The following is a 72,089-nucleotide window of genomic DNA, read 5'->3' as shown; positions in this document are numbered from 1 at the left end:
TGAGCATGTGAAGAGGGGACTAGGGAGCTTGAGAGGAGGAGGTCTTGGGAGGAGCAGAGAGGACCTTTGGGTGATATTTTGAGACAAGTTTAGTGATGTAGCTTGTGCAGAGTTGTGAATGGGTATGTATGTTGTTTTTTATTTTGAGTTTAATTTGTTGGGAAATCAGAAGCCAGTGGAGATAGTGGCATAGAGGAATGGCGAGCAACGAGTGGTTGGTAAGGTAGATGAGTGGCAGTAGCATTCATGGTAGACTGAAGGGGGGAGTAGCTAAGTGGTTTCACATGTCATTTTAGGGATGTTATGGAGATGAAGTCTACAAGCTTTTGACAGCTAGTGGCGTCACTAGGGTTGGTGTCACCCGGTAAAGCATGGTGTCCACCCCCCCTCCACCAACTATAGTCTCCTCTCAGTACAGGGCCCCCTCCCTCAGTACAGACCCCACTCTCCACTAAGTATCAATCTCCTCCATCAGTACAGACCCCCTGCCTCAGTACAGACCGCCCTCTACATTAAGTATAGACCCCCCTCCCTCAGTACAGACCCCTCTTCACCAAGCATAGTCCACCCTCAGTACAGACCCCCCTCTCCCTTAAGTATAGAACCCCCTTCTCAGTACAGACCCCCCCTTTACTAAGTATAGACCCCCCTCCATCAGTACAGACCCCCCTCCACCAATTATAGTCCTCCCCCAGTACAGACCCCCCGTCCCTCAGTACAAACTCCCCCTCCACTAAGTATAAACCCCCCCTCTGTCAGTACAGACCCCCCTCCACCAATTATAGTCCTCCCTGTCTACAGACCCCCCTCCACTAGGTATAGACCCCCCTCCATCATTACAGACCCCCTTCACCAATTATAGTCCTCCCCCAGTACAGACCCCCCTCCCTCAGTACAAACTCCCCCTCCACTAAGTATAAACCCCCCCTCTGTCAGTACAGACCCCCCTCCACCAATTATAGTCCTCCCTGTCTACAGACCCCCCTCCCTCAGCACGGACCCCCCTCCACTAGGTATAGACCCCCCTCCATCATTACAGACCCCCTTCACCAATTATAGTCCTCCCCCAGTACAGACCCCCCTCCCTCAGTACAAACTCCCCCTCCACTAAGTATAGACCCCCCTCCGTCAGTACAGACCCCCCTCCACCAATTATAGTCCCCCTTGACTACAGACCCCCCTGATAGGGTTGAAATAATGACTTAGAGTTCCACTTTAAGTGTTTCTGTTTTTTTCTTACCTGTGTACGTATCAATTGTTCTATTTAAATTGTTTGTGCTCCTTTCTTACCTGTGTACGTATCAATTGTTCTATCAATCTGTATCTAGATGGAATTTGGAACTGCTGAATAATCATTACATGTTCGCTGATGAGAAACTCTTTGTACCTTAACCTCATTTGGTAATGCCGATAAGATTACTGCTTTTGGAACTGCCTATAAAAGAAGTAAAGGGAGCAGTCCTTTTGGGAGAATGCTCAGAACTGTGATACAGACATACCTGACTCCGTGTCATCTTTCTTATAGAAGCAATAATTTGGCAAAGCAATATAAACTATAAGCAACTTATTTAAAAGTTGAACCTAACATTTTGGCGCCCGAAGAACAGGGACTCACCGATGATACTACAAGAGGTGGTTGAGCTACGCTGACGGAACAAAAAGACAGGCATTCCGGGAACCACAGATCAAAAAAAAAAACCTGCGCAGGTAAGAAAAAGCTTTATTTTTCTTATATTCTGTGCTCCCCTGATTTGTGCCTATCCGTTCTGTCAGTTACGGTTCTCCTGGTTTTAAAACACCAGCCTCTGTAGTGGTGAGTCTAGAATTACTGGATATTTTAGTTTATATTGCTGGAATTATTTGTTTGTTTGTTATCTGTGTCTGTCTTGTCTGTCTTGTTGAGAAAGTGAATGAGCCTTGTCAAGGATGGTATGAGTTAGAAGGGGATTGCCGAACTAAGCAACGGAATGCGCCTTACCTCACACGATTGGGAACCTGAGGGCTTGTGAGCTTGGGGGTCTGACGCTTATGCTTAACCTCACATCTAACTCATAAACCATAGACGGGTTGAGAGTATAAGCCCTGTCTGCTCCATAAAGCAGGGATAAGAGTGTATGAGAGGGATTCCCAGATACGGGGAGGGAATAAGGTCTCAACAAAGTCCCGAGATCTAGTCGGATACCTGGCCACTTAAAGGAATGCTTGTATATGTTGTAGCCGCGTTTTTGTATATGTTGTAGCCGCATTCTGGTTTGTTATTGGGCTAGCATATAAAGTAATTATTTGTTATTGGGCTAGCATATAAAGTAATTCGGTTTCAGAAATCTCATTCCGGAAGAGGTTTCTAGTATTCTAGCACCCTAGGAGGAAGGCAACGAGGAACTAGTGTAACTTAGCTGGTTTGCTATTGGGCTAGCATATAAAGTAATTATTCATTCTTGTATATGTTGTAGCCGCATTATATTGTACACTAAGTGTCCCACACGCTACCTAGGCAGGACTGTTAGAATGGGCCAGAGGAACACAAAACCCCGTCAGGGAATTGTGGCGCACTATACGGTGCCACAGATAATTAAGAACATTTATGGGAAAACTGAAGCACAGGACTTAAAGGATGTCCTTCGTAAATTTAAGGTGAAAGGAGCAGCGGGCTTAGACCCGGATGTATGGAGTGAAATAAAAAGGGACAGACAAGGAGAGGTGTTAGAGAAGCAATGGATGCGTCAGGTTCAATGCTTAATTAAGGTCTCAAATAGAGCGAAAGAAGAGGGGTGGAAGTATAATCCAGATTGTGATGGTTGGGATATGAAAGATAGAAGAACAAAAAATGTCGAGGCTCCCAGCTCAGCCATCCCACCCCCATACACTGATGTAGAACGCAAACCACACAAGATATATCCGGTACTTGAGGGGAGAGGATGGGTTTGTCAGGATTGTGGAGCACAAAACCCAGAATGGGCAGTAGAATGTGTGCATTGTGGGGCACAAAAACCTCATCCAGAAACTGTAGCTCCCGTACGCACTGATACACGCATTGTTCAGGTAAACAATCCAGAATTTGGACAAGCAGCCCATCCAAATGCCCCGCCTACTGTCACTCGTAGAATGCAAATAAGGACTTGGGCACCATGGTCGGCAGACACCCTTATGGCATTAATACAGAGCGCCCCAGACCCGGTAGCAAAGCCAGCTGCTTTTTGTAGATTTGTGACACAGTTAATGAATACACATGAAGCGACCTGGCAGGATGGGGAGGATCTATGCAGACACAAAATGACTCTGACCCTGTTTAACCAGTTTATGACAGAAATAGGTCCACACAGACCTGCAGGACAAGTTGATGGGGATGGCAATTTAGAGACAGGACATGTCAGACATATAGACTCAAGGGCCCCTTTTATTGCTAGATTAGAAGCTTTTTGTCAGGCAAAACAACAGGAGAGGGGGTCCATATCACCCATGAAGCAAATGCCAGGACAGACTGTATCGGAATTTTACTTATCTATGGAAAGTATGATGGCAGATGAGGGATTGGACTTGGCCCTGCCAGTCACAATCCGAGCCTTCAATAGACAATTTATGGAGGGATTAATTCCACAGATAAGTGAGAGACTGAAAGCCTGCACACCAGAGTGGAGGGCAACTAGAGATAGAGGGACGTTGTTACAAAAAGCGCAAGGCCATCTGGCGGACTTAGCAGAAACCAAAGGGAGGAAATCTCATGCTATCAACGCACTCGGGGGTCCCCAAGAGCAAGGTAGAGGTTCCTTTCGCAAACCCCTTACCTGTCACTACTGTAACAAGATTGGTCACATCAGACGCAACTGTAAGAAAAGAATAAGGGATGAAGGAGAGGAAGGTGTTGATTCTCCAGTTAATCAGAGAAGGAACCAGCCCAGGGACAACAAAAATAGTCATATCAGGCAGCAGGGAGATGGTCCACGAGCATGACTCACCCCGGTTTTAGAAAGATCCAAAACAACAATGCTTAAGACAAATATAACAGTTGGTAATAAGAAAATCTCTTGTTTAGTCGATACAGGAGCTTCACGCTCGTTACTTTCTGACTCTGAACTACTCCCTGGCCAAAAATCACCTGACACTTTACTAATAACTGGATATGATGGCATTTTAGCCGACGCCCCGCTTACAAAACCTCTGAAAGTTAAAGTAGGAAACCACATGTTCCTTTCACGCTTTCTGGTATCCACAGGAGCCCCCACTAATTTGTTAGGAGCTGACATTTTGCAGAAAATAGGAGCTAACATTACCTATCACCCAGATGGCACTGTCACCTTAGCTATAGGGGATAATCAAGAACACATGGAGATGTGTAACCTGATACAATACCTAGAGGAGGAATCGGAATTGTCCGGCACACCTCCTTCAGACTTAGATCAGATTTTGTCGTCCCTTCCAGGAGAACTATGGGAAAAACATCCAGCTGATGTTGGACTTTTGCCCATACCTCCGGTTACCCTACAGCTGATTCCAGGAGCAGTGCTTCCCCAACAAAAGCAGTATCCACTTAGTGCACCTCAAGAGACGGCCATAGAAATGCAGGTCCAATCCTTCTTAAAAAGTGGAGTTCTAAAAGAGGTAAAATCACCGGCAAACACTCCCTTGTACCCGGTTAAAAAGAAATCAGTAGCCGGTAGTCCGGTTAAGTATAGAATGGTCCAAGACCTTAGCGCGGTCAACAAAATACTAGCCCCGATGACACCTTTAGTACCCAATCCACATACATTACTGTCACAAATACCATCAACCAGTATGTACTTTACGGTTATAGATTTAGCGAATGCTTTCTTTTCCGTCCCGCTTGCTGAAGAATGCCAACTTTGGTTCGCATTTTCAATAAAAAATCGGCAACTAACCTGGACACGCCTACCTCAGGGTATGGCGCATTCACCTACCTTGTATTCGCAAGCATTGCAAACGGTGTTGGGAGAATGGGTACCACCAGATTCCTGTGTATTGTTACAATATGTGGATGATTTATTGTTATGCTGCCCTGACAAAGAAACTTGTTTGGCCACCACCCTTAATTTGTTGCGATTTTTGGCAGAAAAAGGTTGCAAGGTTAATAAGAAAAAGTTACAAGTGTGTCAGGAAAAAGTTATCTTTTTGGGACATTGTATATCACAAGGTACGAGACATCTCACTGAGGAGAGGGTTCAAGTGATAAAGGGAATGTTACCCCCACGGAATTTTAAACAATTGCGTATGTTTTTAGGTATCGTGTCATATTGTAGACAGTGGATACCACATGCTAGCGCTTTGATGCAGCCATTATACGATTGTTTGAAAATTGTACCGTATATGCTTACAGAAGTAGCTTATGAATCGTTTATCACTTTGAAAAAGTTGTTGATTTCTGCCCCGGCTATTGGTATACCAGATTACACCAAGATATTTAATCTGTACATTGCTGAGATCACTGGACATGCCACAGGTGTTCTGACACAGGCACATGTAAAACAAAGACCAGTCGCTTACTTTTCAGCAGCATTAGATCCAGTATCTAGAGGTTCACCGTCCTGTGTATGGGCGGTAGCTGCAGTGTCAATTATCATAGATAAGTCATCAGAGATTGTTCTAGACAATCCAGTCGTAGTGCATACCACACATGACATACATGCAATCTTGTCTCAGGTACAGCCCAAACACATTTCGATGGCTAGGCAATTAAGATTACAGTGTACTTTACTCTTACCTCCAAATGTTACTTTTCAGCGCTGTACAACCTTAAATTTGGCCACCTTTTTGCCTCTTCAGTCACCAGATTTGGCAAGGGGGAATGATAGTACTAATAGTACTAGTGAGAAAAGAAATGAGGACACTGACACTCTTTTGTTTAAAGAAGTAGATCAGCACGATTGTTTTCAGCTCATGGAACAGGAGACAATGGGATTCCCACATGTTACAGATACACCGATTTTAAATGCTGAGCACACCTTGTATATAGATGGTAGTAGGTTTGCTGATGACAAGGGTAAATATCACACAGGGTATGCTGTAGTGACTGATACGCAGGTAATTGAAGCACAGGCCTTACCAGCCCACATGTCAGCACAGGAAGCAGAATTAAAAGCTTTAGAACAAGCCCTAGAATACTTAAAAGAACGAGAAGGGAATATTTACACTGACTCTGCCTACGCTTATGGTGTAGCGCACGATTATGGCCACATATGGAGGGCTAGAGGTTATCTGACAGCAGCAGGTACACCTGTAAAGCATGGAGAAGGGATTAAGAGAGTCCTGAACAATCTTCAAAAGGTTAAACGAGTAGCCATTATGAAGATAGCGGCACACACAAGCGCAAAAACAATTGAGGCAAAAGGAAATGCATTTGCAGATTTGACTGCAAAACAGGCAGCTCTAGGGGAAGGAAGCCCTGAGACCTTAGCAGCGGTAGAGGTGAGTATCCCAGAACCAACATGGCAGCAGCTGAGTAAATTACAGGAACAAGCAGGGGAGAGCGAGAAAGATAAGTGGGTCAGAATGGGAGCAGCACCAGACCTTGACAATGTATGGAGGGAAGGGGGCAAAATATGCCTACCTGCCTCTCTGTACCCAGCAATGGCAGCGGCAGTTCACCTACCCACACACGTCAGTTCCAATTCCATGTATAGGATTGTGAACCAAGGATGGCTCGCCCCTGGATTCAGTAGCACTGCAAGAAACTACTGTGCAGCCTGCCAAATCTGTCTCCTGAATAACCCAGGACAGAGAGTAAAAACCCCACGTAAACACCAGGTCCGGGCCCAATACCCCTTCCAGAGACTGCAGATTGATTACATACAAATGCCTAAGAGCGGCCCTTTTGAATTTGTCCTCGTGTGTATCGATTTATTCTCAGGTTGGCCCGAAAGTTATCCAGTAAAATCGGCTACAGCTAAAGCCACAGCTAAGAAACTGATCACTGAGTTAATACCTAGGTTTGGTCTTCCTGAAACCATAGAATCAGATAGGGGGACACACTTTACAGGAGAAATCATGCAGAATGTGATGACCATGTTAGGGGTTCAACAAAGTTTTCACACCCCTTACCACCCACAGAGTTCAGGATCAGTGGAGAGAGTAAATGGGACAATAAAGTTAAAAATACAAAAAGCCATGCAAGAGTTAAACAAGCCTTGCCAGAATGCCTGCCTTTGGCTTTGTTCTCTATAAGGTACACTCCAACAGGAAAGACAGGATTATCCCCATATGAGATACTTTTTGGGAATGCACCTAGATTGGGTTTATACTTTCCACAGAGTATGCAATTGCAATGTGATAGTTTGACTGCATATGTGATACAATTACAACAACGTCTAACTAAGATCCACAAAAGTGTGTATTCTTCTCTTCCAGACCCTAATTCAAAAACAGGTACACATACTCTGCTACCAGGGGATTATGTATATGTGAAGAAACACACCAGAAAGACATTGGAACCCAGGTTTGAAGGTCCTTACCAAGTACTCTTGACCACAGCCACCTCAGTAAAGCTGGAAGGAAAACCTACCTGGATACACGCATCACATTGCAAGAAACAACCCGAGAAAACAACATGATGAAATATCTACTTACAGATTTTTTGTTGAAGATTGTTGTTTTACAAATATATGCATGGACTCCTGGTATTAATGTACTTGAAGTAGAGGAAACAACAACTTTCGAATGGGCTATAGATGATCCTAAAGTAGCAAATTATTATTGACAAAGGTAGACTAGTACATCTTTCCTCACAGATACAACAGGATACTGCACCACATTGGTGGGATATATTTAGTGGAATGTCTTCTACAGCAACCAATACCTTTCACTGGTTGTTAAGTCCAATGGTAATTATTATTCTAATATTAATATCACTTACAATCACGAATATATGTGTATACAGGAAAATAAATAGGAAAATTAGGAGAATAGACAGGGTATACTGATAAATGTGTATTGACATCACCCTACTCCTATAAAACGCCTCTTCTTGAATTTTAAGATGTTGGTAATACCTAGGGGGATGGGTTCTACCCCTCTGACAACTCGCGGTCAGGGAAAGGACTCTGGGGAAAAACTGACTAGAACTTATTCATGAGGACCCAGGGGGAAGGAGAGGATGATGTCAAAGGGGGAAATTGATAGGGTTGAAATAATGACTTAGAGTTCCACTTTAAGTGTTTCTGTTTTTTTCTTACCTGTGTACGTATCAATTGTTCTATTTAAATTGTTTGTGCTCCTTTCTTACCTGTGTACGTATCAATTGTTCTATCAATCTGTATCTAGATGGAATTTGGAACTGCTGAATAATCATTACATGTTCGCTGATGAGAAACTCTTTGTACCTTAACCTCATTTGGTAATGCCGATAAGATTACTGCTTTTGGAACTGCCTATAAAAGAAGTAAAGGGAGCAGTCCTTTTGGGAGAATGCTCAGAACTGTGATACAGACATACCTGACTCCGTGTCATCTTTCTTATAGAAGCAATAATTTGGCAAAGCAATATAAACTATAAGCAACTTATTTAAAAGTTGAACCTAACACCCCTCAGTAGAGACCCCCCTCCACTAGGTATAGACCCCCCTCCCTCAGTACAGACCCCCCTCCACTAGGTATAGACCCCCTCCCTCAGTACAGACCCCCCTCAGTATAGAACCCCCTCCATCAGTATAGACCCCCCTCAATACAGACCCCCATCCATCAGTATAGATCCCCTCCCTCAGTACAGACCCCTATCCATCAGTATAGACCCGGGCCCAGGGCCCCGATAGATGCCAGCGCTCAATGAGCGATCATGTCATAGGCCACCCTCCCCAGGCCCCTCTTTCCTTATGCACCTGGGGGGTGGGCAGGGGAGGATTTAGTGTGCAGCCACACCGCCAAGAGAGTTGCTTGATCAGACTGTCTGGGCAGCAGGCTTCTGTATTAGTAACAGGAGGCAGCAGCAGTGAGAGTGAGACTGAGGAGTCTCACTCAAGACTAGCACCGCCTCGGCATGTTCTGGCTGAAAAAAGCCCTGATTCTGGGACCGGGGAACCTTGCCCAGACGCCGCCCTCAATGTTGTCACCCCTTTGCGAGATGCACCCCCATAGCAGCGCTGCTGTTGACAGTGATTGGATTTGGGGCTGAAAGGACAGGTCAGAGTCTAGGATCACACCTAGTACCCTGGCATGAGGGGAGGGATTGATAGTCGTAGTATTGATCTTGATGGAAAAGTCAGGAAGGAGGGTGTGTGTGTGTGTGTGTGTGGGGTTGTGTAATATTATGAGGTCGGTTTTAGAAAGATTTAGTTTGAGGAAGTTGTGTGGCATCCATGCTGATATGCCAGTTAGTAAGTTAGTAATTCAATGACATTGGAAGCCATGGAAGGTTATTAGGTGACCAAAAGAGGAGGTGTAGACAGAAAAGAGAAGGAGTCCAAGGACAGAGCCTACAGAAAAAGTAAGTGGAGAAGAGGAGGCAGGGTTGTAAGTAACACTGGAGGAATGCTGTGACAGAGAGTAAAAGTACTAGGAAAGAGCAGAGTCTAATGCCGCGTACACACGGTCAGATTTTCTGATGGGAAATGTTGGATGTGAGCTGGTTGTTGGAAAGTTCGACCATGTGTATGATCCATCGAACATTTGCCGACGGACTTTCCGCCAACAAATGTTTCTTACCAGGTTCTCAAATTTTCAGCCAAAACAAAACTTTGTTGTCGGAAAGTCCAATTGTGTGTACACAAGTCCGTCGCACAAAAGTTCACGCATGCTCAGAATCAAGCAGAAGGAGCCGCACTGGCTATTGAACTTCCTTTTTCTCGGCTCGTCGTATGTCTTGTATGTCACCGCGTTCCCACGTTTGGAATTGTTGGCCAACATTTGTGTGACCGTGTGTATGCAAGACAAGTTTGAGCCAACAACCTTCGAACAAAAATCCACGGTTTTGTTGGCCGAAAGTCCGATCGTGTGTATAGGGCATTAGAGGCCAAGGGAGTAGTGTTTATTCAGGAGGCACGGGTAGTCAACAGTATTAAAGGCCGCAGAAAGGTCTAGTAGTAAGAGTAGAGAGTAGTTATGCCGCGTACACACGGGCAGACTTTTCGACTGGACTGGTCTGACGGACCGAATCCGGCGGACAATCCGACCATGTGTGGGCTCCATCGGACCTTTAGCTGACTTTTTCGGTCAAAAATCTGACGGACTGTAGATTTGAAACATGTTTCAAATCTTTTCGACGGACTCGAGTCCGGTCGAAAAGTCCGCTCCTCTGTATGCTAGTCCGACGGACAAAAACCGACGCTAGGGCAGCCATTATCTACTGGCTATGAACTTCCTTATTTTAGTCCGGTTGTACGTCATCACGTACGAATCTGTCGGACTTTCGTGTGATCATGTGTAGGCAAGTCTGTTCGTTGGGAAAATCCGTCGGAAGTCCACCGAAAGTCCGTCGGATAGACCGTCGGACCAGACCGGTCGAAAAGTCCGCCTGTGTGTACGCTGCATAAGAGTATAGAGTAGGAGCCATTGATTTTGGCAGTTAGTAAATCGTTAGTGAATTTTAGTAGGGCAGTTTCTTTGAAGTTATATAAAGAAACAGTGCAGCGCAATAAATAAATATAAAAAAAAAAAGAGTACCAATTACTACTATGTCCACTCTAACATAAATGACCTGAACAGTAAAAATCGAGCATCAGTTCATTTTATACCAACTGTTCATTTTAGCATGTGTAAAAATGTCATACCATCAATAAAATGCATTCCATGCAAACCAATATTTAACCACTTGCCGCCCGCCCACCGTCAAATGACGGCGAAGCAGTGTGGCTCTCTTTCTGGGACAACGTCATATGACGGCGCCCAGTTTAGCTGGGATCGCGGGCGTGCCATGTTTCTTGGACACGCCGCGGCCGCGGCTCTTTGCCCATGTGATGGGCTGTGTCCAATCACAGCCGTTCACATGAAAACAAGAAAGTGCTGTTTACCCGCTCTTCTCGCCTCACACTGCATATATGCCCACCACCAGTGTAATACCATGCTCACCTTCTTTAATAGACCCAATATTTATCAGGTCAATGGTGCTTTTTTTCCCTTTATACGTAAGGTTTCTGTATTCCCCTGTATGCCTCCTTTGCTATCATTATGGGTATTGGAAAGTTTAATCCACTGTTAACCTGGGTCATCCCAAGAAAAACTCACGTGTTGGACCCAAAATAGAGTAATACTGAGCGTCAGCCAGTCAGTGCCAATTGGCTTTCAATCCTTTCCCTGCAGTGTTAGTGCAGAGGTAGCAGAGAAACAATGTCCTGTTGGTACTGGAGTTAAAATGTTTCAGGTGACAGTTATGAATTTGAAAGCTATGTTTAGGTTTTCCTGGCAGCAGGTAACATGGGAGGTAGCCAGACCTGAATTACACATATTGTATTTAGAGGCATTTTTCAAAAATTCATTGGCACCATGAACTGTAGCAAAGTCAGGACACATTATGGCTACATGGGACATTGGGATCAGTACTCCCTGAAGTGTCAATTTAAGAAGAAATTTCACCAAGCGAATCCAGTTCAATGGAGTGGTTAGGTTACTTGGCAGATTAGGTAAATTTATGTTTTTTTGTTTTTTTTTCTTTACACACACACATTTGTAAATAGGGACTTTAAGGAAGAATTCCAGGTATGGCATTTTATTTTACATATTTATATTGCATAGTTACCTTGATCCAAACTGAACCAACATAACTATGTAAAAATGCCATAACTGGATTTTTTCTTTAAGTTAGGCCACAGCTGCACTTTAATTACCAGATTAATCCAACTTCAGCAAACTGAAATCTGATTGATTTGGCACTTTGAACATCATGTTTACACTTTGTATTGAGTTTGTGATAAACTTAAAGGGGTTGTAAAGGTAATTTTTTTTTTTTTTTTAAATAACAAACATATCATACTTACCTTCACTGTGCAGCTCGTTCTGCACAGAGTGGCCCCGAACCTGGTCTTCTGGGGTCCCTCGGCGGCTGTTTCAGCTCCTCCCCGCAAGCATTTACCACCTTAATGCGAGCTCCCTCGCATGGTGGTGAGTGCTTGCGGGCGCGCTCCCGTGATACAGCCGGCGGTTATAGCCGCTCGCTGTATCACTTGGCCCCGCCCCCCGGCGCGCCGCGTCATCGGATGTGATTGACAGCAGCGCGAGCCAATGGCTGCGCTGCTTTCAATCCATCCACTGCAGCCAATCAGCGACCAGGCTGAGTTGCAATGAGGACGAGCAGCGAAGATTCGAGGCGTCAGGTAAGTAAAACGGGGGGGCTGGGGGCGGCGGTACTGTCAAAAGTTTTTTCACCTTAATGCATAGAATGCATTAAGGTGAAAAAATTTTTATCTTTACAACCCCTTTAAATATAAGCTGAAACCCCCTTATATTTCCCCTCAACACTAAAGGCCCCTGCAGACAACAATATTTATAAAGCACTGTATTCACCAGGCACACATAGTACCCTTCTTTATAGGAATTCTGTCACACTGACAGGGATTAAGGGCTACATTTAAGGTACTATATTAAGTTTAAAAAGGTTAAGGTTAGATTTTAGTAGTTTAAGTGCTTGCTTTTACAGAGATATTTAATGTTGGGGTTAGGGGCGAAGTAAGTCTACCTCCTTTTTTTATTTTAGCACAGAAACCTGCAAGAGTTGCGTGTAGTTCCACACTGTGCCGGTGGGTGTCGTTGTCACCATGGGCTGGTGTTGGAAAGGCAATGTGTTGAAGCGTATGAGTGCTCCTCTGTCCCGGAGACAACTCGGTGGAGGTGGTCCTCCGAGTTGCATTCTGGGAGAGGGTATTTATGGGACAGACGCCATGTTTAGGGGTTCGTTTTCCAGCCACCTCCTGGCCGACAGGTATGCGTTAGGAGTACCACCTCGTGGTCCTCCGTCCGGGAGGCCCACGCAGCTGCAGCATGTGGGTGGGCCCAGAAGCCTGTCTGGGGCCTACCACAGCAGCAGAGGAATGGTCCTGAGCTGTCTATCCAGAGTGAAGAAGCTGGACAACTGAGGAGATCCCAGGGGAGGACCCGTCATGGAAGGATCATGCAGAGTGCTGGTCTGGAGAGGGGCCTGGTGACTCGGTTGGAGGACGTATCCTGAAGTAGTCTTGCTGCATAGTACTGCCGGGTTGGCTTAAAGGTTCAAGTACTGTGTCGGACATTCATCGCAAACCAATACATCCTGTGGCAGAGGATCGTACGGGTTTTATTCCAAACAAGTCTGTGGCAGAGACTTTTGTTCGTGCTGCGTACTGGCTGCTAGGCAAGTGAGAGAGGCCTATCCAGGCGGGCAAAGATTGAATCCCACAAGGGGAGTGCATTCAACTACAAGTGGTCTATTCCAAAGAATGTTCTAAAGAATACTAAGGAAAGGTATTTGAGCTTCCCTGCAACTTTCCTTCTGCCTCTTTCCTGCTACTTCCTTTATTACTTGTTCATTAAAGCATTGGAAAATATACTCAAGTGTTTGGTGTCTACATCGTCCAGAGGTAAACTCAACGGAACCCTAGACCCGGTGCCGATGAAACAGAGGTATCGAGAGTGAAGGTAACAGCCTGCTTTAAACCAGCAGCTCCACCGTGAGTTAGTGCTACACATAATAAACATAAAGATAAGAATGTTGTAAATACAATAATCATCAAATTTAGGCTGGCTATAGACTGGGCAATATCGCACACAGGCATTGACAGGCAGTGTGACAAGAAGTAAATTTGTGTTTAATACCTTACTGCCATTTCTTCTACAGAAAAAGGAAAGTATGTAGTACAGATTGTACCAGTGTCTTTGGATGCAGCCTACCCAGTGCCTGTGGATGCAGCCTCGCCAGTGCCTGTGGGATGCAGCCTCGCCAGTGTCTGGATCAGAGCGGCGATCTTTCACTGTGTAACAGAGCTGGATTTGAATTGCCTGGGCCGTAGTAACAATGTCCCGCCTCCCATGATCACATCTTACTGATTCAGTGTCCCAGCATTGGATCAGTGTGCCGTCTATCACAGGAGGCAGGACATTGTTACTGCGGCCCGGGCAATTCAGCTCCGTGACACATGGAGATCAAGGCTCTGTGAGAGAGAGGAGGGAGGAGAGGAGGAGGAGGGAGAGGACTCTGAGCCGCCAGGATGACACCACCGCAATGGGCAGCACCCGGGGGTGGAACACGCCCCCTTTTTGGCTCCATTATCTGCACCTTTTCTCTTTGAGCCCGATGTCGAAAAAACAGTTTTCAGCCGATGTTTCGGCGGCCGAAATTTCGGTGCACCACTACTTCAAAAAATCTTTGGAAATGCAAAACCCACTTGAAGCAGGTCAACTACAGGTTAAATGCACATGTCAATGAGTTCTGAATTATATTAGCAGCACCTTTAACGGAAGTCAAACGATGCTATCGATACAAGCCCTAACAGATATATAAAGACAGTGGTTGGGGCTCAACCTAATTATAACTGTGGGTGGACTGACACTTTAGCAAAAAGATAAAATGCAAAGGGGCTGTAAAACGGACTGATGTAAGAACACTCAAATTACTTAATTGCTCTGTTGCAAAATCGTGCCTCATCTATAAACACACAAATTAGATAGCACTTTAACCTTTCATAATGCATATTTCTTCACCACTATTGCTCATCATGGGTAATTATTCAATAGAGAGGAGGTATGCCTTAGTGCAGTAACCCACAGCAACCAAGCAGAATATATTTTGCTGACGTCAGTGAAAACATTCTAATTAGTTCATATGGATTTCTACACTTGAATTAAAACACTACTGACTTGGGCTGTAGTTTCAGCACAAAAGTGAATGTCATTGTCAAAGCAAAACCTAATGAATGTAGACAAATCTGTGAGAGTGCACACATTCAAACCTTTGTGCAAGGCCACATTATTCAATCAGTTTATATCCCCACTTGGTTTATTTTCCCTTTCATGTTTTTTTTTTTGTTTTTTTTTTTACACACATGGGGTAGCTAAAGACATACCCACGGTTACATTAAGATCAATGGTTTACTTTCTCCTGACTGACTATGCAAGAGTTCCTGATTAATGTCACATGTTCTAATACATATTTTGTTAATTAAATAAAGCTATGCATTTTTAGGCTTACAAAAACTTGTGGTAGCTTTGAAGTAAAGATTGTGCAAAACATAACTGTATACTAAAACTAATTGGAGGCTGAGCAGAGATGTCTTGAATTATGCATTGAGATGACAAAAGATGAAGAGTGTAAAAAAATGTAATGAGAGACCAAAACAGAAGAACGTGGAGTGCAACAGAGGTAAATACAAGCCTTAGAGCGGTGTGACCACGTCCGCTAAGCCCCTTTTATATTACAGTGAATGTCTTCTCTTCTCTCAGCCTTTCCCAAAGACTAAATGAAGTTGCACTGTGCCCCGTCCCTGCGTGAGAGCAGGCCAAGGCCTGCTGGATGGGTTTTCTGCCTTGACATCTCAATGAGAGCTGCCCTTTTCTTCCTATTCCCATCTTTGTTTCTGGGGGGCACAGGGTGACCTTCAGCTCCTCTGTGCTTTTCAATGTAAAGGGAAGCCCATTAGTCATGGATTACTGCTCCCCTTCCCCCAGATCTTCACACACAATATCAAGACAAGAGGTAATGTGTGCATCTGGGGCCCTGCATGCAGGGAGCAGCAAATGACAGCCAAGAGAAACCTCACTGTCTGATGTGCCATTGTCTTCTTTCATCAAAACACCTTTAAAGGCCTTGTATCTGCAGACATATTGTGCCATCCAGAATGCCTTGTAAATAGAACAATGTAAGATCCAAGGGGCACCATGACCTCTAAATATTCCACATTCACCATTACCTTTGGTAGCTATGGCAATTTAGAACCAGTTACTAATGGAAACACCTGAACATGGTATTCACAAGAATTATGTTATAGTGTGGCATTGCCAAGAGTGGAAAGCCTGGCTGCTTATTGCCCAGGGAGCAGAGTTCTGTGGTCCATACTACAGCAGCGCCAGTTCCATGTACAGTATATGATACCAGAGGATTATAGATAAGAATAAAGAACTTGCAGTTGTGCTTATTCACATTAGCTTAGCCACAAGACTAGACACGCTTCAGGACTGATTATGGGAAAGAATACAGAGGCAAGCAATATGTTTGAGCCTCCTCCTGCAGGATAGTCATAGATGTGATTTTTTTTTCTCCAGCAAAAAAAAAAAAAGTTAAATTTGTAAAATGTTAATACAAATCTCTGTGTAGTGACAATAGGATACTAAAATGGCATACCTATCTAAAGAGACCCTGTCACCAGACCATTCATTTGAACAACAATCTTTCTAAAAGGCTATAAGAAAAAAAGGTATGTAAGGACTTGCAAGCTTGAATATATTACATTTTTGTTTATTTGTAATTGTGCCTGCAGTAATAAAAGTATTTACTAACCACTATAGTATAAGTGTATTTTAAGATAGTGTGAATTATTTGTCTTCTCTACAAAACAGGAATGCTCCTAAGGTCAGTAATAATGTGGATTTGTCAAAATGCACTTCTGTATTGCATCTAGTTAAATGAACACATTAGACCATTATTCCAAAAGTTCCATTCTCCCTGATTTAATATATATTTTAATTTGCATGTAACGCATAATTAGGAATACATTGGTCAGTTTGGTTCCATATATCTTCATACATTTTGTAGAACAGCTTTCTTTCCATGTTGGTTAACAGTTTTCCATTTCATAAAATCCACCTTGGCTTGCTTGTCTCATTAAAAACCATCAAAGAACTTTCCCAGGCTCATGAACCATCACAGAGAAATTGGAGATGGCAATTAATCTTTGTGGGCACAGAAGGCTGGAAAGGGAGAACCAATACCTACAGTCATGTCTCTGAATGTGGTCCCACAGTGCTGAGTCACAGTATGCTTTACATTTTGGGGAAAATATTTAATGTACTAGTTATTGGGACGTGAGTAGATACTATAGGGTTTTGCTATGTAGACCGGACATTCTTCTTGAATGGCAGTCAGTGCTGGATTTAGCCCTTGAGGGCCCCTCAACATAGAAATTGAATTTTATGACAAATAAAAAGGTGAACTGAAATTAATGATAAACCACATATAAGTTAGGTTCTGAAGAAGACACTTGTCTGACTTTAAGAATGCAACTACACATGTACTGTATTTATTGGCTCACTTTTTCACCATGAAAATCGGTGCAAATAGCGTGCGCGTGTTATACGCCAATACTTCAATTTTAGCTGCCTCGGAGGGGACAGGGAGGGGGGCAGGACGAGCACCGTTAGATTACATACAGTGAGAATTACTTGGCAGACTCTGTAATAGGAAGTCCCATCTCCTGGGCCGCCATTGGACCACTGTTCTGTCTATCATAGGAGATTCTCACTGTATGTAATCTGTCAGCGCTCATCCCGCCCCCTTCCCTGTCCCCTCTCCCCTCTAGGCTGCAAATGGGCATCGATTAGACTGCACTGATGGCAATGGTGAGGCTGCTGCATTGATGCCAATGGTGAGGCTTCTGCATTGATGTGGACAGATGAGGCTGCATTGATGGCAATGGTGAGGCTGCATTGATGGCACTTGTGAGGCTGCAGATGGGCATTGATGAGGCTGCATTGATGGCAATGGTGAGGCTGCAGATGGGCACTGACCCTTATTTTGCTTCAAAGTTCCTTATTTAAAATTTAAGTTTTTTTCCTGAAACTTCCCTCTTAAAATGCCTGTGCGTGTTATACGCCAATAAATACGGTAATTTAAACTTTGGCAAATCATACATGACATTTATGCTTCGCACTACAATATTTACAAAAAGTATTTTTTCCTGGACTTAGCATCTGCGAAATCTTTAACTAACTCATCATACTGTATCATCGTGAGTGACACTGTTCTCGACAGCCAGTAGGCACAGAGCACATAAGCCCCATACACATGGGCCGAATGTTGGGAGACATCGGCCGGTTAAAAAAAAAATGCAGACACTCGGCCAGTGTGTATAGTACCCTGTCCAATAGAAGCTGGCTTCTGTCGGATGAGCATGCTGGAAAAACCAGCAGCCGTCCAGCTCCCGATCAGCCATCCCCCTCTCAGAACACAGTAGCTCAGTGGGGGAGATTGCTGTACCAATTTCAGATAGATAGTACAGCGGCTGACAGTTTTTTTTCGTTCAACCCAAAACTCATAGTGTGTACCAGGCTTTAGTCTTTCATGGGTCGTCATGGTTCTCAGATAATTCTTTAACAGTGTAAATTTGCTGAATGACCTTACTCCCCAACAACTAGTGACCATCATCCTCAAATATATTCTAAAAGCTACAATAACACCTGGATAGGGATTAGCAAGCCCTTCATCATGTAATAAAACTGCTTGTTGAGATGGAGTGAGATATGCCCAGAGCTTGGCAAAGGCTTCAAACTGAACTATTTCCTTAATGAACACACTACCAATGGCGGCTTGTGGTAATTTTGTTTTTTTTTGGGGGGGGGGGGGGTCAATTGGGCAACCTGCACCCCCCCCTCCCCAGTCCGGTCGGTTAGGAGCCCAGCACTTACCCCATCTATGGCGGGCAGTGCTTCAGAGTGGGCAAAGGCTTCCCCTTTCCCTGCTCTCCTCCTTTGCATCACTGCAGCCTCTCCTTACTCTCTATGATGGACAGCGCTTCCTGACCTGCGGCGTCTTCCCCTTCCCCTGCTCTCCTTCTCGGTTTCACGGTGACTTCCGCTGTGCGTCTCCCCCCTCCTCCTCCTAGGCCAATTGGAATGCTTCTCCTTTCAGCCAATTGGTAAACGTGTCTCAGACCCGCTTACTGATTGGCGGATTGGTGATTCAGTGTGAGAATAGTGAATGTCCATTCCCTATTCTAACACACCTGGGTGAACTCTGAGGGCAATGCTCTGCACCCGGAGTCCACCCTATTTTGAAGCCTATTATAGCCTCTGGCTCTAATCGGTGCTTCAAAAAAAACACCCCTGCCACTGTAATTCATGCGCCCAGCATTCTGAAAGGGGCCGGACCCATGGATAGGGGGTGGCGGCGGCAAGGATAGGGGAGATGGCACACATGCGCCCTTAATGACTGGGCTGCCCCTGCACACTACTGAAGTCTTGAGGGAAAATAAGTTTTATTTTTTATAAAGGAAGTCTGGGGCCCCCTCTGGCAGGGGGCCCAGAGCACTTTTCCCTTTTGCCCCCTTTTAAATTCGGTACTGATTGCAGTTGGAAATCTCCAGGTCTGCAGCCCATATAGTCTCTATAAGGTTTTACAAAATATGAATGGTTTAAGAAGAAACTTCTATAAGAAAAATTATAAAGTCATCTCTATCCATCATAAAGGCTACTGTCTACCTTTAAAGTGGTTCTAAAGGTTAAATTTTTTTTCTTTAACCTCTTGATTACTCGGCACTCAAACCACCTGCTGCCCAGACCAATTTTCAGCTTTCAGCGCTGTCACACTTTGAATGACAATTGTGCGGTCATGCTATACTGTACTCAAATGAAATTTTTATAATTTTTTTCACACAAATGGAGCTTTCTTTTGGTGGTATTTAATCACCACTGGGTTTTTATTTTTTGCTAAACAAACAAAAAAAGACAGAAACTTTTGGAAAAAAAAAAAATACATGTTTCATATTTTGTTATAAAATTTTGCAAATGGGTAATTTTTCTCCTTCATTGATATTCACTGATAGGCACTGATGGGCTGCACTGATGGGCACTGATGGGCTGCACTAATGGGCACAGATAAGGCGACACTGATAGGCACAGATAAGACGACACTGATGGGCACTGATAAGACGGCACTGATGGGCCCTGATGGGTGGCACTAATGAGTGGCACTGATGGGTGGCACTGATAGATGTCACTGATGGGCACTGATAGGTGGCACTGATGGGCACTGGTAGGTGGCATTGATGGGTACTGGTAGGTGGTATTGATAGGCAGCACTGGTGATGACGCACTGTGGGCACTGATAGGTGGCACTGTGGGCACTGATGGATGACACTGTGGGCACTGATGGGTGACACTGTGGGCAATGGTAGGTGGTGCTGGTGGGCACTGGTAGGTGGCGCTGGTGGGCAACTGGTAGGTGATGCTGGTGGGTGGGCACAGAAGCCTTTCCACGATCAGGACCGATGTCCCTCTCGCAGCCGCTGGTGATCGGCTTTTTTTTTCTCCTCACACTGGTAAATAGCCGATTACCGGCTCTGTTTACATCACATGATCAGCTGTCATTGGTTGACAGCTGATCACGTGATAAGGGGTCGGGATCGACCCCTTACTCCGATCTGTGATCAGCCGAGTCTCATAGACTCGCTGATCACAGAGCACGCTGCACGCACCCTGCAGGGGGCGCGCAGGCTGCTCAAGCACGGGAGGACGTCCAGGGACGCCCTCCCGGCAAATTAAGTCCGCGCTGCAGCCGTCTTTCAGCTATAGCGTGGACGGGAAGTGGTTAAAGTAAAAACACATAATCCTTACCTGCTCTGCACAATGGTTTTGCACAGAGCAGCCTCGATCCTCCTCTTCTTGGGTCCTACATCAACACTTCTGGCCCCTCCCCCCTTGCCGAGTGCATGTTCACTCCTGAGCCACCTCTATGTGTCTATGGGACACACAGAGCCTCTCTCAGTTCCACCACCTGCCCCTCCTTACTGGCTGTGATTGACAGCAGCGGGAGCCAATGACGAGGGAGAGACCTAGGAGAGCCGCTGCTCGCGTGTACATCAATGGACTGGGATGGGGCTTGAGTAAGTATTAGGGGGGCTGCTGGGGGAGCTGCACACTGAAGGTTTTAACCCTCATGCATAGAATGCAAGAAGGTAAATAACCTTCACCCTTTACAAACACTTTAATGTAGAAGTGAACCCTAACTAAATGCCTTTTAGTTCTCTAAAGCATGATGTATAATAAACAATTACAATTTTTTAAACTATTAGTTGGATCTCAGTACTGCTGACCTTCTGCAGCCTCTTTGCACTTGCTTCCTGCCTACATGTATCATCTACAGCAATGGTTGCATGGCATTTCTCAAGGCAGTTTATTTGATGGTAAGAACAGTATACCAGGCTTGTGTAATGTTCTGAACTGTCCACTATTCTCTAACAGACGCCTGTGTGAATGCAGGAGAAGTACAGCACTGACGTCTTGAACCAGATTCAGCAGAGATTGGCCAAATTTTGATCCATGTGTAGCTGTTCCTGTTCGACAGAAATTTTTGGGGGGCTTTGTCCACTAGCATGGGGGAACCTATTGCCGTGACCCTTTAATAATTCTGTAAAGCCTGGTACACTCTATGAGTTTTCAACCGCTGGGTTAGACAAAAAAAAAAAACCTTGCCCTGTTATTATTGTCTTCCCCGTGATCATTTCTGCAGCTTGCCTTCATCACCTATCTCTATGGGCTAAACATAATTTTTTGGGAACACTGCAACAGGAACAGATACAGATATCTCAGAAAGGTCAATATTTGCCTGTTCTGTCTAAAATGTATCTTTATTTAGTTGGACATACCACCTGAGAACTAGTAACTCGCTGACCTGGCAGATTCCACAGGCAGTATCAACTCACTAAGTAGACTGATGCGGTTTATTCCAGAATTTGCATGTTGCAAGGATATTTTCTGAGCATTTCTTGAAGCCAAAGGAGCATGACAGAACAATATGCCTTCTAACTCGATGGTAGGAACTCTTTACTACATGAGGATGAAAACAAAAGTAAAAACAACATGGCAAAGCAAGGAGTGGCAGCTAAGGACTGGTCTAACTAAAACATAACAGGGAAGTGAGGCCCGAAGCAAAAGAAAGAAGAGACAAATAGAGAAGGGCCGGGCATGACAGTGTGAAAAGGGGAGGCAACATAGGGTTAAAAGCAGGGAAATTTTTGCAAGGAAGGGGAGGAAAGGATTGGTAAAAGATCAGAGTTGGGAGGGGTTAGGTTTATTTAAGGGGGAGGCGGGCTCCTGGGCAGCAGTGGTAGGGGCAGAAGATTAGGAAGCAGTTTCCACGCTGCTGGATATCACTGCACCATGGCCAATGTCGATTTGATTCTAGCACAGCTGCAGGTGGCTGCCACGACCAAGGGACCTGAGTGGCTGCACAGCCAGGTGTCCTCGCTTCTCCAAAATCAGGCATCCGGGTCAGCAGCGGGGGGGGGGGGCAGGAGTCCCAATGGGCTCCGAGGTCTAGTCCTCTGGGGCGTTTCTCACCGGGACCCTCCCCCAGAGCTTTGGGCCAGGTTAGGAGCCTCGCACTTGACCTGTCAGGCCCACTGGCGAAGCGCCACTCGGCTTCTGCGGGTGGTGTGCCTTGACGGAATCCTCGCCATCGGCGGAGCTCGGTGGGCGGAGCTACAGGACGCACACGCGCATCTCCCCCACCAACTCGTCGAACATGTCAGGAGCCGGCGGACTCCTCCCACTTAGCGGTGCCTGCGTGTGGGGAGTCTCAGGAGAGGGAGATCCGGCCGGCGGCTCCATTAAGGTGACAGGTTCTCCTGCAGTGATGGAAGGGGAGAAGAGAAGCGAAAGACGATCGGGGGCTGATATACAGGGCCCAAGTCGAGGGGGCAAGCGCATCGGAGCATCAGTGGGTGGATCCGGTGCTGGTGGGCGGGGCCAAAAACATCAAGGATCCACGGCATCCAGGCCCTCCTTGCCTGGGATGCTGCAGATGGCAGACCAACAAGCTTCTGAAGTGCGGTCGGAAGGCGAGCTGTCCTGCTCTGAGGAGGAGGAGACCCAGGATCGTGGAGGTTCACATCCCGTGTCCCGCTGCTTCAAGAAAGGTAGGGGCCATGCCGGAGAGTTTGCTAACAAGAGGGACGACGCCAGTGAGGGGGGAAAGGACGCAACCTTTCCTACATAGGTACCCGGACCAGGACGCGGCGAGGCTGTTGGGCGCGGGATTCTTGGAGGGTTTTACGATCCCATGTTCTTTGGCTGCCATCCCCCCATGGCATGGAATTTGTGTTCTGCATTGCAGCATCCTGGGGTGGTTTCTGAGAAGTTGGCTAAGGAAGTGGCACTGGGTCGTATGGGCGGGCCATTCTCAGTTAAGCCTTTGCAGGACTTGGTGTTTTTGCCTCTGGGAGTGATACCCAAGAAGGAACCACACATGTTTTGCCTTATTCACCACCTGTCTTTCCCAAAGAGAGGTTCAGTCAATGATGCTATAGATCCTGAAGCATGTTCAGTGTCATATACTTCTTTTGACGCAGCAGTTGGTTGGGTTTGCCGCTATGGTAAAGGGGCACTGATGGCAAAATCCGACATTAAATCCGCTTTTTGCTTGCTTCCAGTCCATCCGGACAGTTTCCATCTGCTTGGGTGCTGCTGGCAAGAGGAATTTTACGTAGATCGATGCATGCCCATGGGCTGCTCCATTTCCTGTGCCTTGTTCGAGACATTCAGCTCTTTTGTTGAATGGGTGGTTTGGGACGTATCGAGAAAGAGGTTCCTTTTTCCGGATGGGAGATTGCCTTGGAGTCATCGCTGGATGGATCAGACGGTCTGTGAGTGAGTCCACGTGGGCGGCCTATGCCAAGGTATGGCAGGAATGGTTGGGGGTGGTTCGGCAAGCCGGGGTGGAGCAGGACGGTCCGGAGGTGAGGCTGCTGGTTCTTTACTTCATTTCCAGGAACATGGAGTGAGGTGTGTCGGTGTCTGCCATTGATCGGAAACTGGCTGGCTTGGCTTTTTTCTTCAAATTACAGGGCATGGCGGATTTTACTAAAGATTTTTGGATCCGCCAGGCTTTAAAGGGGTATCGGAAGCTACATAAGCGCAAGGATGCTAGGCGGCCCATGTCCTTTGCTAATTTACAGGCCATTTTTGTGCAGCTGGGGTCGTTGTGTACATCGAGATACAAAGTCTCCTTATTTAAAGCAGCGTTTTCTTTAGCCTTTTTTGGAGCATTTCGGATCAGTGAACTGGTTAGCCCATCTAAGAGGGTTCAGGTTGGCTTTTTGGTGCAGGATGTGATTTGTAGGGTTGACAGGGTCCAGTTATTGCTGCGCCGGTTCAAAACAGAGCAGTTTGGCAAGGGTGCACGGGTGCAGCCGTTTCACCTGCCAGGTTCACCGGTTTGCCTGGTGCCTCGCACTCCTTCCACATTGGGTTGGCCATGGAGGCCGTACGGTGTGGGCTGGACAAGGCAGCTGTAAAACTGATTGGTAGATGGGATTCCAAGAGATTCTGTACCTACATTCGCCCACATTTGTTGTTGGATTAGCCACTGACGGTGGGGGAGGGGTAACAGTGGGTGCATGTCTTTATGTGTTTTTCATGTGTGGTGAGTGTCCATTGTTTGTCTTGGTGTTATCCTGTGGTGTTTTTTGTTCTTTTCTTTCAGATGGAGTGCAGCTACGCCTTGTCTGGATTATGGGCCACTCATATGTTTTTTGGGGGACCAGGCGACCTGACATTAGGCCTGATGGTAGGCAGCTGGGTATTTCTAGGCGGGAGGCATGTATTCACTGGTTGGGGGTACCCGGGATGATGTGGTCATGCCAGAGGTGCATCATTTTGCACATCTGGACCGGCCGCCTGATATTTTGGTACTCCATGTTGGCGGGAACGATTTGGGGGTTTGTTCCATTAGGTAACTCGTTATGGATGTCAAATCTGACTTCCTGCGGCTCCGCACGGCCTTTCCTGACATGCTGGTGTTGTGGTCTGACATTGTGGCTCGGACAACTTGGCGCCTGGCGAGGTCGGTGGCGAGGCTCAATAAGGCCCGCATAAAGGTGAATAAGGTAGTGGGCTGATTCATTATTCGTAATGGGGGCATGGTCATCCACCATCTGGAATTACAATCCGATACCAGACTGTACCTCCAGGGGGGTGGTGTTCACCTGTCTGCGGTGGGTATCGATTTATGAGGCCCTGGGGCTAGAGGATGGGATTCAGCGTGCTCTGCGGGTGTGGAGGGGCCCTTAAGGGTAAGGTGTTATCCTTGCAGGCGGTGGCAGTGTTTTGGTCTTTGATGGTGTCAAAAAAACAAAAAAAGAGATGGAAGTGTTGAGGACTCATCGGTAGTATGTGCCCCTCTGGTGTATTCCAGTTAGAACAATTAGCTGGAATACGGTAATGGTTGCACTGCTCGTAGTGGGTTTGCTTCCGAGCTGTTGTGGTGCGGCTGGAGGCCTATCATGGAAAAAGGTACCGCAGTGTAGAGGTGGAATATGTGTTAAGATGGGGTGTTGTCAAAGACCAACAGACTGAGTGACTGATAGTTTTGTTTACAGATGTTTATGTGTTAAAGGTTGTGAAATTTTAATAATTTTGTCAATAAAAGGCTGCTATGCAGATATGCAGATATCAAGAAGGTTGGAGACATCTGGGCTACACTGGTCAAGGGAAAATGCAGAATGTACCAAGGCACAAAACATACAAAAGGCAACGTTAAATTAGCCTGCATGTGGCAGCACATTGACAGTCAAGCTAACCAATCCGTAGTGCTTATGCTCAACTTATTATAGACATATGCTGTAAGCTGTAATGCAAACACTTTTAATTTTAAAATAATTAATGCTTTCTACTATGCCCTGAAAGGAACGCTCAACTATTCTTAAAAGGAGTTCAGTTTAGCTAGCATGAGTATTAAAACCTTTGCAACAAAGGTGTCACAAATCACAGCTTGGGAACCAAGGCTGCCAAATGTCTGCGCACCTTGATAAAAATCTGTAGTGTCTAGTCTTTTACATTGGACAACCGGTCTCTGGTCTCATTGAATCATATGCAGATTTAGGCTACAGACTTCAGAAAACATCGACCTGATCTAGGCATTTATGGTCATGAAGTGTTCATATGTATACAGGCCCCTTCTAAACACAGCAGCCACCCCCCCACCCAAACTATTGAGGGAAAAATATAAACAATGGCCTTATATCCTAACTATCTATCTAATATATACAGTAATAAAGGGCATGAATAGTATTATTATCCATGTCGGGTCACTATCTCTCCTTGTCCAAGGAATACGCAATGGTGCAGGAACACCTGAAAGAGAAAATAAACAGCAATGCAAATGCTTCCTATCCCTATGATAATACAGTGTAAAATGTAAATAAGTGAACCTTAAGTTGTTAACCACTTCAGCCCCAGAGGATTTTACCCCTTTGCTGACCAGAGCACTTTTTGTGATTCGGCACTGTGTCGCTTTAACTGACAATTGTGCGGTCGTGCGAAGTTGTACCCAAACAAAATTGACGTCCTTTTTTTCCCACAAATAGAGCTTTCTTTTGGTGGTATTTGATCGCATCTGCGGTTTTTATTTTTTGCGCTATAAACAAAAAAAAGAGCGACAATTTTGAAAAAAAAAAAAATTTTTTTACTTTTTGCTTTAATAAATATCCCCCAAAAATATATACAATCCCCCCCCCCCCCCTCAGTTTAGGCCGATATGTATTCTTCTACATATTTTTGGTAAAAAAAAAAAAAAAAAATCGCAATAAGCGTATATTGATTGGTTTGCGCAAAATGTATAGCGTCTACAAAATAGGGGATAGTTTTATGGCATTTTTATTTTTAATTTTTTTTTATTAGTAATGGCAACGATAAGCGATTTTTATTGGCACTGTGACATTATGGCGGACACATCGGACATTTTTGACACTATTTTGGGACCATTGTCATTTATACAGCGATCAATGCTATAAAAATGCATTGATTACTGTGTAAATGACACTGGCAGTGAAGGGGTTAACCACTAGGGGGCAGTGAAGGGGTTAAGTGTGTCCTAGGGAGTGATTCTAACTGTTAGGGGGCTGGGCTACAACACACAGGACAGTGATCACTGCTCTCAATGACAGAGAGCTGTGATCACTGTCCAGTCACTAGGCAGAACGGGGAAATGCTTTGTTTACAAAAGCATCTAGCCTTTCTTCCTCTCTGTGACACAATCGTGGGCACCCGGCGCACATCGAGTCCGCGGGACCCGCGGTCATAGTCACGGAGACCGTGGCGGGCAGGCACCCGTGACACCGCTTCTTGCCTACCAGCGCCATTCTGCCGACGTACATCAGCGTGCGCTGGTCGGCAAGCGGTTAATTGACCTCAGCCGATAACAGCATAGCAGTGTAAATAGACACTATAATATGTCTAAACTACACACATATAAATGAAAGTGGGTCCTATCCTCATCCGAAGATGCCACCCCCATCCACAACTATACTTCAAACGTTCTTAGCATTTCCTATAGATGAACACATAATGTAAATGAGAGCTCACTCAGGCTGGCACTTCTCAGGCCACTTGGTGGCCAATATGTGACACTGGGCTGTCCATTATTCAGTGTACACGGTAAGAACTTTTAACCCCTTTCTTACCATAGCCTATTTTATCTAGCTAACTAACACCCCAGTGTCTTTGAATCTTCCAGAGTCCATCAATATTATCAGTTGGGTGAAACACATTTCCCAGCAGTTTCCCTTCTTCTTAGGGGTAACTCCAGGGACGGGTGGCACAGCTGCGATTAGGCAACAAGCAGCCAGGCCATGGTGCAAGGGACCGCACTTCTGAACACAGGTCCCCTTGCAATGGTAGTCTCAGTCTGTCCGCATGACAGCCGGGGACTAAGAAAGATCTCCTCATTAATTGAAAGGAACAACCTGCTGAACATCACAGGTCACTTTTCAGAGGGAACCACACTGGCAATTCCACAGTACAGGCTAGTTCGACTCAAGTGGGCACTTCCTGTATCTGGCGGCAGCATTCAGTCCAGCACAGCAGTACAGCTAAGAGGAATGTTCTCCACTAGCAACAACTTCTGTGCAGGGGTGAAGTGGCTTCCAGCATAGCGTCCTTAACGCCACAAAGCACACATTTGTAATCCACAAGACTTGGTGAACAGATATAATTCCATAGCATTTACCAGTAATACCTGGGATCTGGCAACTAGAGGGTTAGGGTAACTGCGTTAACAGTGGTAATTTATTGGCCGGCTGATTAGCCACGCAATCTGGGTTAATTTTGCGACCATAACCACAGGTTTTCAGCACTGAAGTATACCTCTCAGCTACCTTAGGTGACAACTTCTGAAGATCCAAGCACACAGGGATCCGCAGGAATCTCCGCACGGAAGTATACCTCTCTGTTCAGTTCATCTGCTGCTATAGCAACGATATTCCTCTTCAGATTAGCGACGTAAAGTGACGGGCGGCGGTCCGTACAGGGTTAATGTTGGTGATATATTCAGATAATATGTGCAATGGCATTCCAGCCAATAGAGTTTACAGTTTTTTTTGTTTTGTTTTTTTTTTTTTTATATATTTTAAAATTGAACTTCTGTTTGTCAAAAAGCAATATTTTTGTTTGTTTATGAAAATTGGTTTTATTTATAAAGAAATTATAAAGTATTATAAAAGCTGCTAAATCTGTGTCTGTAGTGCATGTTCAATTTTTAAAGGGGTTGTAAACCCTCGTGTTTTTTCACCTTAATGCATACTATGCATTAAGGTGCAAAAACTTCTGTCACTGAGCAGCCCCCCCCAGTTTTACTCACCTGAGCCCAGTCAATCCCTCGGTGGAGATGCGCTCTACCTCTCTGACCGGTGTTCTCGGCTCTTGATTGGATAGATTGATAGCAGCGCAGCCATTGGCTCCCGCTGCTGTCAATCAAATCCAATGACGCAGGCACTGGGGAGCGGGGCCAAGTCCGGCATTCTGTGTCTATGGACAAGGTAACCCTCAGGGAGAGCACTTCTCCTTGTGGATTAACCGATGCAGGGAGGTGCCGCAAGCGCCGTTGGGGGACCCCAGAAGTCGGGGCCACTCTGGGCAAAACAAACTGCCCAGTGGAGGTAAGTATGATATGTTTGTAATAAAAAAAAAACAAGAGTATACAACCCTTTTAAGGCTGGTTTCACACTAGAACACGCAGCGTCTCACAGGAGGAGTCTGGTGCGTCTCCATTCACTGTTTCAGGTCCGATTTCAGCCCAAATTTTTGGCTGAATTTGGACCTGAAACGGACCAAAAGACGCACAGGACCCATGTGCAATTCGCACTGGAGGCGCTGCGGAGATGTGTGAACTGACTCCATAGAGCTCCATAGAGTCACAATCTCCTGTCATGCGAATTGGAACATGCAAATTGGATGCAGAGAATTCCACATCCAATTCGCACTAGTATGAACCTAGGCTAATACCATAAATAAAAAAGTTATTCGATTTTTACTCCAGGAGTATAGAATGAGTTTGGCAATTCTAGAGAAATGCCCAAATAATGCATTACAATTTAACCTAACCCATTAGAATTTAGTCAACTAAAATGTACTTGAGATTTTAGTTGACTAAAATATGACTAAAACTAAAACAATTCAGATGACTAAAATATTGTACGACTAAAACTAAAATGGCATTTTAGTCAAAAAAACTATGACTAAAACTAAATCGAAACTTGATGTCAAAATTAACTGCTGATTGTTCAGTTTAACACTGCATAGGATAACCATATTTGCAATTAATAGAACACGTCTAAGCAAGAGTAGTTAAAAATGTGGAAGATATCACTATAATGCTGCTATGTGAATACCTGAATAGAACGTAGATTAGTGCACTAGGTCATAGTGACAGGAAACTAGGCCTGTGAATTGGATTCCCTGTGAGAAATATTAGTACCCTTCCACCACAATTTAAAGTCGTTGTAAACCCTGTTACACCACTTTTACCAACGGGTAAGCCTATAACAAGGCTTACCTGTAGGTACCGTGAATATCTCCTAAATAAGGATGAGCTCCCGGCGTGTTCGCACCGCCCACGTGCAGAGCCCGCCAGGAAGTCGTCACGGCGCTGCGCTAATCACAGGCAGTGAGACATTTCTCGATCTCTGCAGCCGCACAACGGGAAAATGTCTCACTGCCTGTAATTAGCGCAACGCCGTGCCGACTTCCTGGCGGGCTCGGCACGTGGAGTGTGTGAACATGCCGGAGTTCATCCTTACTCCTAAACATGCACAGTTTAGGAGATATTCACTGTATCGGCACATGAGCACTGAAGAAACGACCCGCTCTTGCCGTTTCTTCTGTAGCCGTGCTATAACCGGTGGCAAGGGTTGCCACATCATCCCTTTATTCCAGGACACATATTAATTACACAGACTCTGAGGCTGATTAATGCAGATAAGGTACCAAGTGAGTTTAATTTTACCACCTTAATCAGCCACAGAACCTGTGTAATTAATGTGTGTCCTGGATTAAAGGTATGATGTGGCAACCCTACCTGTGGCTCCTGCGCACATGCGCAGGAGTGACGTCATTGCGGCTTCGGCCAATCACAGCGCCGGAGCCCGTGAACCCGGAAATAACTCTGGGAGACAAGTCGCCGGACACAGGGGTGTGCGGGGACCGCTGCAACAGCTTCGATCTAAACTAAGTATTTCATACTATGCATACTAGCGATGAATACTAGCTCATGCCTTTGTCTTGCAGTCTTTTTTATGTATTTATTTATTTTTTAGAGTTTACAACCACTTTAATTCTTAATTTGAACAGAACAGCGAAGATGTGAGAATGTGTGTTTATATAAATATATATTATATGCTCTCAGTTCTCTCGCCCCTCCTTGTCTTGTGTTCACATCTTCAGATCATCTGCTGATTTTTGTTGGCAATATCGGATTTGCAATAACAACAGCTTCAGTATTTATGGGGAAAAAGGCACTTCTCACTGCATCACTGCTCGGCCGAGAATAAAGGCTCTGTGTGGACAGTTCACAGGGGGGACCCCCGTCCCTCCCCCGCCTCTCTCACCAAATCTCTCACAGACAGCTGCACCTGGTGGGTTGTTTGGGAAGGGAGATAATATCATGCTTCATTTACTTCAGTCAGGTGAACTGAAACTTTCACTGGCAGATGTGCCTTTTCCCCCCTCTTGTCTGCCAGTACTTCCTCCTGTTGCGTTAGTGTAAACAAAGTGCTAACTGCCCCAAAATAAGCATGTCTTGCATTGGTTTTAAGTCTAATCATGACAGACTGGTATATTGTGCCAGAGTGCATGCGTGTTTTCATGTCTGCGTACTCTTGTTTTCTCTTAAAGGCAAAAAAAAAAAAAAAATCATACTGATGACTTAAGCCTTGTACACACGATCGGATTTTCGGCAGGGAATTGTGTGATGACAGACTGTTGGCCTAAAATCCGAACGTTAGTACGCTCCATCAGACAATTGTTGTCCAACTTTCCGCCTACAAATGTTAGGCTAGTAAATTTTCGGCAGACAGCGGCCTGTTGTCAGATTTTCGTATCGTCAGTATACAAGTCCGTCACACAAAAGTTGAAAGTACAAACACGCATGCTTAGAATCAATGCTCACCAAACACGACATTAGCAGAAGGTGCCCAAAGGGTGGCGCTCAAGAGCTGAAATTCCTTGCAGTAAGTCACTACGTTCATGTTTGTTGGCCGACAATTGTGTACCGTTTGTATGCAAGACAAGTTCCTGGCATACTCCCTTTGGACAAAAGTCTGACTCTTTGTTGGCCAACAATCGGATCGTATGTACGAGGCTTTAATGGGGGGTAGATGTGTACCATACTTCCCCATGATCATATTTTGTGCAAAGTTCCAGTGCCATGGCTTGTATAGCCTCAAACCACAAGCCCTCTGTCTGCCCACTGTCCATTAGGGATGTGCTCAGGGAGTTCGCAACTCCACGTGCCCATGCCCACCAGGAAGCTGACTAGGGTGGCCACCTCATCCCTTTAAACCCAAACACATATTAATTACATGGGTTCTGAGGCTGATTAACCACCTCAATACAGGGCACTTACACCCCCTTCCTGCCCAAGCCATTTTTCAGTTTTCAGCGCTGTCGCATTTTGAATGACAATTGCGCGGTCATGTTACACTGCACCCTAATAAAATTTTTATCATTTTTTTCCCCACAAATAGAGCTTTCTTTTGGTGGTATTTGATCACCTCTGCGGTTTTTATTTATTGCGCTATAAACAAAAGAAGAGGGACAATTTTGAAAAAACACAATATTTTTTTACTTTTTGCTATAATAAATATCCAATTTTTTTTAACAAATTTTTTCCTCAGTTTAGGCCGATATGTATTCTTCTACATATTTTTGGTAAAAAAAAATTGCGATAAGCGTATATTGATTGGTTTGCGCAAAAGTTATAGCGTCTACAAAATAGGGGATAGATTTATCGCATTTTTATTATTTATTTATTTTTTACTAGTAATGGCGGCGATCTGCAATTTTTATTGTGACTGCGAAATTGCGGCGGACACATTGGACACTTTTGACACATTTTTGGGACCATTCACATTTATACAGCGATCAATGCTATAAAATTGCATTGATTACTGTGTAAATGTGACTGGCAGGGAAGGGGTTAACACTAGGGGCGCTCGAGGGGTTAATGTATGACCTAAGGAGGTGATTCTAACTGTGGGGGGAGGGGACTGACTGGGGGAGGTGACCGATCGCTGTCCCTATGTACAAGGGACACGCCATCGGTCTCCTCTCCTCTCTGACAGGACGTGGATCTGTGTTTACATGCACAGATCCACGCTCCTGCTCTGTTACCCGGCAATCGCGGGTGCCCGGCGGACATCGCGGCCGCTGGGCACGCGCACCGTGTCCCGAGCGACGCAGCGGGCACGCGCGCCCCCTAGTGGCTCGGGAGGGCGAGGACGTCATATGACGTCCTCCCAGAACAACAGAATCCTCGTCCCGCCGTCATATGACGGTGGGCGGTGGCTTAGTGGTTAAGGTGGTAACTGAACTCACTTGGTGCCTTATCTGTATTAAATTAGCCTCAGAACCTGTGTAATTCATATGTGTTTGGGGTTTAAAGGGATGAGGTGGCAACTCTAAAGCTGACACTCTGCAACGCTAATCACAGGTAGTGAGACATCTTCCAATCTGTGCAGATCGGGAAATTTCTCACTGCCTGTGATTAGTGGTGTGGAGTGTCAGCTTCCTGGCGGGCGTGGGCAAGTGGAGTTGCGGACACGCCTGACCTCATCCTTATGGTCCATTCACTGCCTGTTAGCAGCTTGCATCCTTAGACCGGCCATACACGGTGCAAACTTCTTTTCTGCAACCATGGAAAGATACTTTCACGACCCCCCCATCGACACAGACAGTGCTGACAGGGGAATCAGCAATTGTCTTGTCCTGGTGGGTGCGGGTAGAAGAAGATTATAGGAGCCGCTAGCGATAATCGCAAGAGAATCCAGCAGGCCCGTTGTACCCAAGTTGATTGATCCATTAATTTGGTATATTCAACCTGCCCATTAACGGTTCTAATCTTAGCTGGTTCAGCTGCTGAACCGGTCGAAATTCGAACCATGTATGCCTGGCCTTAGTGACAGGCTTCCTGCAGAGGCCTAAAACTTTTGTTTGCTGCTAACAAGAGCGTGATCAAAAGTTAAACTAAAATAGAAAATGCATTAGGCTCTGTTCACATCTAGACGTTGTTTTTTTTACAGGTATTTTTTCAGGCGTTTTTCTGGCATTTTTGCAGCATCTGTGCAGTGTTTTTGTGCAGGTGTTTTGAGTTGACAAGTGACCAATGAAACCGCCTGTAATCTGCCAAGAAGAAGCTCATGTACTTTTTTGAGTGACGGGAGTTTTGCTTAGGGCGACAGAATGCTCAGATGAAATGGATGGGCTGTCTTGATGGGCGTTTTTAGAGCGGAGGCTTAGATAGGGTTGCCATCTCATCCGTTTAAAATGGAACACATATTAATTACACAGGTTCTGTGGCTGATTAAGGTGGTAATTAAAATCACTTGGTGCCTTATCTGCATTAAATTAGCCTAAGAACCTGTGGAATTCATATGTGTTCGGGTTTAAAGGGATGAGGTGGCAACCCTAGGCTTAGAGCAGAAAATCATCCAAAAACGCCTAGGTGTGAACAGAGCCAACTGCAATGCTGTTACTAATACTGCTGCTTCAGCTGCTTCTACTACTTTAACCACTTTAGCTTTGGATGATTTAACCCCCTTCATGACCAGGCCATTTTTTGCAGTTTAGCACTGCACTACTTTAACTGGCGATTGTGTGGTCATGCAATGCTGTACCCAAACAAAATTAATATAATTTTTTTTCACACAAATAGAGCTTTCTTTTGGTGGTATTTGATAACCACTGTGTTTTTTTTTTTTTTTGCAATATAAATAAAAAAACACTGAAAATTTTGAAAAAGAAAAACAAACATTATTTTCTACCAAAAAAAAAAAAAAAAAAATCTAATTTCTTCTTACATTTTGGCCAAAATGTATTCTGCTACATGTCTTTGGTAAAAAAAAACCCCAAAAAACCCAATAAGTGTATATTGATTGGTTTACTTGAAAGTTATAGCGCCTATAAACTATGGTATATATACTGGAATTATTATTTTTTTTTATACTACTAATGGTGGTGATCAGCGACTTATAAACTGTAATAATGCAGCAGGCAATCTGAAAAATAACACTGGAGGGGGGGACTGACTTACTGCCACTGACATAACCAGTGACATTAATACAGTGATCAGTAGGGATGAGCCCACGGTTCGAGTCGAACCTAAGTTCGACTCACACATCGGGTGTTCATTTGTTCTAAAATGAACCGAACATATGGGGCGTTCGTGGAAAATTTGAGCGCGACAAAACGCCCCCCTAAATGCACTGCGGGATCGCAGTGCATTGCTGTATGATGATTGGCCAAAGCATTCACCTGACCTGCATGTTTTGGCCAATCACACCGCGTTCTGCTGAGAGAGCCATAATTGGCGAAAGGCAGGGTACCTTTGGCCAATCATGGCTCAGGGGGACTAAGTCCACGCCCCACACTATATAAGGCTGCTTACAGAGCAGCCGTGTGTAGTGTTGTTGGCGTGGACAGAGAGATAGCTTGAGTTAGATTAAGCAGACAGGTTATTCAGTTAGTGGCAGTGTATTTTGTATATTTTGATATATATATATATATATATATATATATATATATATATATATATATATATACACACACAGTCCGTCGTGTGTGTGTGTGTGTGTGTGTATATATGTGTATATATATATATATATACTCTGCATTCAGTGTAGCCTATATCTACAGTGCATTCTGTGGTGTACTGTTTCTAATACACTTCAGGAGGTGTACACAGTATCTAATACAGTGTAGTGTGGTGTTGCAAAACAAAATATACATCATGTCCGGAAGGCCACCAAGGAGAGGCAGACGCTCACAGGCCACTAAAAGAGGGCAAGCAGGCTCTGTGTCTACAGTCAACAGTGGTGGTCATGGACATGGTGCACACTCTGCAGGTGGCCGTGGGGCACATTTGTCCTTTTTTGCTGCTGCTGGCCCAGTTATTGAGCCACAACATGCAGAAGAGTTGGTGGAGTGGATAACAAAGCCGTCCTCATCCACCTCACCCTCTGTCACCCAGGCTCAGAGTATTTTGCCTTCCAACGCAGCTGCCATAGTGGCCTATTTCACCGGCTCCTTGTCCACAGTGACTCCTTTCGTAGCCCTACCATCATGCACGGAGGAGTCCCCAGAATTGTTCAATCACAGTGTCGGTTATATGCTGCTGGAGGATGCGCAGCGATTTGAAGGCTCCGATGTTGGTTCCCAGGTTAAGCAAGGGAGTAACGTGAGCCTAGAGAGAAGGGGTGCCACAGAAGGACAAGAAACTGGCAGTCGTGTTTCACAGCAGGGCCCGTTCCTGTGCCAAGAGTATCTGTGAGGGGTTACAGTGTTGTGGCACCACCACCACCACCCAAGGCCCAATTTTTCTTCCCTATGTCTTTCCCCCGTGATGTCAGAGGGGGGGTCACCGGGTGGCCCCGCCCTCAGTTATATAAGAACACTTTTTATGACAATAGCTTGCATATTAACCTTTAAAATTAGCACTTTTGATTACTCCCATAGACTTTTAAAGGGTGTTTGAATTTGCCACCAACACTCCAAATTGTTTGCTATTTGGCGAACGGGCGAACAGCCAATGTTCGACCCGAACAGACAGCCCATCCCTAGCGTGCACATCTAGTGCATTACCAGAGATAATTTACTAATAAGAAATTTTTGTATAAAAGTGGGTACTCACAAAATGCAATTGACAAAAGGCCATAAACACAGTGCATTGACATGCACAGAACACGGGGTACAGCTAACACGTTTCGGGGGCACACCTCCTTCCTCAGAGCTAGGCTAGTCTCGTACACCATGGGCAAGCGCTTTTATAGGGAATGGTGGAATTGAAAATTGTGTGTCAAAACAAGCCACGCCCTCAAAGGGGCAGGAAAGAAAAAAAAAGAAAGAATAATAAATATATATATATATATATATATATATATATATATATATATATATATATATATATAGTTTCACTGATGTAAAAACGACAGAATCCATATCAAAAACCTATATCCAAAACAAAAAACTACATCATAAATACACAAATAAATAGAAATATATTGCACATTCATTTATATTTAGTCAGATGAATACAGGTGTAGGAACACATAAGCAAAAAAGGATGCAGGATTGATAAATGGGTCAATCCATGTCTCATCTCTACATGCCTGAAGTAGCTGCGGGGGGGGAGTTTGGGCACTCAGAGGTGTCCAAAAACCACACACTAGGATCACCTGACCGGAAACTTCAGAATTGCCAGGAACAGGGGGAAAACCTGGAAAACAGTGAACACCCGATATCACACAGGCACATTACTAGACCCCAGGGAACCAGCTCAGTGCCAGGGGGAATCCACTTCCTGGAAATTTAGGAAGACGCCTGGTGACAACAAGTGACATCTCTTCCGGGGCGGGAGCAGTACAACGGTGTTCCCATGGACATGAATGGACAAAGATAGATGAAAAAAACAAAAAGAAAAACTTTTTTTTTCTTTTTTTCTTTTCTTTTTTTTCTTCCATCCATCCCTGATTTTTTTTCTTTCTTTTTCCTTTTTTCAAAAATGTAATTAAAAAAAATCAAAAAATAACAAAAAATTCTCTGACAGAACTGGACCACCAGGAAATAGTAAATTAATTAAAAAAAAATATATATATATAAAATAATAAAAAATACATTTTATTGTGATTAATTTTGCACAACGATAATAATGATTCCTCATTGTGTAACAATTAATAAAAGGCACTGAGCCCTGGAGTACGTGAAAGCCAACCCTACAAAAAAATCTATAAAAGTCTGTTGCTATAGTAATTGGTAATCAATAGCAGATAGTCATTAAGAACAATGGTAGATTCAAGTAAAAATTGTAATAATACTATATAAATATGAATATGAAAATAAAGAAAAGTTAAAATAAAGATAAAAATGTACACAAATACTTGGATGAAAAAGAAGAAATAAGAAACCAAAGAAACAGGTTATGGTGGTATAATGAGCTCCTGGAAGGACACCCACATGAAGGCAAAAACAGAATAAAAACAGAAGGGGGAAAGAGGACGGAGGGGTCACACAAGAGTCTAAACATCCAACCCCACATTCAGGCCCCTAGGTGATAAGGCTCCTAAGCGATGTATACAAAAGTTTTCTCTTCTACAAAGTCTCCGAAAGCGCCTGCCAGTATTGGCATCCTCACCCATAACTTCCAAGCCAAGTAGCCTAAGACCAGATGAATTATGATCATGTTGATGCAAAAAAATGTAATGGTAGTGAATGGTTGTCAACACTTTTGAGTATATTCCTTTTACGCTCCCCAAACAGTGTGTGTAAAGCCCGGATGGTCAGGCCCACGTAAAGAAGGCCACAGGGGCATATCGAACAATATAGTACAAGTTGTGAACCACAATTGATTAATTGCCGAGTGGCATGGGTTTGGCCATCACTACCTGTAACCTGCTTCTTCCTATACTAAATGTATTGGCATGCTCCACAGTTGGGGACACCACTACCCTTTTGGTCAAGTAAACTGCTCCAATACAGTTTTGGGTTTACGGACTCTGCTTGGAGTAATATGTCTCCTTAAGTTCTTGGGTCTATGGAAAATTATATTTGGGCGTTCTGGAATAACATTGGTCAAACAAGGATCTTGGTGGAGAATACCCCAATATTTTTCTATGATCCGCTTAATAGGGAAGGCCTTGATTGTGTACCGAGTGTTAAAAGTCACATCAGAATGGCTGCAACTACCAGTATTTTCCTTGATTGAGCCATTCCCATCATATTTGGTACCACTTCATGCTGGGAATTAACCTTCCTAGCGAACTCAGGGTATTTCAGGCCTATATTTGGTGTATGCATCTTCAATGGTGGCCGGATCATAGCCCTTTTCCAAAAATGTTTTATTCAGTACACTGCTCTGTTCATCATAATCTTTTAGTTGAGAGCAGGTCCTTTGGAGCCAGCAAAACTGACCAAGAGGTACATTTTTGATCCATCGGGGGTGGTGATTGCTGCGGGCATGAAGGTATTACCTACCTGCTGATGGTTTGAAATGGGTACGAGAAAAAATACATGATTCATCCTCCACCATCAGTTCAAGGTCTAAAAATACCAACTTCTGGCTATCTAGCACATAGGTGAATTCAACCCTAAAGTCCAAAAGAGATTATTTTGACAATGGGCCCAAAATGCTTCCAACTGGCTATCATCACCATCCCAGATGATCAGGATATCATCAATATAGTAAGCATAAAGGACCAGGTTCGCCCCAAAGAGATTATTGGACCAGATGAGAAACTGCTCCCAATACCCCATAAAGAGATTGGCATAACTTGGGGCGAACCTGGCCCCCATGGCTGTGCCCTTGGTTTGTCTGTAATACGCAAGAGCTGTAAAACACGAAGAGCTTCCTTCACTGTACGTTCCATCGAATACACCCTCACACACAATTACTTTGTGTTTCTGGATGTGTATGTTCATATTTCATGTCTGAAGTTTACAATCACTTTAACAAAATAAGTAATCAACCAAATGATCAGGCAGGAAGTAACTGTAACTTGCAGTTTACTAAACAGGTGCAAAGTTAGAAGCAATAATGAAAAACAGGTTCAGGATGGCAAAGAGCATGCATACACTGCAAATTAATACAAAACAGATCATGAAAACTGCACAAAGCAATGGTTTCTTCAAAGCAATGTCTCTGTGGCTCAGTTACAGTAACACAGGGGGTCTCCAAACTTTCTGAACAAAAGGCCAGTTTACTGTCCTTCAGACTTTAGTGGGGCCAGACTGTGGTTATTGGGAGTAGAAAATGTCCTGGTGTCAGTGGGAGTAAACAATGCATCTTTGGTATTAGGGGTGTAATAGTGCCCCATTGTTGGTATTAGGAGGAGGACTAGTGCCCCATTATTGGTGTCAGTGAGAAGAATAGTGCCCCATCATTGGTGTCAGTGGGAGGAATAGTGCCCCATCATTGGTGTCAGTGGGAAGAATAGTGCCCCATCGTTGGTGTCAGTGGGAAGAATAGTGCCCCATCGTTGGTATCAGTGGGAGGCATAGTGTTCCATCATTGGTGTAAGTGGGAGGAATAGTGCCCCATCATTGGTGTCAGTGGGAAGAATAGTGCCCCATCGTTGGTGTCAGTGGGAAGAATAGTGCCCCATTGTTGGTATCAGTGGGAGGCATAGTGTCCCATCATTGGTGTCAGTGGGAAGAACAGTGCCCCATCGTTGGTGTCAATGGGAACAACAGTGCCCCATCATTGGTATCAGTGGGAGGCATAGTGTCCTATCATTGGTGTCAGTGGGAAGAACAGTGCCCCATACTTGGTATCAGTGGGAGGCATAGTGTCCCATCATTGGTGTCAGTGGTTAGAATAGTGCCCCATCGTTGGTATCAGTAGGAGGCATAGTGTCCCATCATTGGTGTCAGTGGGAAGAACAGTGCCCCATCATTGGTATCAGTGGGAGGCATATTGTCCCATCATTGGTGTCAGTGGAAAGAAATAGTACCCCGTCGTTGGTGTCAGTGGAAAGAAATAGTGCCCCATCGTTGGTGTCAGTGGAAAGAAATAGTGCCCCATCATTGGTGTCAATGGGAGAAATAGTGCCTCATTGTTGATATCAGTAGAAGGAATTATGCCACATTGTCGATATCAGTGGGAGGAATAGTGTCTTCTATCAGTGGAAGGAAAAAGTGCCCCAATGGCCGCATAAAGGCAAGCAGAGAGCTGCATCCAGCTCTCGGGCCCCAGTTTGGAGACCACTGGTGTAACATGTAGCTGCATCTGTAGCACTCTGATAGCATATGTGGAGGGGTTTCCCACGTTAGCTGAGTATCTGGAGAAGCTGAATCCTATTACGCTCCTACCCAATTGCTTGCATGCCATTTCTGACAGTGAAGGTATGCTCATCTGGCTGAAGATCACTTGTCCAGCTACCTCTGCCTCATCAAGTATGGTCATTCTGGGATGTTGAAGGAGGAAAGCTGAAGAACTTATCTTCTCTAGGTGTGTCCAGGAGCCCAATGAGTTGTGGTTAAGTGAGTTAAAGTGAGCAAATGGGCACTGCGCTACACTCCACCTCACTTGAACTTGCTTCCACTGGCAAGCCTGCAGACCGTTCTAATTCATCCTGCACAAAGTCTCTGGGAGCACCTTTTGGGTCCATCTTCCAGGGCAAAAAGCAAGGCATCTTTGTTTTTAAGCGTATCGGTGGATGGCTGTTCAGGAGGCCCTGCAGCAGGAGGATGAACCTGAGTTGGGTGAACATTGGGCTGTGTAGATTTGTTAGGACCCATGGCTTCTCCTGGGAGTCTTGGATAATAGTGAAAGAGCAGGAGGATAACACTACTAAACCTCTGAGATATTTTGTAGCTCACAAGCCTGGACAAGTTCTTCAGAAAAAAAAACCCAGTGGGTCTTGATGGGTTTGAGGAGTTTACTGGGTAAGCTTCACAGTTTTTCTTTGCATATCATAGACCTCAATGTCTGGAATGGGCTTTTTCGCTCAGTGCACATCACTCGACTCTCACCAATGCTTTCTCTAAAGACTGTAAAAGAAACAGGGGAAAAAGATCAATGTATGTGTTTCACTAGAAAAGGAAAAAAGAGAGAAACAAAATATCCAAAAAATCAAAACAAACCGGAAGACCGGAAGTTTGGATCTGTCAGCATTCTGTTGCTGTGGCACCCTGCAGTCCCTTTTGTTGGATGCACATTAGAAATTTTAACTGTAAGTCTCTACATTTTTTTTGATAAACTTGTTATTACTACTACACTATGAGGATTCTCATTCCTATTCTATGTGCTGGTCATCTGAGTACCATCAAACACTGAGCGATACGTACCCTATGGAGATCTGTGATTCAATTGAAGTGCGTTACATTCAATCCTAAGGTGAGTGGCCATTGGACACAGTGGTGGAGCACTCAGATTGAATACTGGATTGTCAAATTTTTTATTGGCACTGTATTTGGAATATTATTACAGCACCTTATTAAGAACTTTATTTATCATTGGTGTGGTTCACGCAGCACTGGATTTTGGAGGCACTGTCCATTGGGGCTGATATGAACTGGTTACCAGTTTTTTTTTCCCCCATTTTTTTCATTGTTTATATTGCACTTAGCATTCATATATTTTGGGTTATTTGGTTTTATATATAATATATTAAAAAAAATTCTGATTGAGATTATATATTGGTTATCTCAGCCTTTTTTTGGTGTTTCTGTTAGAAACATTAATAATTTTTAGATTTAGCGCCACTCTATTTTATGTTTATATTAATCCTATATGATAGCAATAAGCGAGCCGCTGAGAGACTGAGTCGGCCACTCCCACCTCCTCCACAGCCCAGCGCAGGGGGGCAGAGCAGAGAGCCAGTGACTGACAGTCACCACCTCTCTGCTCGCGGAGCTGTGAGAACCAAGCGATCATTGGTGTTTGATCGTTCGGTTCTCAGTGTTAGAGCTGGTGGGGGACAGATGCATCATTGGACTGATGCTGCATCCAGTTAGTTAGGTATGATTTAAAAAAAAAAAAGGCAAATCCTATACTTCTCTTTTAAAGTATTGTTTCCTTTGGAACAGTATGTTACAGGGTTATTTACTGGCAGGCGATAGTGCAAGACAGTGGCAGAGTGTTTTTACCCTATAACACAAAGTCCCCAAACAAGAATCTTTATATTGGTATCACAGCAGTTATTGTCATGATAGGCAACAATTACAAGTAAAATAGGCTTTCCAAGTGATATTATGTTAAAGCTTATTAGAAACTTGAGTTTTTTGAGCTGCAGTATTAGGATACATTTTCCTATGTGCCCTGACTCTGTACACAGATCTGTACAAAATTATTTTTAGGGACCAGTATCTGTCTGCAACAACTGAATGATAGTTAGCTCTTCAGTTGTCAACACTTAGCCACTTGCTTTGAGTATTTGGGGCCTTTGCCCTTTTTTATTCTAGGTTATCTTTTTTAGCTTGGGGTGCTTAGAGTGCACCAGGCTGTTGTTCCTGACAGTCTGTTCAAAAGCTGCATCATGTGAAAAAAAAAAGTAAAAACATGTACACCAAAAACACCACACACCCTCACTCCAAACTCACTACAATCCTTTGCCATATCAAAGCTATAGCCCTTAGGCATGGTGTGGTAACAATTTGGCAACAACAGGACAGTACGTGAATGCAGGGACATGCAATCATGGGAGGCAGGTGAGGCAGGGTCTCACCTGCCATGAACATAAAAAAAAAAAATTGAGGGTCATAGTTTGGCAAATTTGGGGGGTATGTAGCCTACCCCACCACTGGTAAAAATTTGGGGCTCCTATGACCTATGGTTCCAGTGATATGGGGCTCCTTGCGCAGCCTGTCAGAAGCTAAATACAGAGGCCAGTTTAAATACAAGCTGACACACACTGTTTGCAGTAGTCTGAGAGGATGAGCTCACAGTGCCTCTCCTCACTTCTTGTCAGAAGCACCAAGCTCAATGAACAGCTTGGAGTCTTGGACCAATGGCAAAGTACCATTGGTCCCAGCTGTCCAATAAAAATGCTGCACTGGAGGCACGCCTCTCACTGTAGTGTCATAGAAGGGTCATGTGTCTAAAAGACAAATGTTCCCTTCCAGCCCAGCCCTTTTATCTACAAGGAAAAACGTGTTTATGTGTATAAGATTTACCCACAATCCCATGTTTCTCTCACACAGTTAAGAGGGAGAATGAGAATCTGCTGCCTGCTGAAAAGGTACTGTTATATTCAAGCAAAATCCTATATTTATATGCTATAAGTTATAACATAATAATTTATTATTTATCTATTTACTGTGAAATTACTGGTTGGAAGTTATAACTTTCAACTTTAGTAATTTGTCCATTAAGCCACCTGTTTGAGTACAGATTTTGAAAATATAGTAAATTACCTTTAAAACAATATATAATAATTATTTGTATATTACTTATGTATGTTAATTAACCCCTTGCCACTCAAGCCATATCTGACACTTCTCTCCTACATGTAAAACATTTTTTTGCTAGAAAATTACTCAGAATCCTCAAACATTTTATATATATATATATATATATATATATATATATATATATATATATATAATTGTTTTAGCAGACACCCTAGGGAATAAAATGGTGGTTGTTGCAACTTTTTATATCCCATGGTCATAGTTGCCAACATTGCAAAAAAAAGTATGTGGGACACTTTTTGGCTGTAGTCGGAGCCGTATAATAATTAGGGGGTGGGGCATGCATTTGTAGGCGTGACATAGCAATAAAAAATAAAACAGCGACGCGCGCCACGGCAAAAAATGGGTGTGGTTTACGTGAAATAGTGGGTGTGGCTTAAATGGGCGTGGCTCCAAGGGTGTGTGGTTAGAGTCTGAGATGAATGAGGGATGGAGAGGGAAAGGGGGAGAGAGGAATGAAGGGACAGCAGCCCCAGATCCTACACAACAATAGAAATATGTGTATTCTAGAAAGTTTAACAATCAGCCGATAAAGATACTCCAAACACCTGGTGTTAGGCACCATGATTGTTATGGTGTCAGGATGATTGAAGCGCATTATTTCTATTATTACATTGTAATATAAAATTAAATCATTCAACTCACCATAATGCAGAATCAGTGGGATCCCTGAGCATGTCACTAGCCATGTCGCCTGCCACCAGCAGAGTCTATCCTTGCATCAGGTGCCACCAGCAGAGTCCTTCCTTGCATCAGGTGCCCCCAGCAGAGTCCGTCCTTGCAGCAGGGGTCCCCAGCAGAGTCCGTCCTTGCATCAGGTGCCCCCAGCAGAGTCCGTCCTTGCATCAGGTGCCCCCAGCAGAGTCTGTCCTTGCATAAGGTGTCCCCAGCAGAGTCTGTCCTCGTATCAGGTGTCCCCAGCAGAGTCTGTCCTCGTATCAGGTGTCCCCAGCAGAGTCTGTCCTCGTATCAGGTGTCCTGATACGAGGACAGACTCAGTGCACACCCCCCTTCATCAGTGCAGATCCCCCTCAGTGCAGACCCCCCTCCATCAGTACAGACCCCCTCAGTGCAGACCCCCCGCCATCAGTGCAGACCCCCCTCAGTGCAGACCCCCCTCCATCAGTGCAGACCCCCTCAGTGCAGACCCCCCTCCATCAGTGAAGACTCCCTCAGTGCAGACGCCCTCAGTGCAGACCCCCCTCCATCAATGCAGACCCCCTCAGTGCAGACCCCCCTCCATCAGTGCAGACCCCCCTCAGTGCAGATGCCCTCAGCAGACCCCCCTCAGTGCAGACCCCCTCAGTACAGACGCCCTCAGTGCAGACCCCCTCAATGCAGACGCCCTGAGCAGACACTCCTCAGTGCAGACCCTCCCCTCCCATAAGGCCCCCCAGGCCCCGGCAGCACATATCCATTACAGCATGAGCGGCCGCCAGCGCCATGTGTTCAGTGGAGAGGGGAGGGGCCGATCCGTGCGAGAGGAGAAGCCGATTCATTGGCTGCACAGATCGAGCCCCCTTCCTCTTTCCACTGAACACAAGGGGGAGCAATCCAGCGGCGGCTCCAGCGGCCATTTTGCTAAAGCCAGCTGCAAAAAAAGGTAAAATGCAAACATTCCCAATTTCCCTGGGCAAATCCCAATTCAGGACATCCTCCGATCGGGTTGAGGGTCCCAAAATCGGGATTGTCCCAGGAAAATCGGGACTGTTGGCAACTATGCACGGTATTTGCGCAGCAATTTTTTTTTAACGCTTTTTTTTGGGGGGAAAAAAACTGTTTCATGAATAAAAAAAAAACAAAGCACTAACGTTAGCCAGATTTTTTTTTTTTATAATGTAAAAGATGATGTTAGGCCGAGTAAATAAATACCTAACATGTCACACTTTAAAATTGGGCACACATGTGGAATGGCGCCAAACTTCAGTACTTATAAATCTCCATAGGTGACGCTTTACATTTTTTTACAGGTTACATGTTTAGAGTTACAGAGGAGGGCTAGTGCTAGAATTATTGCTCTCGTTCTAACATTCAGGACGTATGTAACCTGTGTGTATCTGGCTCTGATCCTAGCCAGTGCCTCACCAGCCACTGACCTCCCCGCACGTCCCTGCGTGAATGTGACCAAGTAGAATAGGCTAAAATGTGAAAACACAAACAAGGCAGACGTTTTGCTACAAGTGTACAGTATAATCTCAGAGACGCTTAAAGAGGAACTTTACTTTCTCGATCAATATTAACTATTTTTAATCTGTATGCTGCTATCCTTGGTAAATAGAAAGTATAATTACATTTACTTGTGTTATACATTTTCTTTTACATTTCTTCAGCTGCTTCCTGGTTTCTGGCCTAGGCCAAAATGATGTTATACATCCCATACATCACGGGCATTTTTTCACCCTCATTTGAAGGAGGAGAGCAGGGCTTTTCTCAGGTAAGCGCTCCCTTCTGCCTGCATGCCTGACCTAAAGCATGGTATACATGCACATTTTTTGTTTTGTTTTAAGGGCAGATAGATTCCAGGAAGTAAATGCTACGTGAATCATTTGCCCTTACTCAAAATGGCCACAGCTAGAAATGCTAGGGTGTGTTTTTCAAAGTGATTTCTCAACCATATAAAGCATGTAGACATGGATGAATGGATGGATTTGCTATGAATATTGAAAATGAATTAAATAGCATTTTCTGTTTGTGCAGCTCAGATACAGTTACATTTAACTTTAAGAAAAAAAAAATGACCAGCAGCATGGCAATTATGTGTGCAGACTAAAGAGGGAAAAAGCTTAGACATAAGCAGGTGTTTTGCTACACTAAAAGTAAAAGCAACACTTCAAAATATATCAAATACACTTGTAAAAAATATATACAGGTAGGGCTGTGTGCAAGTTGCTGGAATAGGCCAAAATATATAAACACAAGTCAGCTTTTTATGTCAGCAATTTCTTTTTTGTTTTTAACTTGTAGAAAAGATGCCATCCTGAGTGTTCACGGGAGCTGCAACCCTGGACCCATTCTGCAGAAAAGTCCATCACTTCTTTCAGGGTGCACTGGTAAATACAAGCAGCTTCTTAGACTCTGCATCTCAAGTCTTGACAAAATTGGCCACTGGCACCACATTTTTAAGACAACAACTACAGGCTTAACCACTTCCTGACCGCCTCACGCAGATTTACTGCGGCAGAAGGGCAGGTACAGACAGACTAACGTCCCTTTACGTTGCCCTTTAAAAGGCGGCTTGCGGGCGCTCATGCGCCGCCAGGAGCTCCATGACCATTATGGCGGGTCCCGCGGACCCGATGTCCGCAGGGATACCTGCGATCGTCTCATGTGAGGAAGAACGGGGAGATGCTAATGTAAATAAGCATTTCCCCGTTCTGCCTAATGACACTGTCACCGATTACAGCTCCCTGTAATCGGGAGCGGTGATCAGTGTCGTGTCACACATAGCCCCCCCCCCCACAGTTAGAATCACTCCCTAGGACACACTTATCCCCTACAACGCCACCTAGTGGTTAACCCCTTCACTGCCAGTCACATTTACACAGTAATCAATGCATTTTTAATTGCACCAATCGCTGTATAAATGTGAATGATCCCAAAATCGCCCCAAAAGTGTCCAATGTGCCCGCCATAATGTCGCAGTCATGATAAAAATCGCTGATCGCCGCCATTACTAGTAAAAAAAAAAAATATCAATAAAAATGCCATAAAACTATCCGTATTTTGTAGACGCTATAACTTTTGCGCAAACCAATCAATAATGCTTATTGCAATTTTTTTTTTACCAAAAATATGTAGAAGAATACGTATCGGCCTAAACTGAGGAAAAAAAATGTTTTTTATATATTTTTTGGGGATATTTATTATAGAAAAAATTAAAAAATAATTTTTTTCAAAATTGTCGCTATTTTTTTGTTTATAGCGCAAAAATTAAAACTGCAGAGGTGATCAAATACCACCTAAAGAAAGCTCTATTTGTGGGAAAAAAAGGACGTCAATTTTGATTGGGTGCAACGTCGCACGACCGCGCAATTGTCAGTTAAAGCGACACAGTGCCGAATCGCAAAAAAAGGAAGGGTCAGGAAGGGAGTAAATCCTTCCGGGGCTGAAGTGGTTAAATGTAGTTAAACACAAAGCAAGGAGGGGCCAAATGTTGATACGGAAGGCACAGAGAGTGTTCTTCCAAATTTTGGATTTGAGTTGGTCAATCAATCTTTTTGGCAAAGGGAGGGAAAGGAAGAAGAAGGTGCAGCAGGTGTAACTGATGCGAGTTCTTGATTGCTCACACAGATCGGCTGGCCAGTAAAGCCGGCCATACATGGGTCGAATTCTATACAAATTTTCTTTTGAAAATCATAACTAAGAATTTTCGTTCAAATTTCGCACCATTAGTGGACTGCAGAAATGGTCAATTTGCGTGCGGCTATCGAATTTGAGTGATTGGGCATGTTGGAACTTTTTTGAAAAATGAACGAATTTCTAATAAATGATGGGAGAATTGTGGGAGAAATATAATTGATAGATAGATAGCAGAACTGAGAAGGACCTGAGCTGGCTATTTATAATAGTCAGGTTCTTCACATTCTTTGCATTGGCCCTCGTTAGTTTTGGTACGATTCTCAAAAATATGGGCCAAAGGATCATTTGTTTCATATATTTTGATTTGCTCTTAGAGTGGGGTCTATATAAGACCCATTTCTCATATTACGATAGACATTGTTAACTTTTACTTTATCAGCTTATCAATAGCCATTTACATAACTGTGCAATGTATATGGCATTTGTCTATTCTGTTTGTTGTTTTATCTTTTAAAACATTCAATAAAATATTTATGCAGAAAAAAATAAAAAATAAATATAATCAATAAAGAAATGAGCATGAGCTGTGACCTGGACAGAAAATAAGATTCCTAGCCACAAAAATTATTTTCTGAAGCAACCTAAGGTGAATTTAAAAGCTTGGTTGGTCAAATTTCAAAATCAATGGTGGCACCATCGGATCACAAAACGTACAAAATTTCTGATTTTCGAAAGAAAATTTGTTTGGAATTAGACCCATGTATGGCCTGCATAACTATCCTGCTGCACTTTTTGATATCCAAACACAGATTCACACATGAAAGCTGTATTTTGAATCCACTCAAGGCTCTTATATTAACTGAAGCCCCCCCCCATTAATCTGCTGCAGCTTGTGTAGTGGAAGAATCACAGCTTATGGCTGTAAGTGTCCCCTCTGCATCTATGATTCTAGTGGCATGACTATGAATAAATATTAAAAAAATAGAACTGGCTGCTGAGTGAGTGCCTAGGAGGAGAATGATGACTCTGGAAGTAGAAGTATTGCAGACATGCTTGGCCTCCATTGTGTGCAGCCCAACCACTGCATCAATATTCAAAAATACTAAAATAAAAATGAAAAAAATGTAAATACAAACAAAAAAAAATAAACAAATTGTGTCGGGGAGCCTACAACTCTGGGCAACCCAGAGCTGGGAGTTTCCACTGGATTATATGGAAGTGGTTGCAGTGCAATGAGCTCAGACCACAGGATTTGGGGGTAGTTTTACTAGAGCTTTTTGGGGGCCTAAGGTAGCCTCTTTGGATAGCACACTGGCTGCTGGGCATACTAGAAACTACAGCACATACTGTGCAAGCTCTGGCCAGTAGCCCAGCCTGGACACCCAATAGTCCATGGGGTCATCAGTTCGGAGAGTGTCCACATCAGCCCTGAACCCTGGATGTACGAGGGGCATTCAAGTCAAACCAGGACTTTTAATTTTCCAAGTATAAAAAAGAAAGCTAGCGTGATGGTACTACATACAGTAGTAAATGGCAAGTGTGTTCTATTACTGATAGGCGGTGCACATGTTGCAGGCCAGTCCAGAGACCGTTAATCAAGATGGCACTCAACAGTGTTAATGTGTGCATGGAACAGCATGTGGTGATGAGGTTTCTTGTGAACTAAAAATTTCAAACAATTGCATCTGTAGGTAAAGTAATGGCAAGTGTTTTCTGGGACAAATGTGGCGTTATACATGTAGATTTTCTACCCCGTGGTGCCACTATCAACAGTGAATATTATTCTCATGTTCTGAGTGATGTGCATATGCGATTGTGGAAAAAACATCCTGGTTTGATCATTTAGGGCATCCTTTTTCTCCAGGTCAATGCACAAGCTCATACTGCTCACCCCACTATGTGCACATTATAGCAACTCAGTTGGGAGTCCTACGTCATACGTGTTTTATGTCACCGCGTTCAGAACGATCAGATTTTCTGACAACTTTGTGTGAACATGTGTATGCAAGACAAGTTTGAGCCAACATCCGTCGGAAAAAATCCTAGGATTTTGTTGTCGGAATGTCCGATCAATGCCCGACCGTGTGTACGGGGCATTAGAGTATCCAGATTCTCGATTAATAAAGGTTTTACATGAATAAATAAAAGCTGATCATTGTAAGCACCCATGCCAGTGTTAAATGGTTTGTGTCATCCCTGTAAATTGGTACATCTGGAAGAAAGCTTGTTCTTTTGAAAAAAAATAGACTTACTGGCTGGTTCACCAGATGAAAATAGAAGAAAAAGCACTTAAAAAAGAAAACTAATGCAGCCATCACATCTAAGAATTGGGAAACTGCAATATAATAAATGTTTGCTTTTGGATTTAATACCGTTTTAATCAGATTGGGGTGCTGCTGTTGTGTTTAAACCCAGCTAAATGTAAAAGTTGAAAAATCAATTACACATTCAAGAAATGTGTTCCCAGAACACGCTGTGCATGGAAACTGCCAGAGACACTGTGCGTAAAAACTGCATCTCAATAACACGTCACATAAAGTGTTACTAATCTCGGACCCCTGCATCCACTATATCTGGTCTCCCACAGTACAGAGAACATGGAAACGCAATTATTTTAGTAAATATAAACTGCTATAAACTACCTTTTCTCATCACCAGTATATACTGTATTCCCCTCTGACTGTCCTATGAGGCTGCATGACTCCTGATCCTCTGTCTGGAGAGTGCTGAATAGCCCTGTGCTGATCACATGCACCCTTCCAGAAAAAAACTTTCTAGCAATACAAATCAAACTGAGCGTGTGCAGAGTGCCCCCGAGGCTCTGTACTATCAGGAGATGGACTGGGGACTGTGGAAGAAAGGGGGGGATTAGAAAAGACCAAACAACCTTTTTATACCATTTTCAGGATTAACCCCTTAGGTTCCATAGTATAACAAGCATGCTTTACTGCATATACAGACTGATTTTACTCTTGTGGGTTTAGTAACACTTTAAGGGCCCTCAATGGTGCATTAAAAGAACCCTCACCCCACTGTACAATATGATTTAAGAAAATATGCTTTTGCTTTGTTTAATGTACCCTATGACAGTGGCTAGCACTACATACTATTTTGACAATAGCTTGTCAATTAGCATCAAAAATTGCCAGATATTTAACAGCAGAACTTGCTCCATTAATTTCAATTGGATTCAATGCCAAGTTCAAGTTTTACAAATTTCAAGCAGAATTCAACGATCCTCCAAAAACCAAATCCAGGCAGATTGTATCCTATACACCTGTAAGGCAGGCCATACATGGGTCGAATTTCGAAAGAATTTTCTTTCGAAAAACGTATCTAAAAATTTTCGCTCGTATTTCGCACCATTAGTGGGCTGCAGCAACAGCCGATTTTTGTGAGGCCATCGAATCGGACATGTTGGAAATTTTTTGAAAAATGAAAGATTTTCTAATCAATGATGGGAGAATCGTGCGAGAAATGTAACCGAAAAAGAAATGCGCATGTGCAAGAAAAGAAGATTCCCAGACACAAAAATTCTTTTCTGTAGCAACATGAGGTGAAATTGAAGGCTCGGTTGGCCGAATTTCGAAATCAATGGTGACACCATCACAAAACGCACAAATTTTCTGGTTTTCAAAATTCTTTCGATATTCGACCATGTATGGCCAGCCTAAGTGTCTGCACTTTATATCCAACAACACTCCCACCTCCCCTAACAAGGGTTTAAAAAAAATCTGAACATGGATGCTGAGGCAGCCACCACTCAAAGTAGAATAAAAATGCAACATGGAGCTTGAAACCAACTTTCAATGGCTGCAGCAATTGTCAGATTGGCTATGGTTCCCACACAATGTACAAATCTAGGGGATGTTTCAGCCTATCAAAACATATGATTTCAGCTGTAGGTGGGATGTTTGTTTTCTGGACCTGACACCCGGTTGGCCTACAAAAAAAGGAGACAGAAAATATAAATCAAGCCTTGTTTTTGGGCATGTTGCAATACACTCCTTAGCTGGGGTACAGAGCTAAATATTCCAGATTTTTATGCTGGAACAGGAGTTAGAAACGTATATATAGGCAACAGGGAAAGTTAGCCTAGAAGTACAAGTGTGAGGCTGTGTGGGAAGGACATGTGACAATTAGAAGAGCGTCTAATCAGGCTAATCAGTTTGGCGACGTTTTGCTGAGCGGTGTATCTGTTCCTCTTCCACATGCCAGCACAATAACAGGGCCATTCAAACTAATTACTCTAATCCTTTCGATGGCTCATTCCAGCCAGAGTGTCTCCCGCAGAGGCAGCTTTGGCCTTGCATGCTTTGTCAGGCTCCTCTTCTTGGCTACAACTTTTTCCTTCATGTAGATGGACATGAAGCATGAAGAACACAATAGATGGAATAAAACAACCATTTTATTTGTACATTGTTTCATGCTTCTGAATGTGATACTTATACTTACTATAAGCAGGCTTTCCTTCTTTAGTGCAAACGATATACTTTATCATCATTTTCAGCACATCATGTTATTATAACATCACAATGATTGCTTTAATAGTATGATAAAATGAGAAATGTTGAGTAATCCGTGTCAACTATTGCTGGAAATGTATATTCAAACTTTATGTAACTGAAACACAGACATTCATTATTAGACATTAGATAATTTGGCTGTCTGGGGGCACAGAAGATTTTGAAACATAACCTTGTCAGCTGGTTGAAAATCTGATAACAGACATGAGATGACTGTCATGCAATCTGTCCGTTCTCATATAGTTCATGTGATGTAGGCAGATGCCCAGAAACAGGTTACAAAACCTTTCCTAATTGTAATTGCCCCACCCAAAAAAAAAAAAAAAGCCAATGCAAGAAACCTGTGGACGCTCCTTCCTGTTTTCTCCTCATTTCTGCATAGCATAAACATGAACACGTTGAAGCCAAGCATTTGTGTTTATGGAAGGGTAAGCCAAGATCCTGACTGCCCATCAAACTGCTCTGTCATGACTGGTTGGCCTTTAAAGCGGGGGTTCCGGCCGGGAAAAAAAAATTTAAAGGTCAGCAGCTACCAACACTGTAGCTGCTGACTTTAAATAAGCACACTTACCTGTCCTGGGTGCCCACGATGTCGGCCGCCTGAGGCCGACCCGTCCCTCAGCTCTCGGGTCCCGGCACCGCCATCCTAACTAAGGGAAACAGGCAGTAGAGCCTTACGGCTTCACTGCCCGTTTCCTACTGCGCATGCGCGAGTCGCGCAGCGCTTTGTGAATGGGACGCGATGTGTTGTGGGACACACACAGTTCCCATAACACACCGCGCCCCATTCCCCAGAAGACAACGCGGGGAGGAGAAGACTGAAGATCACCGCAGCGTAGGAAGAGGCAGATTGGGAAGACTGCCTAGCAACAGCCATTTCAGGTGAGTCAAAAATTTTTTATTTTTTTTTCCTCCATTTTTTTAGGAATTTTTTTATGCAATTTTTTTTTTTTTTTTTTTTTAGGGTGGAACTCCACTTTAACTATCGTTGCCCCTGAGCAAGTTACAAAAAGTTAATGTTATGAGTTTTAATGTATACACAGCTATATATTATAGGATCCAAGCCCTTATAGCAGTGATGGCAAACCTTGGCACCCCAGATGTTTTGGAACTACTTTTCCAAACGCATACTAGCACATTATGTGAAACTTACCTGCAAACTAAGCCCTCCGCTGACGCGTTGTCACCCGTCTTCCTTCTGTGTCCGCGGATTCCGGCTGTGTGAGTGGCCGGAGCCGTATGATGTCACCCCCACGCATGTGCAAGGGAGCCACCGGTCACAGGACAGGGCTCTGAAGGTATGGCACAGATGGCCGTTCCTTCAGAGCGCATGCGCCAATGACGTCATTTACTGCATATACAGTAAATATCTTGTAAACGGTGCACGTTTAAGAGATATTTACAGTAACTATAGGTAAGCCTTATTATAGGCTTACCTATAGGTACAATTAATCAACAGGAGTTTACAACCACTTTAAAGTGATTGTAAACAATCACCTTGTAAGACAACCCATTCAGTTTAAAATTGAATTGAAAGGTAAAACATTTTTGTATAGATATAAAAAAAAAACATTATTAATACCTTTCTTCCCCTTTTTTAGAAGTGATCACATTTCTTCTGTTCCTGGCTGCATAAGAGCTAGGGGAAGAAGAAGCAACAGCACACTGAACTTTCCAGTGAAAGGCTGTGTAGGGGGGGCCTGTCAGGACAAGTCTGATCATTGGAGGAGAGCAGGCTGAGTTCCCATCATAGCTCAACTCACCAACCAGTCTGCCAACCGACCAAATTAACCTGTCCAACAGTCTGCGTTAAAAACAGGGGTTTAGTTAGCACACATTTGCAAACGCACGCATAAGCTGCAAGGCCTCTTCATGGCACCCTGTGTATGCTTGCAGTCCTAACACTACTGAATTTATAAGTGTCTCCACAATGGAAGAACATGCATTCATCTATCATGCATCCACCTGCTCTCATCTATCCATTTAATGCATGTGCTTCCATTGTAGAGACACTTATAAATTCAGTAGTGTTAGGACTGCAAGCATACACAGGGTGCCGTGAAGAGGCCCTGCAGCTTATGCATGCGTTTGCAAATGCGTGCTAACTAAACCCCTGTTTTTAACGCAGACTGTTGGACAGGTTAATTTGGTCGGTTGGCAGACTGGTTGGTGAGTTGAGCTTTGGAATGTTCTGTTTTTGTCTTTCATGTGATAGTCCTTCCATGTGCTCCTTGCTGTGAAGGCCAGTTATAGGTGGGGCAGAGGCCATTTGTTTGTTTCTGAGTTCCCATCATAGCTAGGGAACTGACCACACTGTGCTCTACTGCTTAGTGTGGTCAGTTTTTAATAGGAAACCAGAGGGACTGGCAGGAACACCAAGAATTTCACGCAAAGGAAGCAATACAAAGAAAACAGGATACTTTTCCATACAAGTACATTGTACAGCAGGCACATATCCAGTATATGAAATGCTGGGGTAACAAACACTTTAAAAAGCAGAAATGATGAAGTTAAGTGTACATCGTACCCCAGTGTGCTCAGGCATGCAGCTTTTATGCATCAGAACATCATGCTGCATTGGGTGTTAGTGTGTCTGTTGAGATGCTTCCAGTCACCTATGTACAAGGATGCAATTATACGTGACAAATATCAAGATGGATCATTAGTGGAAGTGCAGATATCCAAAACTAACAAGACTGCATTGCGGCACAGCCAATAAATCATTTTATGTTTTTTCAACATGAAAATATAAAGATCTTTAAACCCTCTAAGTACTTTTAATATATCATATTCTACATCTCATACTTAAAATACTCACAATATCTGTCTGCAGCTGGTAGTTAAATACACTGGTTAGTCCAGTTCAGCCGTAAACAGATAATCAATGTTAGTTTAGTGGAGGCAGACAAAGAAAATAACCAATAGTCTTAATAGAAGAAAAGCAAATCCTCCTGTCTCCAAAAAGCAATCAGATTTTTCTTGGATCTATATGTTGTTTTTTTAAGCAGATCATAGATATTAAGCAGCCCTTGTGCAGATTAGGAAGCCAAAGATTCCTGCTTCTCATCTGTGGGCAATATGATGTACAATGCAGGGACGTGTGGTGAGGTCAGTGGCTGGTGAGCCATTGGTTAGTATCAGAGCAAGATACACACAGGTTACATACGCTGCAAATGTTAGAGCGAGAACAATGATTCTAGCACTAGACATCCTCTGTAACTCTAAACATGTTACCTGTAAAACACTTCTGCAGTGTCACCTATGGAGATTTTTAACCACTTCAGCCCCGGAAGGATTCACCCCCTTCCTGACTAGAGCATTTTTTACAATTTGGCACTGCGTCACTTTAACTGCTAATTGCGCGGTCATGCAATGCTGTACCCAAACGAAATTTGCGTCCTTTTCTTCCCACAAATAGAGCTTTCTTTTGATGGTATTTGATCACCTCTGCCGTTTTTATTTTTTTGCGCTATAAACGGAAAAAGACCGAAAATTTTGAAAAAAAATGATATTTTCTACTTTTTGTTATAAAAAAAATCCAATAAACTCACTTTTAGTCATACATTTAGGCCAAAATGTATTCGGCCACATTTCTTTGGTAAAAAAAATGTCAATAAGCGTATATTTATTTTTGCGCAAAAGTTATAGCGTCTACAAACTAGGGTACATTTTCTGGAATTTACACAGCTTTTAGTTTATGACTGCCTATGTCATTTCTTGAGGTACTAAAATGGCAGGGCAGTACAAAACCCCCCCAAATGACCCCATTTTGGAAAGTAGACACCCCAAGGAAATTGCTGAGAGGCATGTTGAGCCCATTGAATATTTATTTTTTTTGTCCCAAGTGATTGAATAATGACAAAAAAAAAAAAAATTACAAAAAGTTGTCACTAAATGATATATTGCTCACACAGGCCATGGGCATATGTGGAATTGCACCCCAAAATACATTCAGCTGCTTCTCCTGAGTACGGGGATACCACATGTGTGGGAGCCTAGTGGCGTACGGGGCCCCGAAAACCAATCACTGCCTTCAGGATTTCTGAGGGCGTAAATTTTTGATTTCACTCCTCACTACCTATTACAGTTTTGAAGGCCATAAAATGCCCAGATGGCACAAAACCCCCCCAAGTGACCCCATTTTGGAAAGTAGACACCCCAAGCTATTTGCTGAGAGGCATGTTGAGTCCATGGAATATTTTATTTTTTGACACAAGTTGCAGGAAAATGACAATTTTTTTTTTTTTTGCACAAAGTTGTCACTAAATGATATATTGCTCACACAGGCCATGGGCATATGTGGAATTGCACCCCAAAATACATTTAGCTGCTTCTCCTGAGTATGGGGATACCACATGTGTGGGCTTTTTGGGAGCCTAGCCGCGTACGGGGCCCCGAAAACCAAGCACCGCCTTCAGGATTTCTAAGGGCATACATTTTTGATTTCACTCCTCACTACCTATCACAGTTTTGAAGGCCATAAAATGCCAAGATGGCACAAAACCCCCCCAAATGACCCCATTTTGGAAAGTAGACACCCCAAGCTATTTGCTGAGAGGCATGTTGAGTCCATGGAATATTTTATATTTGGACACAAGTTGCGGGAAAGTGACAAATTTTTTTTTTTTTTTTTGCACATAGTTGTCACTAAATGATATATTGCTTAAACATGCCATGGGCATATGTGGAATTACACCCCAAAATACATTCTGCTGCTTCTCCTGAGTACGGGGATACACCATGTTTAGGACTTTTAGGGAGCCTAGCCGCGTACGGGGCCCCGAAAACCAAGCACCGCCTTCAGGATTTCTAAGGGCGTAAATTTTTGATTTCACTCCTCACTACCTATCACAGTTTTGAAGGCCATAAAATGCCAAGATGGCACAAACCCCCCCAAATGACCCCATTTTGGAAAGTAGACACCCCAAGCTATTTGCTGAGAGGCATGTTGAGTCCATGGAATATTTTATATTTTGACACAAGTTGTGGAAAAGTGACAATTTTTTTTTTTTTTTGCACAAAGTTGTCACTAAATGATATATTGCTCAAACATGCCATGAGCATATGTGGAATTACACCCCAAAATACATTCTGCTGCTTCTCCTGAGTACGGGGATACCACATGTGTGGCACTTTTTGGGAGCCTATCTTCATACGGGGCCCCGAAATCCAATCACCGCCTTCAGGATTTCTAAGGGTGTAAATTTTTGATTTCACTCCTCACTACCTATCACAGTTTCGAAGGCCATAAAATGCCAAGATGGCACAAAACCCCCCAAAATGACCCCATTTTGGAAAGTAGACACCCCAAGCTATTTGCTGAGAGGCATGGTGAGTATTTTGCAGCTCTCATTTGTTTTTGAAAATTAAGAAAGACAAGAAAAATTGATTTTTTTTTCTTTTTTCAATTTTCAAAAGTTTGTGACAAAAAGTGAGGTCTGCAAAATACTCACTATACCTCTCAGCAAATAGCTTTGGGTGTCTATTTTCCAAAATGGGGTCATTTTGGGGGGGGGGGGGTTGTGCCATCTGGGCATTCCATGGCCTCCGAAACTGTGATAGGCAGTGAAGAGTGAAATCAAAAATTTACGCCCTTAGAAAGCCTGAAGGCGGTGCTTGGTTTTCGGGGTCCCGTACGCGGCTAGGCTCCCAAAAAGTCTCACACATGTGGTATCCCCGTACTCAGGAGAAGCAACAGAATTTATTTTGGGGTGTAATTTCACATATTCCCATGGCATGTTTGAGCGATATATCATTTAGTGACAACTTTGTGCAAAAAAAAAAAAAATTTGTCTTTTTCCCGCAACTTGTGTCACAATATAAAATATTCCATGGACTCGACATGCCTCTCAGCAAATAGCTTGGGGTGTCTACTTTCCAAAATGGGGTCATTGGGGGGGGGGTTGAACTGTCCTGGCATTTTATGCACAACATTTAGAAGCTTATGTCACACATCACCCACTCTTCTAACCACTTGAAGACAAAGCCCTTTCTGACACTTTTTGTTTACATGAAAAAATTATTTTTTTTTTGCGCTAAAATTACTTTGAACCCCCAAACATTATATATTTTTTTAAAGCAAATGCCCTACAGATTAAAATGGTGGGTGTTTCATTTTTTTTTTTCACACAGTATTTGCGCAGCGATTTTTCAAACGCATTTTTTGGGGAAAAAACACACTTTTTTAAATTTTAATGCACTAAAACACACTATATTGCCCAAATGTTTGATGAAATAAAAAAGATGATCTGAGGCCGAGTACATGGATACCAAACATGATATGCTTTAAAATTGCGCACAAACATGCAGTGGCGACAAACTAAATACATTTTTAAAAGCCTTTAAAAGCCTTTGCAGGTTACCACTTTAGATTTACAGAGGAGGTCTACTGCTAAAATTACTGTCCTCGATCTGACCTTCGCGGTGATACCTCACATGCATGGTGCAATTGCTGTTTACAGTTGACACCAGACCGACGCTTGCGTTCGCCTTTGCACGAGAGCAGGGGGGGGGCAGGGGGGCGCTTTTTTTTTTTTTTTTTTTCTTTATTATTTTTTTGATTTTTTTTAATCTTATTTTTAAACTGTTCCTTTCATTTTTATTTTTTTTAAATCATTTTTATTGTTATCTCAGGGAATGTAAATATCCCCTATGATAGCAATAGGTAGTGACAGGTACTCTTTTTTGAAAAAATTGGGGTCTATTAGACCCTAGATCTCTCCTCTGCCCTCAAAGCATCTGACCACACCAAGATCGGTGTGATAAAATGCTTTCCCAATTTCCCAATGGCGCTGTTTACATCCGGCGAAATCTAAGTCTTGAAATGCTCGTAGCTTCTGGTTTCTTAGGCCATAGAGATGTTTGGAGCCATTCTGGTCTCTGATCAGCTCTATGGTCAGCAGGCCGAATCACCGGCTGCATTCTCATGTTCCCTGTTGGAACAGGAGAGCCAGAGAAAAACATGGAAGACAGTGGGGGGGGGGGGCATTCCCTCCCACTGCTTGTAAAAGCAGTCTAGAGGCTAATTAGCCGCTAGGATTGCTTTTACATGAAAGCTGACCGCTGGCTGAAAAGAATGATACCAAGATGATACCTAAACCTGCAGGCATCATTCTGGTATAACCACTCAAAGTCCAGCAACATACCAGTACGTTGCTGGTCCTTGTTGGGCATATATTGTAAACTTTTTTTTCATGCAGCCTGTGGGCTGAACGAAAAAAAGATATTGATCGGTGGGTATGCCCACCATTAGAATACCTCCCTTCATCCACCCACTTATAATGATGGGCATACATGCACCGTATATATATGCCGAAGCATGGGGGCATCCCCCCGCAAAAGTTAGGAGCAAATCGCTCCTCTGCTGCCCCCACGCTTCGGCATATATGCTGAAGTATGTAACTGTGGTGATGAAATCACCTCCGACCACGCTGGAGTCACGGCTTTTATGTATCGTGGGAGCAAACGCTGTTGCTGTCAAGATAAATAAATCAGCGCTGCAACTGAATGGCGTACCTGCTAAGCAAATGATGGTTAACAAAAAAACAAAGTAACATTACAGTATAACAGTAATACTTACCATACCTGCAAAGCAAATACAAAAAAAAACATAGTAAAAAATAAAACATTTAACGCAACCTGTGCCTACCTAAAATATATATATGCCGAAGCATGGGGGCATCCTCCCGCAAAAGGCAGGAGCAAATCGCTCCTCCACCCACTGCTGCCCCCACGCTTCGGCATATATGCTGAAGTATGTAACTGTGGTGGTGAAATCACCTCCGACAGCGCTGGAGTCACGGCTTTATATATTGTGGGAGCAAACGCTGTTGCTGTCAAGATAAATAAATCCGCTCTGCAGCTGAATGGCGTACCTGAAAACAAAAAAGTAGTTAACAATAAAAAAACAAAGTATAAAAAAATTGCATACCTATAAAGCAAACATGATAAAAACATAACAATAAAACATTGCAGTATAGAATGCAGAACAATAGAGAGAGAATAGAGAGAGAACAATAAAATGACAACTATTTTTGTTTTTTTTATTTTGTATATTTTTTTGTTTTTTTCTATTTTTTTTTTTGTTTTTTTTTTTTTTTACACTTTTTTTTGTAACTAACTTTTTTAACTGGTACCAGGTTTGGGTCTCTCAAAATGTGATGGCATCTTGGGAGACCCTGTGAAAGTGTGTCCTAGTCTGTGCAGTGTTGTACCCTACGCTAATACTCAACTAGTGTATGGTAGCGTTCAAAGCATTCACCAATGCAAAGACCAGGATTGTTAGGACAGAAGGGACAATAATACCAGGTGACACGCCTAAATCCGCGCTTGCTGCAGACACGACATCTTTTTTGGGGGGCTCGTTGGGTACGGGTACACGGGAGGTCATATTGAAAATGCCTCTTATGCAGCCGGCTTACTGCATTTGGTTGGGGATGGTGAGGTGGAGCACCGTCTGGAAACAGAAGGGCTCTGACGATCTCTTCCTGGAATTTAAGGAAGGATCCAGTCCGTCCTGAAGCTCTGTATAGCACATGAGTGTTCAGCAAAGCCAATTGAAATAAATAAACAGACACTTTTTTGTACCAGCGTCTGGCCTTACGGGCAACTAGGTACGGCACCAACAACTGGTCGTTGAGGTCCACCCCTCCCATATTAAGGTTATATTCGTGGACACAGAGGGGTTTCTCCACAACACCAGTCGCTGTAGGAATTTGGACCGTCGTGTCTGCATGAAGGGAGGTAAGAACGAAAACATTCTTATTGTCCCTCCACTTCATAGCGAGCAAGTTATTACACTTCAAGCAGGCTCTCTCCCCCAGCCTAAGACGGGAATCTACAAGCCGCTGGGGAAAGCCCCGGCGATTAGGTCGCACGGTGCCACATGCTCCAATCTGATGATCAAAAAGGTGGCTAAAAAGTGGCACGCTCGTGTAATAATTGTCCATGTACAAGTGGTACCCCTTTCTGAATAAGGGTGACACCAAGTCCCACACTATCTTGCCAGCGCTTCCTATGTAGTCAGGGCAGTTTGTCGGCTCTACGTGACTATCTTTGCCCTCGTAAACCATAAAACTACATGTATAGCCTGTGGCCCTGTCACAGAGCTTATACATCTTGACCCCGTATCTGGTACGCTTGCTGGGAAGGTACTGTTTGAATGACAAGCGGCCAGAAAATTTAATCAGGGACTCATCAACGCAGACAACTTGATGGGGGGTAAACAAGTCTGCAAAACGTTGGTTGAAGTGGTTTACGAGGGGCCGAATTTTGTAGAGCCGATCGTATCCAGGGTCTCCACAAGGATGACAGAGTTCATTGTCGTTGAAGTGCATGAACCGCAAAATCTGCTCGTATCGTGCCCTGGCCATGGAGGCGGAGAACACGGGCATATGGTAAATTGGGTCAGTGGACCAATATGACCGCAACTCACTCTTTTTATTTATGCCCATGTTGAGGGAAAGGCCCAGAAAGAGCTTAAATTCGGAAACCGCAATTGGTTTCCAATCTCTGGCAAGGGAGGACTGGGGAATAGTGGTGATGTGTTGACCAGCGTACAAATTGCTTTGGTCCACAATAGATCTAAAGAGATCTTCGGTGAAAAACAGCGAATAGAAATCCAGTGGCGTAAAATCAACTGTTTCCACCTGAATTCCGGGTTGGCCAGTGAATGGGGGAAGTACGGGTGCTGCAGAAGTGGTGGGTACCCAATTCAGATTGGCGAATGCAGCAGGAAGGGCACTATGGGCACGACTGGCCTGTGTTCGTCTTCTTGGTGGCAGCGGGACACTACTTGTGCTTGCCACCTCGCCAGCTTGAACTGCACTTATGGGACTCGCCACGTCACCAAGTGTTACTGCAGTGCTGGATGTACGACCAGGGTGTACTAGGCCGCTGGTGCTTGCCAGTTCACCAGAAGGAATAGCGGCACTAGTACTTCTCTGCTCCATACGAGAGCCCTGTGGTTCTTGCACTTCAAGGACAGAAGAAGTTCGGGGTCTGGTACGCCAGACCTTAGCAGGGACCACAACTGCGTCGTCAGAGCTATCTGTCATGGAGCTGCTGTCCTCTACAGGATCGTATTCTGAGCCTGAATCTGACAGATGAGTGACTTCCGCTTCACTATCTGTCATGCTCAGAAACCTGTAGGCCTCTTCACTAGTGTACCTTTGATTTGCCATTTTTGGGCTCTAAATTTAGGGGTACACTAGTGAGACTCACAGGCAAAAAAGCTCCTGACTGTTAGTGACTGATTCAAAACGCTACCAAAAAACTGTTAGCGATCGCAGGGATCAGGCCTGACTCTGCGAACGCTGCAGTTATGTGTGCTTAGTGTTTTGTAAGTGTCAGTGATCGATCGATACTGCACTTGGGTGGGCTGGGCAGGGCTGGGCCGAGAGGCAAAACGCAGGTGCTAGCAGGTATCTGGGCTGATCCTGCTAACGCTGCATTTTTGGAAACCCTAAACTGCTGGGGATGCTAGTATAGATCTGATCGGATCAGATATCGATCCTGACCTGACGCTGCCTGGGGCGACGCAGACCTTATCTGATCCTAAAAACGTAACTTATATCACCGCCGGGCAATTAGGGGGTTAAACCTTTATAAGGTAATAAACGGCGGGTGCCCTAAAACTATAATGAACTATAATAAACTATAAAAAACAAACTAAGTAACCAGCATCACCCGTAACACTTATACGGTGATCGCTGGTGAAAGGGTTAACTAGGGGGCAATCAGGGGGTTAAAACCTTTAGTAGGTAGTAAATGGGGGTCCCTGTCGCTATAAAACACTGACAGCGAACCTATATACTTACCTCCCTAACTAGCGTCACCTGTGTCACTAATACAGAGATCAGAAAAACGATTGCTTAGCGACACTGGCGACGGGGGGTGATCAAGGGGTTAACCTTTATTAGGGGGGGTTAGGGGGGTACCCTAGACCTAAAGGGGGGTACCCCAGACCTAAAGGGGGCTAACCCTAACTGCCCTAACACTTATAACTGTCACAAACTGACACCAATGCAAAAAAAAACAAAACTGCTATTGGTGTCAGTGTGACAGGGGGTACAGGGGGGTGATCGGGGGGTGATGGGGGGTGAAAAGTGTGCCTGCGTGTTCTACTGAACGTGTAGTGTTGTGCACTTACTTGATGTCTTCTCTCCTCGGCGCCTGAACGAAAAAGACCTGCTCGAGGAGGGATGACATCACTTCCTCCCCCTCTGTTTACATTACAGAGGGAGAGGAAGCATTTTCATTCGCCGGGAGCGATCGGGAGGGAGTGGCCAACAATGGATGGCCTCCCCCTCACCTCTCATCGCCCGCGAACTAGAGCCGACCGCCTCTGGCACCGGGGAGGGGGTCCTATCGGACCCCCCGCCCGCGGGAAGGCAATCACGTACCAGGTACGTGATTTTGCCTGCCCGTGCCATTCTGCCGCAGTATATCTGCGTGAGGCGGTCGGCAAGTGGTTAAGTACTGAAGCTTGGTGGCATTCTTCAAGTGTGTGCAATTTTAATGACATGTTGGGTATCTATTTACTGGGCATAACATCATATTTCACATTATACAAAAAAATCGGGCTAACTTTAATGCTTTTTTTTATTTTTTACTAATGAAACAGTTTCTTTAAAAAAAAAAAGGCATTTGAAAAATTGCTGCGCAAATACCATGTAACATTAAAAGTTGCAATGACCACTATTTTATTCTCTAGGGTGTCTGCTAAAAGAAATGTATAATGGGGGTTCTGAGTAATTTTCTAGCAAAAAAATGAGAGAAGTGTCAGAATTGGCCTGGGTGGCAAGAGGTTAATTACCATAAGTAATATACAAATAATTATTATATATTTTTTTTAGGTAATTTACTATATTTTCAAAAACTGTACTCAAGCAGGTGGCCTAATGGACAAATTACTGAAGTTTGAAGATATAACTTCAAACCAGTAATTTCACAGTAAATAGATAAATAATAAATGATTATGTTATAACATATAGCATAATAATATATGATTTAGTTTGATTAAAACAGTACCTTTTCATCAGCAGATTCTCATTCTCCCACTTAACTGTGTGAGAAAAACATGGGATTGTGGGTAAATCGTATACCCATAAACCCATGTTTTTTCCTTGTAGTTAAGTGGGCTGGGCTGGAAGGGGGCATGTGTAAAAGACACATGCCCCCTTCTATGACACTGCAGTGAGAGGCGTGCCTCCACTGCAGCATTTTTATTGGACAGCTTGGGCCATTGGTACTTTACCATTGGTCCAAGACTCCAAGCTGTCCATTGAGCTCAGTGCTTCAGAGAAGAAATGAGAGGCACTGTGAGCTCATCCTCTCAGTCTGCTGCAAACAGAGTATGTCAGCTTGTATTTAAAGTGCCGGTCTTGTATGTAGCTTCTGACAGGCTGTGCAAGGAGCCCGTATCTCCGGAACCATAGGTCGTAGAAGCCCCAAATCTGTTGTACCAGGGACATGCAGTCAGGGGAGGCAGGTGAGACAGAGCCTCACCTGCCATGAACATAAAAAACAATCGAGCTTCGATGGTCACAGAGAACCCAAAGTCCTACCCAACCACTGGTTTAACGTGGGAGGGAGAGGAGGAGAAGCGCCTGTCAGCTGCTTCATTAAAAGCCAACAGGGCCAGCTGTACTAGCTTATCAGGGGCCCTGCCGGGGATAAAACTGGGGACAGTCTTGGTCCGGGGACAGTGTTCCCAGTCCGCGGCCTGTCCCCGGTTAACGCGGATGTCTGGTCACCCTAGCCAAAAGCCCTGAGGCTGTTGCTGGGTGCCGCCATCTTGGATGTGAAGTCAGAAACCCCAGCATGTAGGCAGGTGCTACTTGTTTAGATGTCACTGCTAAGCTGAAGAGCAACGGAAACACTCTATCAGGTTAGCAGGGCAAAAGAGTGAGACAGTGATTGTAAGATCACTCACTCATTTATTTGGGAAGTAAACAAAGCAGTCAGGTGACTGCTGTTTACTTCTGCTGCTAGGGAAGCCTGTCAGAGGACTGGTTTGTCCTCTGTACAGGACTCCCAGTGGCCATTTTGGGAGAGCCATATGTCCTGATTTGGGTGGTCATCTTTGACACAGAGAGACTTTATAAGGCCCTTGCTGGGTCAGTCTCGAAGCCCTGCAGTTTGGAAGTAGGTAGAGAGAGGAGCCTGTCTTATCAGAGACAGTTAGGTTTAGTGCAGGATAAGGCTCCTGTTGTATAGGGATAGTTTAGGGACCTCTTTTGTTTATGGACCAGAGGACCAGTACCCCAGCTCCCTTATTCATATACTAGTCAGATGAATACCTGTGTACCAGCAGTGCATGCTAAAAAAAAAAAAAAATGCTAGCAGAAGGATTTTCTAGCAGAAGAGACATGCAAAGTTTCTGCTGCCAAAAAAATTCTAGCTCCCAGCAATTTCTTTTTAAAGTTTGTCAGGGCAAAATAAAAACATGCATTTTTGCAATACGAGCACATTAGCTCATTTTTTCCTTTTAAATATAAGTTCAAAGAAATAGGGGCAGACTCGATGGACCACTTGGTCTTTTTTCTACTGTCACTTTTCCATATTTCTTTGTTTCTAAATACCTGTTGATCTGCCAGAACTACACTCAACTCCAAGTTCCCTGTTGTGGACTGACAACACATGACTTCTTCTAGACTGTAATTGCAAGAAATGGTGTCAGCTCTGTCCAGTTGTCTTTTGACAACTACAGAATTCCTTTCCCTCTCCTGTTCTCCACAGCATTTGTTCTGCAGTCCATTATTGAAAACAGGAAGAGCTTATTTAGACAACATAGCGAGTATGCACAGGGCGCAGAACAGCTCTCAGTATCTGATGCGATCAACGAGTATTATTTTGCACTTGCCGATCAAATATCACAAAACAATTTCAATCGTATATTTACCAGGGCAAAAGGTAACAAATACGAGAATTCATTGATTGGATTTAGATACACTTTCAGTGCAAAGTATACAGAGTACTATATATCCATTTTAAATTCTAAACCTCCTGTATATATATCCCTTGAATATATAGTCATTAATAGTAATGAGTCTGTGACATCCTAAGTGTTGCACTGAAATGAGCTAAAATGTATTAAAGATGTGCTATTTGTTTGGGGGGTGGGGAGATGGTAGCCATGTATGATTTTGTGAAGAGTGGCTGCAGAGTTGGTAAAGAAAAGGCCAATGCCCCATACACACGATAAGAAATTCTGCCAGCAAAAGTCAGATGTGAGCTTGTGGTTAGAAATTGCGACCATGTGTATGCTCCATCAGACTTTTGCTGACAGAATTCCAGCCAGCAAAAGATTGAGAGCAGGTTCTCTATTTTTCGGTCAGAAAAAGTTCCTGTCCGAAAATGCGTTTGTCTGTATGCAATTCGGACACACAAAAAATCACACATGCTCGAAAACAATTCAACGTATGCTTGGAAGCATTGATCTTCATTTTCTTGGCTCGTTGTAGTGTTGTACGTCACCGCGCTCTTGACGGTCGAAAGTTCAGAGAACTTTTGTGTGACCGTGTGTATGCAAGGCGAGCTTGAGCGGAATTCCGTCGGAAAAACCATCCAAGTTTTTTCTGACGAAATTTCTGATCGTGTGTATGGGGCATAAGTTCACCTTTTCGGACAGAATTTTACTTTTCATAATCATAGAATCCCTTTGTAATATAATTTCTGGCCCTGAAATGATATTACCTCTCACTTACCTCATCCACAAAGAGTTTGGAATTTCATGTTTCTGTCTGAGTTTTAACCACTTAGCGCAAATCTCCATCATTCTAAGTTGGTACTTTGACGCTAAATACCAGGGTTATTGTAACAGATAGCTGCCATAACCCCGGTATTTTCAACAACGGCGAGCTGCGCTCTTTCAGGTAAAAGTGGTCCCTGCGGCAGATTCACCGTGAGATAACTTTTAGCAGTGGCGGGAGAGGGGCCCCCTCCCGCCGCGTTCCGGTCATCTCCGCCTCTTACCGAAGCCGCCAGTGAGAAACTCTTTAACACTTTTACTGCCAAATACATTTTGTGGGTTTTTACACACATCAAAAACATCATTTTAGGCCTGAAGGTTAGTTAAAGTGATTGTAAATATATTTTAAAAAAAAATAACAAACATACTTAAATGCTCTGTGCTATGGTTTTGAACAGAGCAGAACTGGTCCTCCTCTTCTGGGGCCCCCTGCTGGCGCTCTTGGCTCCTCCACCCCATAGCAAGCACTCTTGTGGACATTCGCGGGTGGTTGGTGACCAGATATTCCTTCCGAGAGACATCCAAATACAGCAAAGAGACATCTCCAATCCAGCAAAGAAACATCCCCAGACCAGCAAAGAGACAGCCCGGATCAGCAAAGAGATATCCCCAATCAAGCAAAGAGACAGCCCCAGACCAGCAAAGAGACTGCCTCAGACCAGCAAAGAGACATCCCTAGACCAGCAAAGAGGCAGCCTCAGACCAGCCAAGAGACAGCCCCAGACCAGCAAAGAGACATCCCTAGACCATTAAAGAGACAGCCCCGTACCAGTAAAAAGACAACGACAGACCATTAAAGAGACAGCCCCAGACCAGTAAATAGACAGCCCCAATCTAACACCTTTCCCCACCACTACAGAGCAGGACTTTGGATGTAACACGCACTGGAACAGTTTAGTTTTCACTGTGCTCACCTTCCTCCCTGTGCAGCTGTCAAAGTGCCCCAGCCGGTGTTAGGAGAGAGGCCGCCGTTGCCCTGGAGTGCAGCTCGCAAGGAGTTTGTCCCCTGCAGGCACTTCCTGCATGTCACAGGAGCCTTCTTTCCCACCTTCTTCTGCACCTCGCAAGTTTGCTGGCGCCGGCCCTGCTTCAGGAGTTCCCATATAGCGAGGGGTGAGCGGCGTCTGTGTTGGCCCAGTCCGGAACGCAGTCGCTGCTTACCTCATGCTGTTCGGCCCAGTCATCAAGAGGCCCCTCTTCCTAGAACATGCAGCCCAGGGGCCGCAGCCCACCAGGCAAACGCCCATGTGCCCTATGGCCTGATCATAAGCAACATAGGTGCCCCTGATGAGTGCGTTTAGGTTCATGTGTGAACGTATGCAGGGCTGGGGAGGGAAAAAAAACATTTTTGGCGGGTTTTTATGTGCTTGGGTGTAACTTTATTTTTTGACTTTTCACTAAAGCTTTAAAAAAAGTCCCCTATAAGACATTATCTGTACAATTTCCTTTTAGATTTTCCAAAACTATGGAATAGGAGGACCCACTTATTTATCCATTCACTCTGTATCCAATCAGGCAGGACATTGCACTATATCAGGGGTGTTCAACCCGTGGGCTGCATGCAGCCCCAGGGAGTTTAGAATGCAGCCTGAGCCTGTCTGGAGAGATGCTGGGGAAGCCAGACAAATGCATACATAGTTGATGGGTGAAGGGTGTGTTCTAATGAGGTCAGCTGGTAAACTCTTTCCTGTGTCTTACTGGTTTCTCTGTCCCAAATCTACATGTCAGCAAGTGATGAAGCTTTCTAAGAAATACAGCAAGTGCTAAGGTAAGGCCTTGTTCTCAAAATCGAAGAGAGCTTTTATTTTTCTGCAACCTAGGTACATTAATGATATATTGGTACATAGGGCAGCTGGAATTTAGAAAGAAAAAAAGGTGAACTTAGCCTTTAAACCACTGCAATGGTGGAGACAAAACTAGATGAAATTTCACTTGTTTATGAAACCTAAGTAAGTTGTGAGTGCCAGGACTCGAGCTGATAAATTAATAAACTTTATTAACCCTACATACTTGAGACACAGACAAGTATAAGTAATGAAAGCCCTTTAAATTGAATAAAAGTATTTCAGAGAAAAGTTTTACCAAGGTCTCATGTTTCTCTGATGTGTAGAAGTAACCCGCTCTTGGAAAGTGCTCAAAAATGAGGTTTTAAATAGTCCAATAAAAATCATAACATGCAATTTGCTGGTTACAAAAATGAATTTCTCCCTGTAGAACACAGGGAGGTCCTGATGTAGCTGTGTGAGGCACTTTTGTACCCAGAGCGCCTGGTTGTTTTCAGAGAGGGGGGCCTTTAATGAGGCTGCTTTCACCTCCTCACAGTGACTCACATACAGGAGACATACCGTATATAGCCAAGTAAATGTGTTTCTTCAGAATGTCCTTCTGGCTTTTCCACTTTGAGATAATGCTCCAACTGTTCCTGTGCTCTTTTTAAAAGACAAGCAGTCTTCTTGCGGTCCTGCTTTGTAGAGATCTGCAATACCAATCATAAATCTATATTTTTAAAGGTGTAAAAAATTATATGTATATACAGTATGCACAGTATATCTCAATAACTCCCTCAAGAGCTGCTGGATTTTTTTGGGGCCCTCCTAGTCTTTCTAATGGTGATTTCCTGTAACTGAATTCAAACGCTCACTGAACCCTAGCTTTTACTATCTTCCTTCTCTAGGCAGCAGGCAAAGCCTGTGATGGAAGGATCTTTCTAGAAGATATCTCCAAATATTTATCCTGTTTTGCAGCCCACATCATTGCCAATAAACCCCTCAGTGATTGGCCAGAGAAGAATTAATATTCATAACTCAATACCTTTTTTTAAACTGAAGAACACTTACCAGTAGCAGGCAGATGCAAACATGTTCTTGGCCTTAGGAGAGACTTAGGAATGGGTCTTGACCCAAACTCAAGTCGTTCCCAGTTCGAAAAAAATTACAAAATAATAGGGCCATTTACAGTTATAGCAACCAATTCCCAATAATTTACTTCCTTGTCTCTGGACTCCAGTCCGGTGGCTTAGAAGTGCCAATAATTGGGGGTTTTCTTATGTGTCAGCCCCCTTCCTATAAAAGGCACATCTGCCTTTTGTCAGCGTAAGTGGAAACTTGGAGTAGATAGGGACGGCTGTCAAAGTGTTTGCAGGGAGAAATAGTTGCTGTTCTACATTCTGTGATGTGCTACATTATTACAGTGAATTGCAGTATAGTGGGCTACATTTTCTGTACTCACTGGTGTGTTAACTTGTGTATTGTGATACATAACTGTAAATTACAGTGTTTTAAGGTTCCAATTACTGTGTAAATGCCTCTGTGTTCACAGTCTGTAGACCCAACAATCCCTTTTTCAGGTTGTGTCAGCAACAATTTCTGTTGTTGTTTAGGTACTGTTTAATGAAGAGCAAACTGAGCAAAGCTCAGCTCACTGGACAATTACTGAACTATGCAAACCCTAAACATTGTGCCCGAACCCTATTGAAGCCTAATAGAAACACATTTTGTAATTTGTAAATTTCTACCCTTTTTCAAGGCCAATTTGTAGGCTTTTCATAAAAAGAACATGAGTAGATGGACAGTACCATGAGGAATATGTACCGATGCAAAAATATTTAACAAAAAAAATACCCTTCAGCCAGTAGACATACGAACCGCTGCTGGCTGACGCATTTCGATAGTAGTCCTTCTTCATCAGAGCCTCTGATGAAGAAGAAGGACTACCTTCGAAACGCGTCAGCCAGCAGCGGTTCATATGTCTACTTTCCAGGACTCAGAGACTGCAATCAGTAGACGGACTGCCATATGTCAAAGACCTTTTTAAGCGTGTTTGTCTCCTACTTTTGTGAGTAGTTTTCATTATATTTTCTGAATAAATGTACCAAAAGATAATGCACTAGGCTGGTGTGCCCTCTTTTCTTTGTGTTTTTGAAACTCTTTGCATGGGACAGGGCCCAACAAGACACACACCCTCTTTGCTTTACCCTCTATAAACGAGCCCAGGACCAAAATTCCCTCACAACTTTATGAGAATGAGAAAGGGATATGGAGATAAAATTCCCCCCATGAACAAAATGACAAATTGATCTACTACTCTCACAAATACTTAAAGTGGATGTAAACCCTTTGTAACAATTCCCCCCCAAAAAACCTGCAAAATAAAGGCATAATGACCTAGTATGCATAGTAGACTAGCTCATTATGAATTACTTATCTGAGATCGAAGCCCCCATGGCCATCCTCATCTCCCCCTCCAGCCGGCGTCATCTCTCCCGGGGCTTACTTCAGGGTATCGCGGCTCTGGCGCTGTGATTGGCCAGAGCCGCGATGATGTCACTCCCGCGCATGCGCGCAGGAGCTGCCGGGAACGGCACTGTACAACTGAAGCAACGGCATGTACGTGCCATTGCTTCAGTTTGCTTTAGTGCATATGTGTTGATGATGTCGGCACATGCAAATACAATGATATCTCCTAAAACGTGCAGGTTTAGGAGGTAGCCAGTGAAGCTACAGGCAAGCCTAACTATAGGCTTGCCTGTAGTTTAAAGTGGTTGTAAAGGGTTTACAACCACTTTAATAAGTACCACATATCAAGAAGCAGGTTACAAATAATTCCTCTGCTCCTTTATGAGTGCCGGTGATGTGGGTAGACTGTAGGTACTATAATTGTGGCCAGATCATGCATCCCTGCTTTCTAGCCCTGGCACAATGGCTCTCAAAAATAAAATAAATTAATCTCATTGAGGACCTTAGAGCTGCCTTTATGGGAACAGACAAAGCCTTCAGCAAGTGGTGGCTTTATTGGTGAGAATTTACATTTATGGAGGAATACATCTCCTTTTTTGCAGTACCCCGTGATAGGGTTGAAATAATGACTTAGAGTTCCACTTTAATTGTTTCTGTTTTTTTCTTACCTGTGTACGTATCAATTGTTCTATTTAAATTGTTTGTGCTCCTTTCTTACCTGTGTACGTATCAATTGTTCTATTTAAGTTGTTTGTGCTCCTTTCTTACCTGTGTACGTATCAATTGTTCTATCAATCTGTATCTAGATGGAATTTGGAACTGCTGAATAATCATTACATGTTCGCTGATGAGAAACTCTTTGTACCTTAACCTCATTTGGTAATGCCGATAAGATTACTGTTTTTGGAACTGCCTATAAAAGAAGTAAAGGGAGCAGTCCTTTTGGGGATGCTCAGAACTTTGATACAGACATACCTGACTCTGTGTCTTA

Source organism: Aquarana catesbeiana, linkage group LG03, assembly GCF_042186555.1.
Source record: "Aquarana catesbeiana isolate 2022-GZ linkage group LG03, ASM4218655v1, whole genome shotgun sequence".
NCBI lineage: Eukaryota > Metazoa > Chordata > Amphibia > Anura > Ranidae > Aquarana > Aquarana catesbeiana.
The sequence above is the reverse complement of the archived record's forward strand: the minus strand, read 5'-3'. Positions refer to the sequence as shown.